We start from the raw sequence: 72089 nt of genomic DNA, 5'->3' as shown, positions 1-72089 counted from the left end.
ACAGACAGAGGAGGAGGTTGCTGACTGTAGCCGCATCACCAGCAGCTGGCTCCTTGGTCAATGGTGGCCTGGCTTCTCACGCGCTCTGTTTACCCTGCAGAGTCCCAGGGATGTGTTGCTGGTTGCTGACCCAAGGGTATACAAGGAGAGCACAGACCTTGCTTTCTCTGTCCCTGGACTGTAGCTATGCTGTGCGCGGCTGTGGCATTTGCATTCCACTAAGCCTGGGGAGAAGCTAGAATAAGCAGATTCAGTGACTGTGATGCACTCCTGGGGGCGGTACAAATTAACCTTCTCGGCTGGTACACCGTCCCTAAACAGTGTAAGTGTTTGAATATTAGCATCATGATTTTAAAGCTTATTCTGGCATTTATAGAAATCCAGTGTTTTGATTTCCGGAGAAATATTAAATGTGATCCAATTTTTTCTGCCAAAAAATCATCCAAATGGAAGCATTTTGAATGGCTGCGGGATGTCCCCTCCCTCAAGCTAGAGCACATGTACCCGTGCAGCGGATTCATTATGGTAAGCTGTAGCTTTTCGACCCCTACTTCAGCAAATGCAATGATCTTCAATAAGGATTGTGACCCATCCTAGGTGTCTGAGGTCAGAGGGGCACACCATGTTCTCTATAAATGCCAGAATAAGCTTTAAAATTCTGATGCTGGTATTCAAACAGCCCTCTGCAAACACCACCAACACCTAAAAGACACAAAAAAAGGTGTCCTGGCAGACCGCATCGAAGCTAGATCCAACTACAGCAAGGAAGGTTTCAGCATTGCCAGAGAGTTCTCCTGCCCGTCAGCCACCAAGAACACGATCCCTCCTTCCCAGGAACTCTGCGACACCCTGGAGGACTCCTTCCACAGCAAGATATCCACCATTGACAGAAACTTCGAACTCCACCTCCTCGTACCAACCAATGCCACCCACAACCACCCGCTCACAGCATGAGAACAGCTCACCACACGGAGCACCACAGCCATCGTGAACTCCATCCACTCTGGAAAAACCAGGGACCCTGCCCCTACCACTTCTTCAACCTCCGAAGCAAGGAAATCAGCAGCAAACTCACCTCCATTCTCAACACGTCCATCACCATGGCCGCTAGGGATATTTATGCTAAAAGGGGGAATGATTTTCAGTGTTATGTTTATCTTTGCAGTTTTGGGGCATTTACAGTGCCTTTTTGATTCATGTGCTGTTCTACATTTGTAGCTGTAAGGCTGTTTGAGGAAGGTTGAAAGTAATCTTCTGTATTTGACTTGGACTTATGTTGTGTGTCGTGAATTAAAAGTGGAGACTGGGTGACAGATTGGGGAGATAGTATTTAGTTCCCATCTGTATGTTGTGAATTCATATACTTAGTGTGTGGATTCTTGTGTGCAAACGCAGGGAGGGGCTACCCTGTCTCAAGTCTGCTGTATGGTGTTACCAGCCTGTGCTTATGGGGCACATGGGGGTTGATGTGTAGTACCCTATTTGCTGGTATTGCAAAATTGGGAGGTGTAGTAACCTGTCGTGTGAGAAAGAATGGAGGAGTGTTGCACCCTGTGGTGTGCAAAACTGGGAAAGCGTAGTACCCTGTCGCGGGAGTAACCATTGGGTGTATTATGTGTGAAAGTCTGCAAGCGTGGGTAAGAGTAGTACCCTGTCTTGAGAGGAAATGCTTGAGTGTGCCCTGGGATCCGCTGTTACTGTGTAATGGGAGGTTTTGGCAAGTATGTGGTACTGGAGGCAGAGTAAAACTGTCGAGCTTTATTGTCTTATCAGAGTATTGTGTTTTACCTATATATGCTCTTGGACCTGTCATCATTTTCGACAAAGGGGAGGATTTGAAAGGTGTGTGAAAATGGAAGCAGAGGTTGGGGGCATTTGACTTGGTTTCAGTGGACATAAGTGTAGGGTCTCCTAGGTGAGTGTATCACAGTCCTGGTACCATAAGGCGTTGGGGAGAGGAGTTGGCGTAACGGCTAGGGCGGTCGACATCGAATCTGGGGAACTGGGTTAGAGTCTCGGCAATGACGCTGAACATCCTGTGATTCTGGGCATATCACTTAATCTCCCCGTGCCTAACAAAAATGCATGTGTCCTCATGTAATGCAACTTGGGCTATGTAAGGCGATCTGATACCCGATACCTTCCGGTCAAGTTCTCGCTATATAAAACGCGGTTAAAAATAAAAATAAGGTGTTGGTAAATGTATTGATGTAGACTGGTGTTGTGGAGTACTAGTGGACTACGCCGGTGTTTGAATGTTGTGTGTGTTTGAATGTTGTGTGTTCAGTTATTTATCTGCATGCACTGGAGGCTGTTATCATTGTGTGCAGGAGGTGTCTGATGTTTGTGGACGCTCCACAGGGCGTGGTGCTAGGTGCAGACTCAGGTGCTTTCTTCCATCCACCACAGTCATATTGGTTTGGCCAGCGAGTGTGACTGAGAGTTGAGTGTGTTATAGTGCTGGGCTGCAATTTTGTGTGAGTGAGAGGTTGGGATGGAGTGGATTCTCCTTGTGGGCATGTGTGTATTGCTTGTGGAAGATGGAGGTGTGTATGTTCGTCTTGTCTCCGTCTCATTCTTGCATTGGTGTGACATTTCTCCTATGTGTGAGGAAATAGGATATTGTAATGACAAGGCACGTCTGGTTTGTTGTGTGTGTGAGGAAAGGGGATGATGTAGTGATGTGGGGCGTCTCTGTATGCACAGGCTGATGGGTCATACTGTGACTGTGCAAGGGATGTTGGTGTCTGTGTGCTAGACGGGCACCTTCCCAGTACCATATTTGCCAACTCACATGGTGCCACCGTGTGTCACATGATTTCGGCTCCCTTCACAAGGTTACCACGTGCGGAGCCGAAATCACACACACATGGCAGAGAAAACGAGCTGAAAATCACTATAAACAGTGGATAGCCAGCGGGTTTTCAGAGGCTGTAACGAGCTGATGTCCATTAAAAGATGTGAAAACACCCCAGGACATCGGCAAAAGCCTCGATGACCCTTTGTTTTATTTTTTTGGGAGGGGGTGGGGTCTTGGTGAGGGTCTGTGAGCCTCTTAGATAGCTCTCGGCACCAGGCCCCGCCCCCTCCTCGGCCCCGCCCCCTCCTCCCACATGCAGTACAGTACAGAACACATCGTCACTGAGCTCAGCCTCGCCATGCTGTGCCCTGGTCAGGCTGGCCACGGTCCCTGTGCAGACCCTTCCTTCCCTGGCCTGCCAGGGAACAGACAGAACTGGTGGGGTATGCACCCAGCCTCTTTCTCTCGCTTTGTCCTTCTCATCCATTTAGTCCATCCTGCCTTTTCCTGTCTCACTGCCTCTCAGATATTCAGATCTTCTTAATGTGGGAATGTCAATATTGAGCCTCCGATAGAGATCACTGGAGGCAGGCACAGGCGCAAACATATATTGACGTAGTACAATACCACGCATACGTCGGTATGTTCAGGGGACAGACATCCTGCAGCATCATGATGTTGTACATGTGTCTGGACATCTTCTGTCAGGTTCCAAGTGACACACTGCAAACGCTCAGGTGGGTCTTTGTGACTTCACTGGCAGCTCCATGACAAGGGCAGGAAAACCGTGATCATAGGGCAGACACAAGATATATAGTGGGTGTGGTTAGGGGCATGGCGATGCATAGGAGGCCTCAGAATGGGACCACCACTACCTTCAGTTGTCAGCCAATCACATTCTGACTCTGTGACCTTCTCATTTGACCCTGGCCTACTGCTTCTAGCCAGGACTAACATTAACATAAGGTGAGGTTAGACAGCATTCTTAGTGGCAATGCCAAATTACTACAAAAGGCCCCAAACTTTGCCTTTTTCCAATTTAGAGGAAATGCTTGTGCTACCAAAAAGCTATTTTGATTAAAGTTCTGAAAATCTCTCCTCTCTATATGCCCTTGGTTGCACTGTTCCAAAAAAACACCAGTGTTCGACTCAGCCCGCCCGGCTGCACCCCACCTGGCCTTTATTTATGCACCAGTACTGGTCCTCTGTGCTCTGAGTCTTTTGGCTACCAAGATGGTACTGTGTGTAATACAGGCAACACAAATGACGACTTAATACATATTTTAGGTTCTTTTGGTTTCCACTTTCCAAAAGAACTCTACCTGCTCCTTGTCACTTTCCCCCAGCTTTGGGAGTTGCAGAGTTAAACTGGTAACATCACATACAACATAACCTATAACTTGCTCTGTATTTTACAGAAATTCGAAAATAATTAGATTTTTTTATTAACTTTTTTTTAATACAATCAATGAGGCACATACAGTTCTGACAATACATAGTATAAGTGCATTCCAGCGATATACATTCCTACAACATTTTGTCTACTGTCAGTATTTAGACTATAACCTTCGACAACATTACACATACGAGTCTTACATTTCCCTACCATTCTCTTCCTCTGAGGCCTCTTCCAACTGCACCCTGGGAGGTTCACAGATGTATCCCTGGAATTTACTCCAAGCCCCCCACACTTTATTCCATTTTCGCGCACAACCTCGGTTAGTGTATACTGCTTTTTCGGTCACCATGGCTGTGTCCATGTCTTTACACCAAGCTTTGAGTGTTGGTATCTCCTCCGAGCCCCACTTTTGTGCGATGTTACGCTTCGCAACCATTATTCCTCATGTAGTCCAGTCCTGTGCCGGATGTGTAAGATCATTTCGAAAATTATTTTTGTGATGAAAGTTGTTTTAGGCTGAGATTTTCTGAAATTTGATTCTGAAATTTTAAATGCAATGGGTTTGCAAAGGTTTATCGCTGCAACGGGTGTCGTTCAATCATCCTTTGGTAACCACGAAAATAGGGAAAAAGGCCCTTTCCTCCTAAACCAAGCTTTGGCTGGAGTTCAGGAAGAGTTTTACTTTCTGAGTCGCTTAGAGTTCAGACCACCAAAAAACGGACACCCACAGATAATAGCGGTGCGCCTGAGCCAAGCCGGCTTCTGGTTTAATGATGCGTTCCTTCGAAAAACATGAAGAAGGCTGCCTCCTCCAAAAGTGGCGTGCGGCCGCCACACAGGCCCATACCTCTAATCTTCTATCGAGCCCTTTGCAGCAATGCCAACCTCAGCAGGCCAGCCAGCACTCCCACTTTTGGAAAAGATTGCAGCTTTTTGAAGACAGACCACTTATTTAGACAAAAAGAGTTATACATTTTCCACTTTGGGACTCCCAAACAAATCCATTGCCTAATTGGCAGTCAATTGTAGGTTGAAAAATCCCTGTGGCTTGAATTTCCGAACTGTATTGTTTTTGCTTGAAAATGTTACAATGGATTAATCAAAGCGTTACTCCTAACATGAAATGCCTCTGTTGCTGATCTAGCCCATAGACCTTGTAGCTATGGGCTAGATCAGCCCATATCCCCCAGGTGCGGGGGCACTGTAGGCTTGGCTCCCCCTTCAGGTGGGCCTTCGTTCACAGCAGCAAAGTCCAGTCCTTCAACTCTGCCCTCAAATCCTGAACTCACCCCCTTGGCTCTTGAATACTATTGGGCATTTAGAGGTGGGTGGTAACAGGACATCTGACGTAAGTTGGCGGAAACTCTGTCTGCCAACAAGTATCATCCCCATCACCATAGTTGCCAACATTTGAAAAATAATTCCAGGGACCCTTTGCAGCACAGCTATCAATGACTTACTTAAAAATGTACCACACCCCCTGCCCCAAAGCTACGCCCACTACACCCAACCCACATAATTAGGATAATTTAACTCCGCCTACTTCGCATAGTGCGGATTATAAGGTCCACTAAATAAAAGAGAGAATTGCACGGAATTGAGATGTGAATTTCAAACTTTAAGTCAAAGTAGCTGAGTTGGAAACATTCTCCCATTTAGCTGCATTGGAGAATTTTTCCAACTCGGCTACCTTGGCCTAAAGTTTGAAATTCCCATTGGAATTCCCTGCAATTCTCCCCGAAGTGCAATTGCCGGGACTGTCCCCGGATAGTGAATTACCTGGGACAGTCTTCAACTTGCCAGGTGTGTCCTGGCAAAATTGGGACAGTTGGCAGCTATGAATCACATAAAGAGTGCAGGGGATTGTGCTATTCCCATAGACTGAGCCACCACTGGCTCTTTGGTCTTGAAAACTATTTTGCAGAGCAACCCATGGCTGCAATGCTGTTGAGGGACTGATTTAAGCCAGACTGTTCCGGTCAGTATTTTTACATACCTGGGACCGCCAGGCACCTCACTGTGATCCCGGGAGTGAAAAATGCTCAAATGTCCCTCACACAGTCAAAGAAAACCCCCAGTGTGTCAGATTCTTTTGTGTTTTACAAAAACAACTCCCATGTCATCAGGAAGACTTTTGGCAAAAACAAACCCAGCTGACAGGAGGGAACTTATCTAGGGCGGCTCGGCTTTTAGCTGGTCTGGTGGTGGTGGTGAACAGGAACGCCCAGCAGTACTAAAGTACTCCTTAGAATATATCCTTCAAGGGGCCAGGAGGCATCATGTTAGACATTGGTATGAGAATAAATCACACATCAAAGCCAGCATCCCATGAAGCCAGATCGGCTATCCCAGGGCCAACACACAAAGGACAGGATCCCATGAAGCCAAGTCAGACTATCCCCGTGAAGACACACCAAGGTAAGCATACCATGACGTCACACTATTCCGCTATTCCTGTACCCACAGAAGCCAGCTGAAGACATGACAGTGCCGAAAAACCCAGGCCTACAATTGAGGACTTGGCAGGGACCCTAAGGAGCTGGGCTGGGGTAAGACCTTCCGGCTGCAGGCACAGAAAAGTCTGACCATATAAGCTGGGATGCAACCACCGCAGGACAGACACACCAAAGCCAGCATTCCTAAAACATGGCGTTAGAACAATCCGCTGCAAACATACCCAACCCAGGAGCAGAAGAACCTGGGGCAAACTCTAGCCCAGGCATCATGCCAACAATAATAGCAGCCACTGGTACACAGTGGCAGTGCCTGTGTGCGCTTCCATTGCACCTGGCCATTACTAGCAGTTATTGCACATGCACAACATCTGAGAAGACAAGTTCAGGACTGGACATGGAGAGCTATAACAGACACTGGGCAGGGATGACCTATGCTATCACTCAGGCTCAGTAAAGTGCCACCTGGTAACTCGGGCCAAGTGAAGTTCTCACCAGCTCAGCTTTTCCACCAATGGTGTATTGTATTGTATTGTATGCACACTTGTAAAGCGCACTTTAATATAAATATATTATATATATATAAATTCTAAGGGGCCAGTTAGACTGGTAACAAAGAGAATACCTCTGATGAGGTGTAATCTTTGATTGCTGAGACCCTCATGCTAGGTGCATGATTCCCTGCATTTGGACCACCCTAGTGACTCTCTATTGATTTCTTAGTTTGCATTAAGTGCCTCCACTTTGCCTAGATTACCTCTAGCAAATGGCAGAGTCAGCCTCTACTTTTGATGTCTGAGCCATACAGTCACCTTAGAGCAAGGTCCACTCTTACATTGGGTGTACAGTATTCAATCATTATATGTAATCAGGAAAGGGGTTCTTATATTTCTTGGAGCGTCCTTCCAAAGGGAATAGTATCCCTCTCTCCTCCAGAGATGGGTTCACATTTAATCATCTCATCCCTTCCCTGGGGCACCAGCAATGCCCATGCAGAGCTCAAGGGATGGGGTTGAATTCACATCCTGGTGATAATTCATAAAGTGCCTTGCAGGGTGCAGTTACGTGCAACACATCTCATGTTACTGGGGTCTAGGATAGAGTAATATACAAAAAACAACTATGAGTCTCATATGATTGGAGACCTTGACACAGGAATAAAGGTAATGCTAGAAACTAGTAAAGCTGTGGATTCAAGTATGCATATGTGTATGTATGCATAGATGTAAAAATCCCATCATCAACCTCGAGAGGTTAGCTTCATCATTTGGGAATGGAGGACTTAAAAGAGTACCATCTTCTACTTGGCAGTTTGTAGATCTTGGTCTCTTATGCGTCCCAAACCAGTAGCTGGTATATTTAGTTGTTGTTGGATGATGGAAAAGTATGATAATTGCAGTGCTCGTGAAATGTGAAAGTGTAAAGGTGCTGGATAAAAATTGTCTAACAAGGCACTAAACACATTTTATTAGATCGCTACCTTGTTGGCAATATATAAAAACAGTGCTATAACAGTTTCAATAATATTTCACGAGCACTGCAATTATCATACTTTTCCATCATCCAACAACAACTAAATATACCAGCTACTGGTTTGGGACGCATAAGAGACCAAGATCTACAAACTGCCAAGTAGAAGATGGTACTCTTTTAAGTCCTCCATTCCCAAATGATGAAGCTAACCTCTCGAGGTTGATGATGGGATTTTTACATCTATGCATACATACACATATGCATACTTGAATCCACAGCTTTACTAGTTTCTAGCATTACCTTTATTCCTGTGTCAAGGTCTCCAATCATATGAGACTCATAGTTGTTTTTTGTATATTATTATGTTGATTTGGGGATGTTACAACTATTAGAGTCTATAAACTTTTTCCCTCTGACCCCCACTCTTTTTCGAGATATTATAAGACAGTCTAGGATAGAGCCCATCATGTATTTCCTAAACAGTTTGTCCGCTAACGGGTTCTCTCCCAGAGATCCCCTGTGAAGTCTGTGGCTTTGAACAATATCGTGGATTTAGATTTTTTTTAAATTCCAAAATCACTGGTTGAAAGCCACCACTTTTGTTATATATATATATATATATATATATATATATATATATATATATATATATACACACACACACACACAAACAGGACCACGGACTTTGTATTTCGCTGATGCCAAATATTAGTGATTTATTTCCAAAGTGAAAGGGTGATGCCTCTGACGCGTTTCGGACACTGGCTGTGTCCTTGGTCACATAACGAACGTATTCAAAAGCGGGATTTTTAAAGATAACATACTACTTCTGGTAACGTGATCGGCATGCATATAGACACAGAAAACATACTATGCATTACTGTGTATCGTTTGGAAAACGTAATACAAACACTTTTTTTAGCCCTGTGATGCATGTCTCTAATATCATAAATATGGATAGATGGAAACAATCTTACAACGAATAAAGTGCACAGTGCTGGTAATGCTACACTCATCACACGCATATTAATAGATATATTATGTACCACGTACTAATACGGATATGATAAATAAACAGGAGAATATCTTAATACTTTGCTAAAATTGCTAAAAATATTAAATACCTGTATTATTAAAAAAACTTTCCATTGGTATATAAATAAATCTTTCGAAAATGATAGAAACAGTGCTTAATATAAAGTGCCAATGCCTAAATAGTACCGGAGCTTTATACACATCTTTTCTTCATTTCATGTCTACCATTCTTATGAGTGCAAATTCGCAAAAAAAGATAGAAACAGTGCTTAATATAAAGTGCCAATGCCTAAATAGTACCGGAGCTTTATACACATCTTTTCTTCATTTCATGTCTACCATTCTTATGAGTGCAAATTCGCAAAAAAAGATAGAAACAGGGCTTAATATAAAGTGCCAATGCCTAAACAGTAACGGTGCATGCAAAAGTGCAACAGTGCAAATTAAGCAAATGATGTGCAAAAGTGCAATAAAAAATCTAAAATCGAAGGGACCATATGGCGGCAGTTATGTCTAAATATACTAAAATACAGGTAATGTAGATATTAATTGTGTACAAATACCATTTGTCAACTTCCTGTACATTCCTGTATCAAAACCTTTATATCGAATTCTTGTCATATCTGTTAGGCCAACAGAATGGAACAATTAGTACCTGATGTTATGCGTTGGAGTGTAACTGAATTATAGGAAGGAGTATCTGGATGTAATTAAGAAACGTGATTTGTTACCACTCGCATAATTCATAATAAAAGCAGCCCCTGCCTTATAAGAAATTGTGCAAATCTTCTCCGATATTCAGCCCAGATGGAGACTTGGTATCCATCTCTACAATATATTTAGACTCTAGCTGGTGCAACCGTTTTTCCCGGTTGCCTCCTCTTTTGATAAGGGATACAGCGTCTATGACAAAATATTGCAAACATTTCAAATTGTTGTCATGTACAGCTTTAAAATGTCTGGCAACTGGGTATGATGGGTCTGAGTTCACGATTGAACGGAGGTGCTGCAGGATGCGTACGTGTGCTTGCAACTTGATGCTTCCCACATAGCACATCCCGCAGCTACACCTGAGCACATACACTGCATGGTCGGTCCTACACGTGTAGTGTTCCCTTATTGTGTAAGGTTTATCAGAGAAAGGTGATTTATATGTGGAGGTATTGATGCCAAATTTGCAGGCTCTGCACGAGCTGCACCTGAAAAACCCTTTTCTAGGTGAAAGCCAATTTTCAGTTTTTATCGTCTCGGGCTGCTCTTGACTAATTCATTCCACATAGAGTAAGCTTTGCGAAATGTAACGGTGGGGCTTTTAGGAACGACCTTTTTTAAAGTTGCATCTGTCAAAACTATCGCCCACTGTTTCTTAATAATGGCCTTTATAGCTTGGGCTTGCTTGCTGTAGGTGGTCACCAACCGTACCCCCATAGCGTCACTGGGTGCTCGGTTATCATTATCTGTGTCTTCAATAGTTTCGTGCTGTCCGCTCTTTGATGTTAGCTTTTCTCCTAACTATGTCCAATTTCTTGGAATTATATCCTCTTTCCTCAAGCCTTTTTTTAGTCTCATTCTGATGATATTCACGGGTTTCCACCGTACTGCATGCCCTGTGAATACGCAAGACTTCCCCATAGGGGATACTGGCAATTGTATGCTGTGGGTGGAAACTCTCAGCATGTAACACTGAATTCCCTGATGTAGGCTTCCTAAATAGGCTTGTTTCCACTTTGCCATATTTTTCTTGAACAGTAATATCCAAATAATTGGTACTGACATCATCTATATGGGCAGTAAAATGAAGATTAAGGTGTTCATGTTGATACCATCAACGAATTTCTGGGTCTGATTTTTGGTCCCCCTCCAAATTACAAAAATATCATCGATGTAACGCCACCATTTTACTATATGCTCACACCATTCCTGGGCGTGCTGTACCCTGAGAACATGATCCTCCCACCAGCCCATATGCAAGCATGCGTAGCTGGGGGAGAAGCATGCCCCCATGGCCATAACCCGTAACTGCTGGAATACTGTAATATCAAACATAAATATGTTATTGTACAAACACCAATGAATCAATTGTATAAGCATTCGGTTATGACAATACATCTCAATAGGTCTTTTGCCCAAAAAATACTCAACTGCCTTAAGCCCATCGTCGTGGGCTATACTAGTGTATAAGGCGGTGATGTCCATAGTAAGGAAAATAAAATCATCTGACCACACTTGTTTGCTCAGTTGAAATAAAAAGTCTGTAGTGTCCTTAATATATGCTGGTAACTGGACCACAAAATCTACATATTTGGATGTATTCTCAAAGCTACTTTTGATGGCTGAAACAATAGGTCTGCCTGGGACAGGTGATTCATTTTTATGTACCCTTGGAATAAAATACATATTAGGCAACACAGGAAATTCATTATTTAAAAAGGAGAATTCATCATTGGAAATTAGGCCCTCTTTTTTCCATTTGCTCAAATCATCTTTGTAGTTTTTCTGTATTTTTTTTTGCCTGTGCCATGTTGATTTTGCAGTAACAGGCAGCATCATCAAGATGTCGATATACTTCTCTGACATATTCATGTCTGTCCCATAAAACAACATTCCCTCCTTTGCCTGATTTATTAATGACTATAGCATTGTTGTTCTTCAATTTATTCATAAGGTAAAAATATCGCTTCACATTGTACTTGGGGTACGCTGTTGTTTTTGCAATTTTCGTTGTAATTTTTTAAGTTCATCAGTTATACGATCATGAAAAATTTCAATTGCATCACGTGGCACATCCCCAATGAATATATATATATATGGAACTGGAGTATATATCAATATTATCTACTGGCGGTCGCCAGTAGATAGTTATAGTTAGGACCGTGTTTCCATAGGAAATCCGCAACATTCTATTTGGAATAACTTTCGTGTCGGTTGACGAATCCTCGCGAATTTTTCAAAACTAATGGGGCGCTACGCTCCGCTCCTACCCTGAAAGTTTCGGGGTGATTCGTCAAGCGGGGGCTGAGAAAAAAGGGGGGTCCCAAAACACGTTTTCCCCATGCATTTTTCCATAGGACCTTTAGTCCGAGCTACAGCCCGAACGGCTGAACAGAATTATGTGAAATTTGGCAGAGAGGTAGCCCTCAGGTCAGGGATGTGCCTTTTGCAGGTCTTGTGTAAATCTGTTCAGTATTTCCTGAGAAAATAGCATTTAAATCAATATATATATCTGTGGGCGCGCTCCGAGCGCTTACCGTGCGCTTACGGTAAGCTTACCGTACGCGCACGGTGCCGTGCGCGAGCGCGATTCTGATTGGTTGTTAGATCAAAGTAAACATTCGAATCGGTCGAAATCAGGAAGTGTCGGCCGCCATTTTGTCTCTCGCAGTCTGAGGGGGTGAAAAACAAAGGTGGATAACGTAAAAAGGGGGCAGGCTGCACAGTTCCTGACCCCCTAGCCTTTGTCAGGGGGTGTCAGAAGGACCCCCAAGGGCAAAAAATTAATTTAATTTTTTTTAAAAAAAATCGCCGAATGCGCGCAGCGTACGCGCACGGCGTAAACGGAGAAATTCCGCGAAATTTCTCGTAATTACGCGTACTGTGCGCGCACGGTAAAAAAAAATTTTCAAAAAGGAAAGCTTAAAAATCAAATAAAAAAATTGTGAGGTAAGGTTGGCTCTTAAAAGAGCCGTTGGGTTCATAGAGGGATGGAGGAAAGAAAGAATGGGAATATTATGAGCGTCTACAAACGTGCTGGTCTATCTTATTGTTAATAAGGGGAACACTGGTCTCCCCAAAAACAATAAGACCAGAACACGTTATACACCTCATTACAACCCTCCCAAATCGAGGGTTAACGTCCAGAGGAGCAGAAGAAGGTGATGCTCCCACCTCAGAGGAAGGGCTCAGCTGAGCTGCCGATGATGTACTCGGCTGAGCTTCTGAGGCTGGGCTCTGGTGACTTACTGAAGAGTTTTCTCCAGTATGTCGGGCAAAGGTCCTGGGATGTCTATCCCTAAGGTGTCTCATCATAGAGTGATTTCCAAAGGAATACTTTTTCGTTGGATTTCCTCTAGATAAAACACGGTCACAAAGTGTGCAAGTGACCAATGGAGCATTGACCTTTTTCTCCCCCTCTGGAAAAGTAAAATACTCCCATACAAAAGAATTCTTCTGTTTCCTCCTTCTCTGGATGATGGTGGTGCTGCTAGCCTCACTCTCAGAAGAGGTCTGCTGTTCTGCCATTGTATCTCAATGTCAATTCAGCTCCTTCTCCTAAGGGATCTCAAGCAGTAATGAGGGGAATGGGTGTGGTGTGGGAAGTTTCTGGAACTGAAAGTAGTTTCAACCAATGAAAAGTGTTGTTTGTGGATCACATGACCTACCGTGCGCGCTCCGTAAGCTTACGGTACGCGCTCGTAAACAAGTACGCATGCGCAAACGTGACGCTTACGGAGCGCTTACGGAGCGCGTACGTAAGATGCACTCGCGCATGCACATTACACGCCCCTGCGTAACCGCGACGTTGCTTCCGCGTGTACGCGTACGTCACGTACGTATCACGTAAGCGCGCTGTACGTATGACGTGCGGAGCGCGTAGCGTCAGCTTACCGTACGCGTATCCTATTACGTACGCGCACCGTACTTATGACGTACGGAGCGCGTAGCGTCAGCTTACCGTACGCTCACGGAAAAAAATGCATAAAAAAAAAAAAAAAACCTTTCCAAAATGCAGGATATAGTACATATATTATTTTATACATAGGTTTACAAAAAATCTCTAAAAAAAATTTGCATTTAAAAAACCGTACAAATTCACTGAAAAAACCATAGGTTTCACACACGTTATAGTTAGGAATTAGCATTTAAAAAACCTTGCAAATTCACTGAAAAAAACATAGGTTTCACACATGTTATAGTTAGCTGTACATTTCACTCGTAAAAAACCAATGAAATTCCACGTTATAGTTAGATCAGGTAACTATAACTTGCGCGACCGCAATCCACAATGTGTCATTTGAGATGTCATCATTGATGTGATGAGTGATGTCACTGACCATGTCATGAGTGATGTAATATGTGACGTCATCAGCAGTGGATTGCGGGTGCGCAAGTTATAGTTACCTGATCTAACTATAACGTGGAATTTCATTGGTTTTTTACGAGTGAAATGTACAGCTAACTATAACATGTGTGAAACCTATGGTTTTTTCAGTGAATATATATATATATATAAAACTTCCTCCCCCCTACCCTAGTGAGTACTGAATCATGGATGCGCCAAAGCCCCAGTGGGGGGTCTCCAAGTTCACCTCATTTGTCAATAAATAGTTCATTCCAAGTGGCTGCGGACCCGGTGTCAGTCTGCCCTCGGTCCTCTCTCCTTGCCTTTCTTGTAGCAACAGTTCTTTCTAGGATAGTAGAAAACCTGATATTCCTTTGAGTTGAGTTTCATCTCAGCTGTGGTGAGAAACCTACCCTCCTAAGGCGGGAATGTGTACTGACTGGACTCTATCCTACTGTATATGGGGTACCCTGGATTACTTCTTTTGGACTCGCTCCTCATTCACCAGTCATTCATCCGTCCTACCTGCCATCAGTCAGCAACAGAGTACCCCCTTCAGATGGTGGCGCTTCGTAGAGCCTTGACCGCCCACAATAAAAGTCAATATTTTTGGGGTCCACTGCTCACCAGAAGAGATGCACCGCCCCAGTGGGAGGCTCAGCTGGGTCAGACATGAACCCTCCTATGACTGTCATGGGCTGGGTCTGGGATAATCCTGTCAGATGAGCACTAGCCCGGACTTGGTCCTGAAGTGAGGTTACTGTGCATCATTTAATCAGACTTGACCAGTGCTCCTGTCATCGTTCTTTCACTCGAAGTCCCTGGATCCACAGTGTGGGAGCCAGTTCCCACAAGCCTGAACATTCTACAGTGAGGCCACAGACACACCAGTCCTCTGCAGCTGAGTCACACGGTCAGCTATCTGAAGTTCTGTCTCCAGCACATCTATTCCATGCACACGTTGCTCAAGTATAATGCAATAAATGAAATGAAAAGATAGAATTCAGTCCAGCTGTAGCCTATGCTAATGGATCCCACACTGTATAGCCATCTGGTTACAGGTGCCTACATGTATTGGGTAGTAATTGTGACCAGTATTATCACCATACATGCCAGGTGAATGGTTATGTCTGTGTCTGTGTGCCCCAGGCTCCTCACTGTCTTTGTGCTTCTCAAACTGTCTACATGGCCCCAAACTCCTCACAATGTCGCCATGGCCCCCAAGCTCCTCTCACTGTCACCATCACCATGGGTCCCAAGCTCCTCACACTGTCACCATGGGCCCCAAGCTCCTCACCCTGTCACCATGGGCCCCAAGCTCCTCACCCTGTCTCCATGGGCACCAAGCTCTTCACACTGTCACCATGGGCCCCAAGCTCTTCACACTGTCACCATGGGCCCCAAGCTCCTCACACTGTCACCATGGGCCCCAGCTCCTCACACTGTCACCATGGGCACCAAGTTTCTCACAGCCTTCCCGTGCTCCGGGCTTCTCATTGTCTTTGTGGAACAAGGTCCTCACACTGTCACCATGGGCCCCAAGCTCCTCACACTGTCACCATGGGCCCCAAGCTCCTCACACTGTCTCCATGGGCACCAAGTTTCTCACAGCCTTCCTGTGCCTCGGGCTTCTCATTGTCTTTGTGGAACAAGCTCCTCACACTGTCTACATGGGCCCCAAACTCCTCACAATGTCGCCATGGCCCCCAAGCTCCTCTCACTGTCACCATGGGTCCGAAGCTCCTCACACTGTCACCATGGGCCCCAAGCTCCTCGCCCTGTCTCCATGGGCACCAAGCTCTTCACACTGTCACCATGGGCCCCAAGCTCCTCACACTGTCACCATGGGCCCCAAGCTCCTCACACTGTCACCATGGGCACCAAGTTTCTCACAGCCTTCCTGTGCTCCGGGCTTCTCATTATCTTTGTGGACCAAGCTCCTCACACGGTCACCATGGGCCCCAAGTTCCTCACACTGTCACCATGGGCCCCAAGCTCCTCACACTGTCTCCATGGGCACCAAGTTTCTCACAGCCTTCCTGTGCCTCGGGCTTCTCACTGTCTTTGTGGAACAAGCTCCTCACACTGTCACCAGAGGCCCCAAGCTCCTCACACTGTCACCATGGGTCCCAAGCTCCTCACACTGTCACCATGGGCCCCAAGCTCCTCACAATGTCACCATGGGCCCCAAGCTCTTCACACTGTCACCATGGGCACCAAGTTTCTCACAGCCTTCCTGTGCCTCGGGCTTCTCACTGTCTTTGTGGAACAAGCTCCTCACACTGTCTCCATGGGCAACAAGCTCCTCACACTGTCTCCATGGCCCCCAAGCTCCTCATACAGTCTCCATTGGCCCCAAGCTCCTCACACTGTCTCTATGGCCCCCAAGCTCCTCACACTGACTGTCACCATGGGCACCAAGTTTCTCACAGCCTCGGACTTCTCACTGTCTTTGTGGAACAAGCTCCTCACACTGTCTCTATGTCCCCCATGCTCCTCACACTGTCTCCATGGCTCCCAAGCTCCTCACATTGTCTCCATGGACCCCAAGGGTCTCATATTTTCTCGAGGTGCCCAAAGCTCCTCACTGTCCTCACTGTTCCAAGCTCCATGTACTGTCTCCGTGTGCCACAGACTCCTCCTCGAGTCTCCTTGTGCCCCAAACAAAACTATGTACTTGGACCCAAACAGAGCAGGCTATCTGTCCACACACTCCAAGCTCCTCACCCAATCTCTGTGTGCCCTCTGCTTCTCTGACTCCAGCTGCCTCAAAATCCTCACACTGCCTGGATGGGCGCTGTTAGACCTGGCACCATTGGCGTGAGTCTCCCTTCCATTTTTTCGCTGTGTCTCCTCTGTTTTTGCTGGTTATAGATGCTCTGGGCGCTGTGCCACTGCCATTCAGTGCCACAGCGCGAATGCTCCCTTTGTAAAGATGACATATGAATTGGTACATCCATGATTGGCTTATTTGGTTTACCTGTTAGTCCCTAGTAGCGTGGCCTGTGTGTGCCCAGGGCTGGTAAACCGAATGCTGCTGGTGGGCCTGCAGCACTGGTTTGTGCCACCCACAGAAGCAGCTTGTAAAGTATGTCTCAGACCTGCCACTGCAGTGTCTGCGTGCAGTCCAGAACTGCCATCTTGGCTGTGAAGTGCACCCACTTCCCAGCCCCTAAACCTTCCCTTGGCATCCTGTAAGTCCCCCTTATGATAGGGCGCATTGTATGTGTAAGGTAGGACATGCCCTGATGTATGTAGCATGTCCTAGTAGTGAATTACACCCCATTTCGTTTTTCACTACTGCAAGGCTACCTGTTCTCCATAGGCCAGAGTGGGAGGTCTGGGCTATTACATTCTATAGTCCTAACTGACCCACAGAACATGGTAGAAAAACAAATCTAGTATGCCTGAGCTCAGAATATTAAAATACGTCTTTTAGTAAAGGTTATTTTTATATCCTGTGTTTTAAACTACCACTTTTAGCGTATAGGTACTTTCTTGCCTAAGCCTTCCAGTTTGCTCTGCTATGATGTGTATTGGCTGTCTGGTTTTGGAGGGACAGGGCAGGCTGAGTCAGACCTGGGTTGAATAGAGCGACCTGCCTTGGTGTGAGGGGAGGGGTAGCTCCTGCACTTGAATAGGACTGTGCCTGGCAAGGTGACTGCTGGCTCCACCTCCCACTGTGCGTCTGAGGCAGACCCCCTCTTTCTGAAAGGAAGGATGCAGCCTGATCAACAAAGTGCTCCAGGGCTGGGCAGAACTGGTTCTGGCTGGGTTCAGAGACTTGGGACCCCTAAGAACAAAGACTTTGGGGGTATAAATATTTGTGCACAAACCCCTACAATTGGTATTCCTCCTGGATAACAAGAAGAACCTCTGTCCGTGGGACTACAAGAATCTGCAGGAGAAGGACGGTCCTTGTGCTTGTGTACTGTTTCTGGGACTGGCCTGCAGCTGTTACTACTGGACTTCAAGAAGAGGAAAAGAACTTTGATTGGACTTTTATTTTTGTGCTACATCAATCACCCAAGGGCTAGGAGAGAGCTAGCCTCCTGCTGGAGTCTCAGGCACATCAGACCCCACCATCAGCCTCCTGTTTCCTCCCAGCGAGGATTACTATCTGCAGGTGAGGCTCCTGTGTGTTCCAGGGCCTCTAGTTCTACTGCTGAGAAGAGAGCGCTGAAAATCGTTGCTAACCTCCGTTAGCGAGCCGCTGCAGCTGGTGAGCGTGAGAAAAATCGTCGCTCCGCTGTCGCCGAGTGCTCGCTAACCCCGAAAGATCGTCGCAGCACCTGTCTGCGGGCCTGAAAACGCCCGCTATCTGAGAATCATCGCAACAGGATCATCGCAGCGCGGACGCCGAGCGTTCGCCATTTCCCTCGCATCGAATCCGGACCGTCGCTCCCTCGCGGAGCGCCATCTTTGTCAACGCAGCAAGATCGCACACGCTACAGGCTCGGTGCATCATCCTCCCTTCGCGGCAAGGATTTCATCGCATCACCGGCTTAGCGTGAGGAAGTTTGTCGCTTTGTCCTGCCCGCAACCCAGCGCATCATCCTCCCTTGCGGTAAGGATTCAACGCATCGCTGGTTAGCGTGAGGAAGTTTAACGCTACAATGCCTTAGCAACATTTTTGTTGCTTTGCTCCAGGAACCAGATACTTTGTGAGTAAAAGGGTCGCAGAGACCCCTGCCTTGAACTAAACATCATTTTGCGCATCCTGAACTATTTTCCCTTGCAGCATTTCTAAAGTAATTATATTTTTATAGTATTGTGGATTTTTACTGTTATTGGTCTTGTGATTAAGTCTATATAAAAATACCTATTTTTCATAACTACTTGAGTGGTGTCCATTTGTAGTGTTCCTCATTATATTACTGTGTATGGTCATAAATGCTTCACACACTGCCTCTGAGATAAGCCTAGCTGCTCGTGCTACGTTACCACAGGGTTGAGCAGGGGTTGTCAAAGGGTGTAGGCTGCTTACTCTGACTTAGGAAGAAGGGTCCCTACTTGGACAGTGGCCAGCCATTGCCAACTAGAGACCCCCATTTCTAACAGGCGCCTTAAACTCCTCACAGATTCTGTAAATGCCAAAACTCGTTCCAATGACTGATCATGTGTTAGTACTCCTCCCTCTGTTGCCATATACAACACACTCCTTGTACTGTTCCTTGTGCCCCAAGCTCCTCATTACTCCGTGTGCTACAAGGTCCTCAGACTGTCTGTCCATGAGCCTCGAGGTCCTCACTACAGCTGGGCGTGCCCAAGTCGCCTCATTGCCACTCGTGTGGCTGAGGATCCTCACAACTACATCATGTACAACAGACATCTTGTACCGACTCCCTGTGCTCACTGCTTATATGTGCCCCATGCTCCTCTGTCTGTCTACCCTTGGGCTCAAGCACAGAACATCGTTTGTTCTCATGCTCAAAGCTCCTCACTCTGTCTCCAAATACCCCAAGCCCGCCACCATTTCTAATTATGCCACTAGCTTTTCTCTGTCTTTAGGTACACCACGATCTTCACATTGTCTATACTGGTGCCTTACATCCCTGAGACTGTCTGCTGTCTGTCTATGGGCCTCAACCTCCTCATGTCTGAATGTAACACAACTTGTCTCAACTCTTGAACATGTCTCAAGCTCCACAGATTATCTCCATGTACCCCAAACTCCTCATGGTGTCTGCCCATTGGCTTTCTCACAATGGGTGGATGTGCCCTAATTTGTCTCAGGGCCAATTGTGTGTTTGAAGCTCCTCACACTGTCTCCAGGTGCCCCATACTCTTCACTGTCTGCAAGTTCCGCAAGCTCCTCACACTTTCTTGATGCGCCCCAATCTCATACTGCTCATCTGGGATCCTGATGCAGCGTGGAATGTCAAATCCTCCCTTCGTCACAGACCAAAATATCGCAATAGCACATTAACTCAATACATTCATTGGTGGGGCCCATAACACCAACACGCACACTTCATTGGTCTGCTCTCACGGGAGGGATATGTTTCCATATGCTGACATGAAAGGAATATCTTTTTATCTAAACTCTAATATACATTGAATACCTTTATTAACTTCAAACCTCGTGATATTCCCCTCATTTGGCGATGAATCAGTTAGTTGGATTTAGGTATTTGGTAATTCAATTCTTTTATTTATACTCTTTTCTTAATCTAATTTCTTCAAAAAAACGACTCAACACATTTGTCTATTAATCAAAACATCGTTTATCCAATTAATTGCAAAATTTAGAAAATCATCGACCAAACCGCAGAACATCATATTTACCTAATCTGGCTATTAGTCGTCCTCTATTCAGTCTGTCAAAGATTCATGGAAACAGCTGTCCGGCAGTGTCGCCGTCCTCTCCGTCAGCATAACGTCAGGAAAATGAAAGTTCGCTCAAAAAGATGGAATTACTCATTTGCTTTGTCTACCCACTTTTATAATGAAACTAACATCAAAATGTAACAAAAATCAGTTTTAGACAGTCCTGATTGGCTGGTTTGGGGTCATTCGGTAAAGTTCTCACATAGTCCGTTAGATTAAGTCATCACACTTGCTGGTTCTGGTTTTAAAGACAGTCCTTTGTTTTGTGGTCCTGGCAACTCTCCCAGTACGACCTTGGTTGGTACATCTTGCCTGGGGTCAGGACGAGGCCACTGTTGTTGGCGGTGGCGCAGGCGCACTTCACCCAAAACCTCGTGAAACGGTAGCAGTCACATCATGTGTCTCAGTCAGCCATCTTTTCTTAGGCCCAAATGGTCAACTTAAGTAAAATAAATACAAAACGTAATTAAAACATTGAAATGGCTAATAAAATGTTAAACCCTCACTAATTCCCCTATGTGTAAGTAATTATCTAGCATAATAGCAACATTCAAAGCGTTTATATTCACCCAGTGATGTCATCTGGTGCAACTTACAATTACGTCACAAAGCAACATATATCATGCAATATTCTAATTTTCTACCATTAGTATGCGTACATATATTAGTATACAATTAGTTTAGCCATGCAAAATGCAATCCCATGTGTAATTCTTTTGTTAATATAATTGGTGAGTTATCACTTCAAACGGATTAATAATATTACAATTAATAGATTATTCGGATTAATATAAACATGCAGAATGGGGGGGTATACAACATTTTGTACTACCCGCTCCAGCAATCCCCAAGTACCTCGCACCATTGCCATGTGTCACACGCTCTTCACGTTGTCATTCATGGGCCCCTAGCACCTCTTCATGGTTCCCCAAGCTTCTCCCACTGCCTACATCTGCCCCAAGCTCTTCAAGATATCTGTCGATAGTTCTGCTTCATTACACCACACAAAGATGCACGTGGTCTATGGGTATGATAACCAATCACCATGGATGGATTGTGGGTAGTTCCGTCTCTGTACCTATCACAGAGTTCCTATGTTCAGGACAAACCTTACGCAACCTTTGGTTGCATACTTCATCATAGGGTTCCTCCTCATACCACTTGCTTGTAAACAGCTTGTGGTGTGGGCTACAGCCGCCCCCTTAGGGGAGGAAGCTCTTTGATAGATGGTCCAGAGGGGCCCCTATGCGTGCTTTGGGTGCGGGTGGGTGGTGCTGAGTGAAATAGTGAAGTAGCTGTAAGCAAAACTATTACTTGTTGGACAAAAGTGCAACTTTTTTCTGTGTTGCCAAGGACAGAGTTACGACTAAGAGGAGGAGTCCAGTTGTTGTTAAGGGGTCAACATGTTTCTGCCTAATTGACATCCTTTTTGGAGGAGGGGGCATTCTTCAGGACCATCTGTAGTAGTAAATCTTCCAGTGATTGAGAAAAGGAATCTAATGTGAGGATACAATCGAAACGATATGAGTACAAACAGTATTCCCTTAACTGGAAGTAGCCACTGTTGTCTCCACCCCCAGTGGTAAGGGGTCTGCCTCAACTCGAGCCACTGCAGGTGCATGCAAGGCAAAGGCTTTACAGTCCGCTGTCAGACAAGTGATCCAGTCCAGTAGAGAATCCTGCTTCGTTATAAACAATTTTAAATCACAACTCAGGACTCCCATCCTTATTCAGTGCTTCACTGCTCTCTAACTAGTTTGCACTCTACAAACATCTATACATACATATAGGAATACATGGAATAGAAAGATGGTGTCCTAATGATATGGACCAAGGCCGTCTCCTCTTGCATTCTTTAAACCCCAGCATCATCTCATGATCAGAAATGTGTATATTGCTTCCCACTCAGGTGCAGGCGCACTATAAGGCAGTCAGTCCAGTCATTGCAAAAGAAGTTAATGATTTTTAAAACTCTTTGGTATTATATCAAATGCAATCTCTTGTTAGTATTCATCCATAGAAAAATCCATATGCATGCCCGTATCTATGCAAAGATGTTTGGCGATAATGAGTTGCGTCATCCGGCCCAGTCATACAGTTTTTGTCCACTTGCAATTGTTTGGCCAAATCCCACTGATTGAATCAACTCACAGTCCATTCCGGTACCAGCACCTTGGTACAGTCTCAATTGTGTGTAAAATTGTTTCAATTAGAACATTTGAAGTAGGACATTTCCGTTTACGATTTGCTAGAAATAATTGTATGTTCCTCTGCAGAGGATAGGTGAAATAGCAGCAACCAGGACCAGTGGCGGCTCCTCCGCTAAGGCAAAGGAGCATGGCCCCACTGCTTTTTAGCAGTGCAAAGAATAAAATGATAATAATGCAATGTTATGAACATTTTATTTTCCCGTAGTGGCTCAGTTGTAGTTGCAGGGCAAGGGGGACTGGGCGGTCAACAGCAGGGGTGGAGAGGTGGGAACTCTCTAAGTGCGTATGACAGTTCGGTCAGACGTCTTGGGCCGGCCAAACAGTCATGCGCACTTAGCATGTTCTTCACTAGGCTGCACTGCACAGCCTGGGTGGGGACCATGCACAGGCTCCCAGTCGATCCATGCCAGCCGCCACTGCCGGAATCTGCCTCCTGAGAGGCAACTGATGGAGCCTTGCCCTATTTTGGGGCTAATTGCAATGTGATGACATACTTGGTGACAATAGCCCTACGTTGCCCTTCAAGGCTATGTCCATAATTCATATTTACTCCAAAAATACATTTTAAAAACTGTCTCTGCTGGGTAAAAATCGGGCACTTCCAATTTACTTTCGCAGATTTACAGTGCACAGGTATTCTGCCACTGGGCTATTTACAGAGCCAAATCAGCGCAGTCTCAGTGGCCCATTCCACCTTGGGGGGTTTTTTACCAGCAGGCCCACTCTCCCGAGTTACAAATATCGCAGCATTGGCTACTCAAAGAGGCGGAAATTCTCCAGATTACGGGATTTTGGGGAATGTCTGCTCGAACCGATGTTTCGGCATCAGTGTCTTAATGCATTTGGCAGCTTTTTTTGCCGAAGTGTCCTGGCACAATGCTCCAGATCTGCAATGTTACTGCAGATTTTGTAGCCCCAGTTTAGCTGGTATCTTCTGCTGGCAGGTGAGTCGGAATAAACGTAAAGAGAAGGGAACTGTGGTCACACCCACTTAAAGTGGGTGGTGGATAAAGTGGAGGGTGCGATACAGACCCCAATGCCAGGGCTGAGCACTGCCCCAGGTCCAAGAACTGACAAGGAACCCACAGCAATTATAACCCAGGGTGAGTAGAAATGGTGTCAGTGTGTTCCTCTACCACGGGATGCTCTTCTGGAAAGAAGGCCTGCCAGGAATACTGGTCATGCAAATTATCTCTGGAAAACTCTTCCTTTTTTGCTTCAATATTTCATGTTGCAGTCTTAAGGCAGCACCGCTTTGAGCGACATTAAGTCAGGCAATGTAGGGTATTAGATGTGATCTTTCATCGCAGTCTCTGCTTCGGCTCGTAGACTTTGGTTTGGACGCTTCTCCTGTCCTGAAGGATGCCTCGTGCGCTGACCCTGTCTCTGTTATTTTTTAACATCCACATGATCCTCATTGAGCAACTGATTGGTGTTCAGGAGATCCTGGTGCCCGCTCTTTGCCCGCAACACCCAGGCTCTAGGATGGACCTCCATAAGGGTGTTGCAGAAGCGGGGAGTTGCCGAGTATCGAGGGCAGTGCTGGACTGGTGGCAACTGACTCTTAAAGAGGAAAACTACCCACATCTGCCTCCCCGCAAGGATGCGGCATCAAGCCCGGGGACCTTTAAGTGGAGGGTGAGTACAGCTCCCACCTGGGCTGCTTCCACCGATGGCGTAGGTGTGATGTTGTTATCGTGTCCTGCCATCCATTTTAATGCTTCTTGTTATAACAACATCTAAATGTTCCAAATTTAGGTTGGACCCAATTTTAAATTCAACGCAACGTTGTATCGTCTTCATTGTGTTCCAAAACCAGTCATTTTTCAGATCCTAATTATTATATGCGAATAAAGTTATGATAAATGGTAATGGTATTACAGCGGGAAAAAAAGGTTAGGTGGTATATGCAGCTGCCCACCCTCCTCCTCGCACAAAGAGACCGAAGTCCTACTGCGGAGCTCGGGCTCTTTTTCTTTCCCCCTGGCCTGCTAAGTTTACAGGAATCTCTACTTCCTTAGAATCTGTCAGAGATCCAGGTAGAGATATCAACAATGGCCTCTCCTGTGAACTTCAATTCAGTGCAGTAACCAAGGTAGCTCTTTACTCTCTAGAACCTTGTTTCTTAACCTGTAGTTCATGGACCCCATGGAATCTGCAAAGCCTACTCAGGGAGTCAGTGACTGCTCAGAAAATACAATTTAATATTGAAAGATTAATAAAGTATATATAAATAAAAAAGCAAAATGTAAAAAAGAAAATTTTAAACGTTCTGTAAAGGTATCGGAATTTGGAGGGTAAAAATTAAGTTCGTATCCTTATACTCATTTGTGTAAGTTCATCAAAGAGATATAAAGTATGGACAATGAGTGGGCTAAAATGAATTTACGAAAGTGCCAACCTTCTGATTAAAATTAAACTTTTGATTTTTTAAAAATATTTGTTCGTAAATTAAATAAAATATTTCATAATTTGTGTATTTGTTCGATGCATGCTTGTTTCTGTATTTTTGTGCATTTTTTGGGGTTCAAATCATCGTACATGCTTAGGCCGAGGTCCCTGACTTTCAGTAATGTTTCAGTAGGCATCCCCGGGTTCCAGTAATGATTAAGTTGGGATCCACCTAAATCAAAAGGATAAGAACCACTCCTCTAGTAGACCATAGATGTTGATTTCAGAAGATCATTCCAGTAGTAAAATGATTTGGGTATCATTAGCATAGTTGTAGCATGAGAGATTGAATGATTTCTGAAGATCAGGAAGAAGGACTAGAAAAACATTGAAGCGGAGTGCAATTATTGATATCTTTGGTACCCATACCTTTATGGTATAGGGTTGGGGCTTGCCCAGCATTAGTAAGACAATTTAGGATCTATCTTAAGTAAGATTTTATCCATTTCAGTACAGTGCCCCGGATACTTTTGTCAAACAGTCTTTGGGCTGTGGTCGACTGTGTGAGATGCTGATGATAGGTTAAGTATGAGTGATGCAGCCACACTGTTAGTGTTGACCGATTTTTTTCCCAGTTGGAAATTAGGGCTGGGAGAAGGCCACCTTTTCGATAAGTTTATCTAAGAATAGTCCACTTGGTATCAATCTGAAGTTTACTGGGTTGGTGTGGTCAAATCCATTACACATTGGTTTATTGTTTAATGAATTATGTTTTCAATTTTCATGGGAATTCACCCATTGCTTCGAGAAATTGATTATCTCTCACTGAAACGACTGCAAGCAGTTCTTGGAGAATGGTTTTGGAGATGTTTGGAGATCATCGATCTTCTGAGGAGCCTGCCAGTTTATGTCATTGATTAGTTCAGTGTATTCATTTCAAGTCACTAGATTAAAGAAGTATAGTTCAAGTTGTCCGTATGTGGGATCTGGTTGTTTGCAAGGTTGCTCCCTGCATTGTGTCACTTGCCCGTTAGTGGAAGTACGATTTAAGGTTGGCTGCTTTTTCAGTAAATGTCTCGCTAATGTATCACAGAGTTCCTTTGAATGTTTTACTCTTGTTTTTGACAAAATTCATTGACTATGTTGAAGAGCTCATGAGCAGGGCATGTAGAATCAGTGATGCAGTGATTAAAGTAGGATATTTTTTATTGTATTTAGAGGAAACATTGGCTATTAAGGCAGATTTAATTGATGATGGTGTGGTCACCCCATATGGTAGAGCTGTTTACTGCAATTGATATCAGAATTCTAAGAACAAGTACAGATTCAAGGGTGAGGCCTGCGGAGTGTGTGGGTCTGGCAAATAGCTGGTGGAAGACAACTGCTTCAATGTTGTTGAGTAGGCCAGATTTCTTGCGTAGTCTAGGCTTATCAAATTAGATGACGAGGTTGTCAAGAATGCAGACGTTTTTGTACTGTATTGATAAGTCAGATATACAGCCCAATATTGCCTCTACCCCTCTGCAATAACAGGATTATGCATAGGGGAAGGTGGATATTATGATGAAGTTGTGGATGAAGGGCAGCGAAAGAGTATTGTTTCAAGTTCTGAGATGACAAAGTCATTAATGAAGAATGCGAGTAGTGCGTTTTTGTAGACCGCAGCCAGTCCTCCCCATCATTCCAATTTGGTTGATTTATGAAGAGGGTTAGATGTCTGTCCTGGAGTACTTTGTGTATGATGGGTGCTGCCTCATCGGCCAGCCAGATTTCTATGACGAAAGGGAGATGTGGTTCAAGGTCTGCTTGTAAGTTGTATATGTGGTTTCTGTTTTTTAATTAGGTATATATAATTGAGTAGCATGCATGTCAGCTGCTTCTAGTTTTGTCCAGAAAGATTTCTGAGCGGTTATGATCAACTAATGATTGGTCTAGCTGCCGCAATTATAGGCAACTCTCAAGATTTATTGGGGTGTGCAATTTCGGTTGAGATTTTGGTTGAGTGTAAGATTTGTCTTTTTGTTGCGCTATGACATGGATAATTTTTACCTGGTTTGGACAGGATGTAAAGATGTGGGTACCGGAAGTGTACTCAGATTAGTTAGGACAGAGATTGAAAGACAATGTAGGGTACATGGTAGGTAGGAGGGTGTTTGGATGGCAAGGAGAGGAAAGGAGGGAATGAAGGTTGGGTTTGGGTATTTGGGGGTTGAAGCGTTAGTTGTGACTGTTAGTAGTCCATGGAGACATCTCATGTGAAATATGTTACAATTAAGGACATGAGTTTGTAGAGGTGTGGGATAATCATCTAATGTGCTTCTAATATTTGTTGAAGGAGACAGAGGATAAGACGGATATTGGTGCTAGTGGGAGGGTTGTGGGCAAAGGGTAACATGTCAGGCAATTGAACGGTGTTTAGTCAAGAACAGGAGCCGGATGTTGTTATGGTTAGTTGCAGAAGTGATGCAAGGGTATGCCTTTAACAGTGAATGGCAGGATAAGATACTGAGGTGTAATGGTTGATGAAAGAGTGTGTAGAGGGAATAAGTGGTTACATTGGGGTGAGATTGCATTGGGGGAGGGAAACACGGAGGGTCACGGGGGTCACAGTTTCTTTCTGACATATGGTGGTGTGGCAAGGACCTTTACATTTTCCATGTTCATATGCTTTTTTATTTTTTTGATAAACAAGCTTTATTGAGTTGTGCACAAAGCATATATCAAGACACACTGGGGCATATTTACAAGGGCTTATCACCACCAGAATATTTCTTTTTATGGCATTCTGGTGGCGAGAAGCCATTCGCCTTATTTACAAGGCGGCGTTAAGCCACTTAATGTGGATTAACGCCGCCTTGTAAATAAGGCCCCTGTTCACCCAGCACTTAGCGTGAAAGGGGAGGGCAATGGGTGTTGCAGTGGCCGTTTCGCCACAACACCCATTCACACAGGTAGCCTAAATATGGGGCAGTGCCAAAGAGAAGAACAGGTAAAACCTGATCTTAACCTGGCGAAACGAGGAGAAATGGTTGATTTCTACTCGTTTTTGCTGTTTCTATGTGTGCTGCATTATGTAGCACACATAGAAACAGCAAAACATCATTAGTGGTTGTTCATTTGCAAGAAGGTTTCCCTTCCTGCACATAAACGATCTTCTAAAATGACAAGTTGAAACTTCTATGTGTGCTGCACAAAGCAGCACACATAGAAGTTGCAAATCGCCATTATGGATTGTTTACGTGCAGGAAGGGACACCATCCTGCACATGAACAATCATTCCCTCTAATGCAGACACCCTTGCACTATGATGCAAGGGTGCCTGCTTTGGCGCTAGGCAACTAGATTTTGTGCCTGTGCTAGGGGAAACGCAGGTGTCTTGTGAATATGGCACATCCCTGCGTTTTTTAACTGGCAGGGCACGGCATTAGCAATTTTGGAGCTACACCGCATTCCACCAGTTTATTGTAAATGTGCCCCACTGTTCGTATAGCAGAAAACGATACTGCCCTTAACCACTGAGCATGATACTTCAGGATACTTCAGGATAGAGCAAAACCAACACACTTATCACAGGGCATAGCCCTACATCAGTAGTCCTAACCATTTCCTCCATACTCAACCATGCTTCAAGGAACAATCCCAGGCTTTGTAGACTTGTCTCCTGCTGTTCACACCAGTCCACCCCAGTGTGTCCACTGCAAGAGTTTAGGGGGGGCAAGGTTTTTTCATCGAGTGGCTATGTCCCATTTGTCGACCCACAAACGCCTGATCTACCCTAGAGCCGCACTCACCTCCTCAGCCGTGAAGGGGGAAAAGGTTTTTTCATTGTGTGGCTATGTCCCATTTGGCGACCCAAATACGCCCGATCCACCCTAGAGCCACACTCACCTTCTCAGCCGTGAAGGGCTCGTCAACATCTGGCCTCTGCCCGGGACAGGCGAGGAAGAGGTATGTTGTTAAGGAACGAGCAACAGAATCAGAATCATCTGGGGGGACACTCTATATAGGCAATATTAGTAGTGGGAAAATGTTTGTGCTATTTCTGGGAGGGTATGATAAATGTTACCATGATCATTAGCGATTTCAGGTATGATTATGTTTGCCTGTGGACAGGAAGCTAACCAATATAAAAGCTTTCCGTTTTTGTTTCTCCACCCATAAACTATTGCCGTCGTGGCATGCTAGAGATGTTTGGCGGCCTCTACAGACTGGAGACTGATTTCCTCGCCCAAGAGGTTTAGCAGCAGGGAGACTTCACCACTGAGGTCCGTCGCAAGGCTTTCCTCCATGAGGAGGGTGCGGGCTTCTAGTGGAGTGATATGGAGGGAGCGAGCGTGCTCTTGTGCGCGAATTTGCCCTTTGGCGCATCACCTCATAGTTGGCTTGCGAGCAGCCCAGAGGGTGCCAACAATGGTGACTGAGCCTTCATTGCTGTGGAAATACACTTGCAGATCGGGACCAAGAGCCTGGACATATGGTTTGTCCTGGAAGTACCATGCATTGAGATGCCAAATGGGGCGTGGTCCACCCCTAGGGGAGTCAAGGTGGAGAAGGAGAGGAGCGCAGTTGGATATACCTCGGGGAGAATCAGACCATGTGAAATGGTGTGACAGTCAAGGGCTAGCATGAAGACATGGTCTATAAGCGAGTGGGTATGATGTACAACAGAAGTATGTTTGAATTGATGGTCCTGTGAGTTTCACTAGTGCCGCACATCACAGAGGCCAAGAGCAGTAGCCCAGTCAGAGAGATGATGAGGCCCGGCACATCTAGGTGCAGGGGGGGGGGGCAGTGGTTTCGACCTCTGGGACTGGTACCGCATTGAAGTCCCTGCCTATCAATGCCAGTCCCTGTGGGAGGTCTATGAGGATCTTGGAAAGACCACAAAGCAGTGCGGCAAGAGCTGCTGGGAGTGCATAGACACTGATCAGATTGGTTGTTTGGCCATCCCAAAGCCCCAGTGACCACGATAAAGAGGCTTTGGGGGTCTGTGATGTTATGGGTAACAGTCAGAGGAAAGGAGCACCGTAATAAGATTGCCGCGCCCTGGGACCCCTGACTAAAACCGGAGTGAAAGGCCCAGTCATATCCTTTGCTTGCTAGAAAAGGGCAGTGATTACCTATGAGGTGGTTCTCCTGAAATAACAGGGCCTTAGGGAGGTGGCGGTGTGCGAAACCCAGGATCGCAATACACTTCACACGGTCCAGAAGCCCGTTCATGTTCCAGGACAGAACTCACAGGGATGTCAGATCGGTGACAGGAGAGTTTGCATGAAGTCGTGACGTGTGAGGGTGAGGCGCTCCACCGCACAAGGCAGCCAGAGTGTGTGTCCGTAGGACGTAACAGGGAGCCATGCTCCCGGGTCGTGCCGCTTAAGATATATTAGTGGTGTGTGTCTGAGTGCAATGAATAGCAAACAAATATACAAACAGAACAAAACTGTCAATGAAAATAACCTCTAACTGAACCCCCCCAACAATCACCCCCACCCCATACTTCTACCCCAGAAGCACCTGTCGCCTTGAAAAAGAATCCTAAAGCACAAGACAGTTTGAGAACGGGAATGGATTGGTGGAGGACAACTGATGGCCATCCGGACATGGGGAATTATTGGTGCCTCTGTGCCCCAAAAACAGACAGTAGTGGGAAAATTCACAGGGCAGGGCTCTGTGAGAGGTCAGTGTCTGTCAAATGGTTTTGTGAGGCACTGAAGTCGTGTCTAGGAAGCCCTCTTGATCCATCAGGTGCTACGCCGCCACAGAGGATTGGAGGAGTGTGTTGGAGATGAATACTGTCCCTATGTTTGGGGAGACAATGAGGGGGAGTTGGACCTTCCAGTGTTCTGCCCCTTTCGTGAACGGGTGCTGTAGCACTGTGGTGTGGATGTTGGTGCTGTCCCAGCTGGTTGTGTGGACCCGGTCCTTCACCAGGCTCATGAAGTGGAAACTCCTCTGTGAGCCACGACCAGGTGGATTCTGGGTATCAAAGAAATAGGACTTGTTGGCGTAGACCACTCAGAGCCTGGCTGGTAATACGAGGCAATATTGGAGGACAAGCTCCTCGAGCTTCTCCTTGACCGCCATGTAAGAAAGGCACTGCTGCTGTACCACCTCGGGTGTTGTCAGGAAATAGGAGAACTTTGTCACCTCCGCAGTAAAATTCGGGGCGGGAGTGGGCCTCATGCAGGATGGTATCTCTATCCCTGAAGTTAAGGATTTGGGTGATCATCGGCCTGGGAGAGGTACCTGGGGGCGGGTTTGGGAGTCAGCATCTTGTGAGTTCTTTCAATTGCAAACCAGGTAGACCGTTGGCCTGTGGGCATCCAGGATTTGATCCAGGTTTCGAAGTATTCAACAAATCTTTGTGGTTCTCAGCCCTCAGGGGTTGCGCACATTATTGCGGCTAGAGCGATTTTCAGCATCTTTGGAGCAGCAATGCAGCTCTGTCCTGTGTTTGAGAAAGCGGACCACCTGCGATTTTAGAGTAGTGACTTCAACTTCCACTGTGGATTTGTGGGATTCAGCCTCTGTGATCCTGGCTGTAGCATTTCCGGAGGTCTTGACGTAACAAGGCGACATCTGCTCGCACCTCTCCAATCTTGGCTTCCACTACGGTCTGGGAGGACAGGCTGGCTTGAAGGATCTTGGCAAGGCCCCCCCGAGAGCGTCTTTTCTGCGCCGGCATCCCCAGTCTGACCGGTCCCAGGGCCGGTAGTGTATTGGTCCATTCAGGTCTAGGAGGTAGCCGAATGGGCAAGCTAATCTTTGCCCATGTTGGTGGGGAGGAACGTGACAAAAACCTGATCTATTCTCAGGCCAGGGCTGCGCAGCACCGCGAGGGGTCGGACAGGCTGCAAGGACGCATCGCGGCGTGGGATTGTCCCGTTTCAGATTAGAGTACGGTGGAAGGCAGGCAGCAGTCCCCTCGGGCTGGCAGCGACCCGGATCCTCCAGGTAGCAGCTCCAGTCTAGCGCAGCAGCCGGAGCACAGCGCACGCAACCTCTCAGGGTCCAGAGGCAGGGCAGCACCGAGTCCAGTCAGGCCGCAATGTTGGTGAATTTGCAGTTTTGCCCCGGAAAGACAGGCTAGTAAATTGCTCCAACCTGTGGGCAGATGGCACAGCGGGCAAAGCTGAGGGCAGTAAGAGGCAGTCTGGAGTATAAGCAAGGGGTCTTGATGGCGTTGGATGGAGCAGATGATGGAGGGTCTGGAACACTCGTAGAGTGCAACCGTCATATTCACGCTGAAAGCCATGCCCCCATGCTTTTTTGAGCGGTTTTACATACATTCCCCACATTTACTATTTGTGAGCTTACACCAATGAGCAGATGAGAGCATCGTCTTAGTTCGTTAGCATTACACCCATATGCGAAAATGGAGGTTTTGTGCAAGTAGTCCAGAAGGTTCCGCCACTTGCGCCAGACTCTGTGGTATTTGGCTGGGCATCCCCAGGCCTCAAATAAAGGTTTCTCCTGCGTCGCACACCAGTCCACCCCTCGGCACCACCTTGCCACGGTTGGGGGTTTTGCTTGCGCCCAGGTAGCTGCAATGTCATGCTTGGCCACCGCGACTGCTGTTCCAAGAAATGCTTTGTCCGCTCGTGACCCGTCTAGGCTGTCCATCCCCCCAAGATGAGATACACAGGATCATGAGGAACCGGCCAACCCAGGACCTGCGTAAGCTCCATCTCTATTCCTGACCAATACGGAGCAAGGCTAGGGCATGACCAAATCATGTGGTAGAAGTCAGCTGGTGCATGGCCGCAGCGCGTGCAGTTGGGGGATGGACGCAGCCCTGGGTAGCCGTGTTGGGGTAATACAGGCCGCATGGAGGTAGTATAATTGAATAAGGCGGAGTCAGGCTGATGTCGTGATGGTCTTAGGGGCCATAAGGGCGTCACGCTAATCTTCTTCCTCCAGGGGACCCTCCCACCCCTCCCAGCGGGTCCGGAGTGGGTCTAGAGTTGCCGGTCTGTTAGTAACAAGAGTACAGTATATACGGGAGACCCCCCCCTTTCCAGGTTCCCCATTATGACCTGGGCTTCTAGCGGGCTGAATTTCGGGAAGAGACATGCCTGTTGGAATGTGTGTGTCGAGGGCATGACGAAGTTGTAGATATTTATAAAACTGCAAAGTGTGGAGAGTATAACCTCCCCGCAGGTCCTGGAATGTCCTAATGTGGTCGCCAACCCATACGCCGCCCAGCAGAGAGATCCCTATGCGAGCCCATAGCTTGAACCCTGAAAGTGCTGCCACGTCCCCAGCCATGTACCGTGCCAGAGAGGTGTGTATTGTGTCAGTCGTTTGTCCCATCGCGTGTGTCTCAGAGCCGTACGCCACACCACCAGGACTGCCTTAGTTATCGGCTGGATCGCTTTGGGTATGGGACACCCACATAGGTATGCTTGTATTTGGGGGAGTTCCATGTTTCTGAGTTCTGTCATGTAGGCCGCGTCAGACCATTCCCCGATGAACCAGTCGTGGATTACAAGGAGCCGGGTGGCCAAGTAGTATAGGTGGAGATCGTCATACCCATACCTCCATCAAAGGGTGGGATTCTGCAACGGGCAAGAGCAATCCAGGGCCTCATCCCTCCCCACAGAAACCTTGTGGTCACCCCATCCAGTTCCTTAAACCAACTGCATGGGAAATTAAAAGTGGTGTTCTGAATAATGTATAAGAAACGTGGGAGGATCATCATTTTGAACAGCGCAATCCTCCCGAGAGGGTTGAGTGGCAGGGTTTGCCAGCGCATGAGGTCTGCTTTGGTTTTACTGATCAGCGGGGCAATGTTCATTGCCCATTCCAGCTCAGGAAGCAGAGCGACCCACACCCCCAGGTACTTGAAGGACGGTCTCCTGATAGGGATGGTGGACTGCCAGTCAAAGCATTCCCGGGAGAGATGAAGGGGTACCAGTGTCGACTTCACCGAATTAAGGCGGAGGCCTGAGATGCTCTCAAAGGCCTGTAGGACCACAAGAGATCTAGGGCCGGAGCTGGCCGGTACCGACAGGTAAAGTAGGACATCGTCCGCGTATAAGGAGATTTTGTCAATGTGGTTGGTTCATCAAGACCAGCCCTGGATCCGGCGATCGGAGCAAATGAGGCATGCCAGGGGCTTCATTGCCAGTGCAAATAGGAGAGGCGAGAGGGGGCGGCCCTGCCTCGTGCCCCTCTGAATTGGAAATGTCTAGGAGAGGGTTCTGTTGGTCAGGACCCTGGCTCTGGGGCTGGAGTAGAGGGTCTGGACTGTTGTCCCAGACCCATCAGCTGCAGGACATCCTCCAGATAGTGCCAGTCCACCGTGTTGAACGCTTTTTCGAAGTGGACAAGGAGGAGTGCAAGATAGGGTGTAAGAACCTGGAGGCTGGCCAGTGCTGAATGGAGATGACGGAGACATTGTCTGGTGCTCCGTGCTGGCATAAAGCCACATTGATCCGCATGGACCATCTTATGGAGAAAGGGAGAAAGTTTCTGGGCTCGGACCGTAGCGTATATTTTTATCTCCGTGTTGATAAGGGATTTAGGGGAGGGTGGTTGGGTCTTGGGGATAACGACAATAGTCGCCACGTCAGTGTCAGAAGGGAAGGAGCTGACCTCAGCCACGTGTTGATAAAGGTGCACAAGATGGGGAACCAACAAGTCCCGGTATGCCGTGTAATATTCTTGGGGGAAACCACCGGGTCCCGGAGTTTTACCGGCCTTGAGCAGTGAGATGGCGCCGTGTATCTCCTCCGGGGTAATGAGGAGGTCCAGGTCAGCCGCCTGATCCCCTGAGAGATGAGGGAGCTGGACCCCCGCTTGGCAGAGCACATCGGAAAGGGCAGACTCCGGTGTGCGGGCGGAGTACATCCGGGCGTAGTAGTCTGCAAATGCATGCGCAATGGCAGGTGAAGAGTGCTGGATTGCACCAGAGGGGTCTTGGACTTCAGGGATTATCCTATTAGCGAGAGGGTAGGAGATCAATCTGTGTCCCCCCAACCGTATATTCGGGCCATGGATGAGCGCCACAGCATCTTGGCCGATTCCAGGGAGATCTGTTGGATTTCTTCTCGAGTGATCGCAAGTTGCCTGTCCTGGTGGGCACCAGGGGTCCCAGTTTGGTTCCCTTCCAAACTTATGGCTTGTGCCTCATGGAGGGTCAGACGGGCGGTTTGTGCCAAGCGTTTCGCGTGTACACGACCACTTGCCACGCCGCGGATAATGGCTTTACTTGCCTCTCAGAGGGTGCCCGGGGAGGAGACCGATCTGTGATTAGTGAGGAAATAGTGACTTAGTTCCACCTCTATAGCCGTCTTAACTTCTTTATATTGCAGGCACCACGGGTTTAGTCTCCACACCACCCGCGTTGTGCCTGAGGTCCCACCCAGGTGTAGGGAGAGGGCTGAGTGATCCGAGATTTCCTTGGGAGGATAGCTATGTTGGACACCCTGTGGCAATCAGAGGTGGGCTTAAGTATCAGGTCAATGCGGGAGTGTGTGTGGTGGGCTGCTGAGGTATGAGTATACTGGGTGCCTCGGGGATTCCACACCCTCCATACATCACACAAGCTGAGAGTGGCCGCTCAATCTGTCAGTTTCCGTGCATGGGTTAGCCTTGTTGGGGAAGGTATACCCGTCGCATCTAGCGCTGGCTGCGTAACGGCATTAAAGTCGCCCCAATCACTGTCTGCCCCAAGGGTAGGGAGGAGAGTGCTTCTGTGTGGTGTGCAACGTGAAGGTAAGCGTGGCAGGTGGGACGTATATGGATGCTAGGTTAAGGATGTTTCCTTCTAACTTCCTTGACACAATCACAAATCTGCCCTGGGGGTCAGTCACGACATGGCCAAGAGTGAAGGGGAGTCCTCGCCGCGTTAGGATTGCAACCCCTCGTGAGCCACGTTCGAAACCAGAGTGCCACACTTTATCGAAACCGTATCTTGTGAGGAAGAGGCATTGGGTCCCGAGGAGGTGTGTCTCCTGAAGTAGGAGTATGTCGGGCACAAGGCACTGGGCGTACCTAAGGACTGCTGTTCTTTTGATATGATCTAGTAGTACGTTCGCATTCCAGGATAAAGCATGAAGGGGTCTACCTGGGGTGGACGACTGCATCAGGACTGGTGCACCCGATGAGTGGACCAAAGTGTAGTGAGCCCAATGGGGTGCGAACGGGGCAGCGCTAATGCATGTGCATGGTGAGTGTTGTGTGCACGTGTTCTTGCGGTGTCAGGCCGGTGAACCAGTGTCGAAGAAGTGCTGTCGGTCGTTAGAAGAGGAGACCAGAACAGATGAAAACTTAAAACAACCCAGAGGACAACGGTCCCCTCCCTCCCTCATCTCCCCCACCCTATACCTCTGGAACTGAGGCATCTGTCGCCCTGAAAAGATAAAGGTTAACAACAACAACAAGCTAAACTGAAATGCTTAGCTGGGGAGTGCGTGATGATAGTGGACCCCTCCACAATATCGGATGTAGCAGTTTTCATGGCATGCCACCGTGGTGTACAGTGTCCATAGGATATATCTTGCCAAACCGCTGTCACTTTGGAGCTTCTGGAACCCTGTTTTCTAACGTCAGGTTAAGTCTTCAGATTGTCGGGCTTTGGCGAGGTCAGTGTCCGAGGCCGCAGGGTCTGGATCCTCGGAGGGTTTAGGATCTCGGTGTGTGCTCTCCACTTGAAGTTGGGGGTTTGCATTGGTCGTGGTACCCAGGGCTCTTGAACCGATTGATGTAGACGACCCCCTACGCGGTCCTTGGGACTGCGTGTGCCTCCTCCACTGCCGAGGGGGAAGTGGGTCGATCCCGGCCAGTCTGGGCGGTCCAGCCGAGGGTGCGGATCGGATTTGGAGCGGCCTTTCTTCGGTCACCCAGGTCCATGCAGACTGTGGGGTCTCAAAGAAGAGCGTCTTGTCCTGGTAGACGACCCGGATGCGGGCCGGATAGAGGAGCCCATATCTCAAGCCTAGGTTACAAAGCTTCTGCTGGACCTCGTTATACGAGCGGCGTTGTTCTTGCACCTCTTTAGTGTAGTCCGGGAAGAGCATCCCTGTGTGATTCTGAAATTTCAGGGCACCTTGGGCCCCAGCCGCAGTCAGGATGGCATATCTGTCTTTAAAGTTCAAGATCCTGGCTATAATTGGCCTGTGCAGAGCACCCGGAGGTGGCCTAGGGGCAAGAGAGCAGTGAGCCCGCTCGATAGCGAACCAGGGTGATAATGTATCCTTGGGCATCCAAGAGGTCAGCCAGGTTTCTTTGAAGGCAGCTGCTCTACCCTGCTCAACCATCTCCGGAAAGCCCACCAGGCAGAGATTATTGCGGCGTGACCGGTTTTCAGCATCTATGGCTCTGCGGTGCAACTCCTTAGTGTGTGCTTGTAGGTGGGTAACTTGACCCTTTAGTTGGTTAAGGTCATCCTCAACTGTAGAAATTCAGGATTCTGTCTCGGAAATACGAGCCATGGCGTTCTGCAAGTCCTGGCGAATGAGGACCATGTCGACCCGAACCTCGCCAATCTTGTTTTCCACCGAGGTCTGAGAGGCGCCGATGGCCTGTAGGATGGTTGATAAATCAAAACCCGGAAGGGGGGAGCGCCTCTTCTGCCACGCCACGGACATTCGTGGTATACTGGGCCATTTTAGTTTGCGTCTGCACCACGGTTGATTTGGGGACATGGTCTCTCCCCATCGTGGACACCGGGGGGGCGGAGGGGGGGGGTCATACTCGCAGGTGATGGTATGCTGACACCCAAGGTCCAGTACAAGGAGGGGGTTCTACATCCCCCCCATGGCCGAAAGCATGCGCGGCACGGCCCGAGAGGGCCCACATCCAGGTCTCAAGTTCTGACTGTTTCTCAAGCGCCGGCCGGGGTACACCAATGTGAGGGTCCGTCCCGTGGGAGTGAACTGCCGCTGTTTTGAGGGTCCTTGGGATCACGATTCCACAGAGTCCTTGTCCAGGCGTGGCAAGGAAACCCACTGAAGATCGCCGCCGCGCGACTCCGCAGCCAAGCCTCCAACTGATGAGTAATTGGGCGGTGCGATACAACCAGGCATGTCACGACCCTCTTCTGGTCCAGCCCCTGGCCGCCACAACACAGGCAGGTTGACCGGGGAGCTCAGTGCCAGAGAGCCATTCAAGGGCAGCGGGAGCTCTCTCTGACCCCCACAAGATCTCCCGGGGGGGGGGCCAGGGGCCATCAGTGGTATTCGCAGAAGCAGCGGCTGTCCAGTTTTCCCAGGGATCAGTTGGGCAGACCCCCCCCCCCCCCAATTTGGAACGGGGCCCTGGCTGCTCAGGTAGGCGGGCGGGGAGACAGCCCTTTGCGTGCAGCCCAGGCCCTTGTGTAATGCCCTGTGGGTCTCGGGCCTCTATGGCAGGTGCCCAGTATGTCCATACAATTGGCGCACTGGAGGAGGGTGGGCGGGGAGCCTCGCTCGAGGCCCCTGCCGCATGACTCCTGCGGCCAAACAGCCCGACCCCTGCCCCCAGAGTCAGCCCGGGGGGGAGACGATCAGAGGGAGAGGATGATAGGTGGGGGTCGTGGAGCCTCTCCCCCCGGCGCCCACCGCATGACCAAGGCAGCCGGCCGGTCCGCACCCAGTCCTCGGTCGCGGACGCGAGGGCAGATGGAATGCGAGAGAAGATCCGGGGGTAGAGGGGGGTGGGGAGACCCTCCCGAGGCTCCCGCTGCGCGATTTCAGCAGCCGATCGTCCCGCCACCGCCTCCCGGCAGAGTGAAGCCGCACCGTCAGGGCCCGCGCTGCACCAGCCTAGCGAAGGCAGGCAGGGGGTCGCGAGGAGCACACCCAGGCTGCAACGCTCAGTTCAGGCCAGCATCTGGGGCAACACCCCTGCGCAGCACATTGCCTAGAGGGGGGTTTAAGGTCCAAGCCACCAGCTTCCCCCTGCTGTCCGAGACGGCAGCCGAGCCTCCAGCCTCCGCTTCACTCACCAGGCGTTGGCGTCCCCACGGCACGGAAGTCCGCCACGGCGCGGAAGTCCGCCACGGCTTCAGGGCACAGTCAGGATGGATTAGGCCTCACTCTCTGTAACTCAGGAGGTCCCCTCGCAGCAGGCCCCCCGGGGCTGCCAGGGATCACATCACTCCTCAGGTCTTCTCCCCAGGCAAATCACACGTCACATGGGGCTCCGATTGCACCAGGGGCTATGCCGCTGGCAGGCACCCAGCAGCAGGACTCGCCGGAGTCACGGGCTCCAGTCAGTGGGAGCCGCCATCTTGCAGCCCAAGGGCCTTGGGGGTTCCGGAGTCAGAGCAGGCTCCAGACTCAGCAGGGCAGCAGTTTGTACCGCCGTTACACCGTACCAGCTGCAGGGAATATTATCATGCAGGATCAAGGGATGGGTGGCAGCCAAAGGCGGTAGGATTCGAACCGGATGACGGAGGGGTCCGGAGCACTCTTAGAGTGCGACGGCCATCTTGACGCTTTAGGCCACGCCCCTCCATGCTTCTTTTTTAGGTCTCACATGACCCAACGCATGCGCTGGTCTGGCGAGACTTTTTGTGAGGGCTCAAAAAATGCTACCATGGCCAGCCTACAGTGCATGTGCGCGGGCCCGCGCTTAGGAATAGAGGCTGGCAAACCTCATCATGCTCATTAAGCGCCTGCGATCACTTTCACTTTCACCTGCGATCACTTTCGCGGCGCCCCTTTGATGTTCTTGTTCAAAGAACATCAAAGAGCATGTTGTTGTGTTAATGCTTTGCTGCGCCCGTTTGACTTACAATGTGCTTTCTCTTTCCACAAACTCGATGTTTGTGTTCCTTTATTTTGAGATGCTTTTAGTATTACTGTTTATGACTTAAAGAACATTAAGGAAATGTTACTGTGAAACTGGACAACGTTCACAGTGTTTATTTCTGATCGCAGCAGCTGCTTCATGTCTGTTGCACCATTCAGGGAGTCCTTTCGTTGGCGCTTTCATGAGGACATGATGAGGAAGCTAGAAACTTTTGGCACATTCTCTTTAAAAGCACAGCATGTTGGCGACTTATAATGGTTAATCAATTAGACATATGTAGCGCTTTAGATCTCAAAGCGCTATGGTGGGTGCAGCAGTTACAACTCATGAAATATGGGGTGCAACTCACAAGAAGGGGCAGGTTTGAGTGCACATTGGCTGCAATCAAACTCTTAAGATGATGGGCTGTGTGTATCCATTATCAGCACTCACTCTTCGCCAATTGATCTTGTTTGTTTTGTTGTTGTGTTAATGCTTTGCTGCGCCAGTTTGACTTACAACGTGCTTTCTCTTTCCACAAACTCGATGTTTGTGTTCCTTTATTTTGAGATGCTTTTAGTATTACTGTCACACACACAACCACACACACAACCATACACACAACCACAACCACACACACCACACACAACCACACATACAACCACACACACACAACCACACACACCACACACAACCACACGCACAACCACACACACAACCACACGCACAACCACGCCACACCCAACCACACACAACCACACTCAAACACACACACACAACCACAACACACACAACCACACCCACACCCAACCACAACCACACACACACACACAACACCCACAACCACACACACACCACACACACAACCACACACACAACCGCACACACAACAGCACACACACAACCACACACACAACCACACCCACAACCACACACAAACACAACCACACCCATCCACACAACCAACCACACACACAACCACACACACAACCACACACACAACCACACACACAACCACACACACACACAACCACACCCACAACCACACACACAACCACACACACACAACCACACACACACAACCACACACACAACCACGCACACAACCACAACCACACACTCAACCACAAACACACACACACAACCACACACACAACCACAACCACACACACAACCACACAGAACCACACATACAACCACACAGAACCACACATACAACCACACACACAACCACACACACAACCACACACACAACCACACACACACATAACCACACAACCACACACACCCACAACCACACCCACAACTGCACCCACACAACCACACACAGCCACAACGATACACACAAACACACACACAACCACACACACACACAACCAAACACCACACACACAACCACACCCACAACCACACACACAACCACACCCAACCACACAGCCACAACCACACCCACACCCACAACCACACCCACACCCACAACCACACACACACACCCACACACACACACAACCACACACACACACAACCACACACACACACACAACCACACCAAGCATTAGCATATCCAATAGGTCTCGCCTTTGGGACCTTATAAGTGTTTAGCCACGCAACAGTTGATGTGGTTGCACCAAGGATATGGTGCTGCATAACTAAATACTTAAAAGGTCCCAAAAGCGAGACCTTTTGGCTCTGCCAATGCTTGTTTAATGTGATTTTTGCCTTTGTATACTATTAATCGAGTGTTCTGTGTTGGCAAGGTGGAGGCGACCTCAATGCTCCACTAGTAGGTTTGTAAATCACCCAAATGTGAAGCTCGGGTAACTCAGTAGACCACAGCACTATGGTCATAGGAACACTTTCCCAGTCATGATGTAATTAGGCAGCATGCAAGGAAGGGACCTGGACAGCTACACACTACAATAGTAGTGAAGTTTACCAGGCAGTGGGGTGTGGACATGCTGCATGCAGGATGTAGAAATAGATTGAGGAGGACTGGAAAGAGACACCTATTTGGAGGGAAGAAAAAAACAACCAGGAAACAAGAGCTGTCACTTACCTGTTTGATGGGTAATTTACAGTGGAAAGGCTATGAGGAAGCTATGATAAAGCTGCCATAAACTGCGACGCCTAAAGTAAAAGTAACGCATGTACCTTAGACTCCCTTCAAGATTTGAGTCACCAGATGTCGAAAGTATTTTAATGTGATGACTTATCGGCGTCTTAAAAAACATGTAAATAAATAAATGCATAGACTAGGATGCAACGGATAGAGTCCTCCTGGTCAGTAGTTAGCCTATCACACTTGAGAACGGCGATATGTATAAGGAAATCCCGGGATGAGAAACGTCGTGACCCGCTTGGCATCTGGTAACCCCGTGCAGCCCCCCATGGCCTCTCTCTATCCTCCGGCTCTTACACGCCTCGTGAGCGTGACATGGCTGCCTTCCGTCATCCGGCTCCACGCGGCCCTGGAGGAGAACACGTTTCCCACCCGCATCGGTGACTGACAATCCATCACCTCTGCGCTCGTGACCTTTCCCCTCTCAGATCTGGACCAATCGGTGTCTCCGAGGGTCACTGCCGCTGAACACTGGCCTTCAGCGCGCGCGGCTCCTTCCCTGCTACTTCCGCTGCCGCGGCCTTGCGCGCGGCCGGGTCTGGCATTGGGATCAGGAGCAGGGCCCTCCTGGGGAGGAGTAAAACCACCCCAGACCCCATTGAAAGAATTGGTGGAAGAAGCGGGAAGAACTGAACCAGCGAGCACTCGTTTACAGCAAGCAGTAGGTTCTTATAAATGCAGTCAAGACGGACCTATAACCATGTACTTAATGTCTGCACTAGTTCTATCTGTGCTACTGCCAGAGAAAAACGCCATACATTATCTAGTTATCTAAGACACTTAAATAGCATTGTAACAGCATGTGTGTGCCCCTGAAAGTTCAAGTTCAAGTAAGTAAACAAAATAATCACAGCTGTGTGGACACACACTTTTTTGTGGAAGCGCACAAAGTTATACCTAATCAAAACATGTACTGCTGACTACCAACATGTGGGTGATGCTAAAGTCTCTCTCCTGGTGATACTCACACGCAGTAACAGGTTCACTGTCAAGCCAGACCATACAAATATTGTTGTGCCTATATAGGTTCCAATTCTAAGGGCTGCCAGGTTAACAAAGGGCACTAGTTTTAGAGTGCTCAAGGTTGCACGGTCCTTACTTTGCATTCTGGAACCTGTAGGTCTGATTTTATAATGTCTTAAACCGGACTACAAGTGTCAGACTATAAAGCATAAACCTGACTTGGATGGGCCATAGGAAACTAGAGAGCTCTGCAAATTCGACAAATAACCTAGGGCCATATCAGCAACGGCCAGCGATAATTATCGCTGGCCGTGCTTAGCGATAATTATCTTATCGCAGGCTATCTCTGCTTTTTATCGCCCTGGTAGCGCGTTATCATCAACGCGCTGCTTCAGGGCGATAAAAATTCCAGAGATTTTGCAGGGAACATCGCTGGTTTTCCAGCGATGTTCCCTGCAAAAGGGCGATAACCTTGCTGATACGACCCTGTGGTCGTATCAGCATAATCCACCCCCAATGTTAAGGGTGGCTTAGTCAGGATTTTAGCAGACGTTAGTTTTTGGAGAAAACAGCAGTTTTCTCCAAAAACTAACGTCTGCTAAAATGCAAGGGCATCCTTGCTGATAGCGCAAAGACACGTTATTGCTCTCCTGACATGTGGTGTATGTCAGGAACGCCCACTTTGCATCTCATTAGAGATACAAAGGTAGGCGTATGTAAAAGGGGGCTAACATGCGATTACGCATGTTAGCACCCTCTTGCTGATACGGTGTTGGTTTTATCTCCGCTTTTCTGGCTTTTAAAGCCAGAAAAGCGGAGCTAAAGCCCTTGTTGATATGCCCACTAATTTCTAAAAAATGTAAATGGAAAATAAATAGCGGGAACGTTGATTACATAATTATCCTAGGGCACCATGTGCTGGCAGCTAGTTTAGGGCCGCCCTAGCACAAGGCATACCGAAATGTGTTTTCACAAATGCCCTTCCATGTTTGTGCTCTCTGCCCTAGAGGAGAAGGGAGTACAGCCCTCAGCCTGGCTATTACAGGTAGCACATCTTAGCCACTATAACAATAGCTGTGGCAGAAATTACCTCGGAGGACAGAAGCCTCGAGTGTGAAGCACACATACACAGAAAGGAAGACTGACCTTTATGGATTTCTTTTTTCTCATTTATGTAGCGCGAACTCGACCCAAAGGTATTGGAGCACTTTACATGAGCACCAGTTAAATTACCCAGGGATACATTCATTTTTTAAAATTCTTTTTGTTGGGTTTGTCATATACAACCCCATTGAAAATAAACTCACCACCGTGTTATATACATTCACATATAATTCACAGGATTACAGAAGTCAACCTCAACAAGGCGCCACCTAACTCCAGGGGGTGGATGCATTCATTCTGGGGGTGTTTTAGACACAGGAGATGAAGTTATTTGCCCAGAATCACAGGATGTTGAGCCGAGGCTCGAACCGGTTGCCCAATTCCACAGTCACCAGCTCTAACCGGTGTGGGATTTTAGATGTTTGATGCCTACGAAAGGCCGGTCAGTCTTGGAAAAAGCCACTCACGTTTACTTTTCCAACAGGCTGCTACGCTCTGTATTGAAAAGGAGCTCAGCGTTTGCAAGTTCTGATTGCTTGTCTCTTGCTGAGGGTGCCAACTGAAAACCCTTTGGGGCATATTAACAAGGCGGCGCTATAAAATTATCGCCGCTTTAGCGGCCGTTTTCAGCCGAAAAGCGGCGATAATTTTATCGCCTTATCAGCAAAGACACACGTGTTTTGCTGACTTAGCGCCCGTCTCCAGCACGCCTAACTTTGCATCGCTAATGAGATGCAAAGAAGGCGTGACTGAGAAACCAACCAGGGAAAATATCGCGAAGGCATCTTTGCGATATTAACAAGGAAGGGTAGCGATTATTTCAATCGCGTTAAGTATGCCTTAACGCAGGAATTTAACGTCTGTTAAATTCCTGATTAAGGCATACTTAACATGGGCGGTGGATAGTGTGGCTAAGACCACAGGCCCTATCATCTAGGATATCACCGTTTTCCACCATGGAAAACTGTGATATCCACACTATCTCTGGAATTTTTATCGCCTCGGCGATGCACGTTGTTGATAACGCGCTAACCAGGCGATAAATTCCAGAGATAGCCGGCGATAAATATGCAAGCGCTAAGCGCCCTTTGCGATATTTATCGTCGGCCCTTCTTAATATGCCCCTTTGTGCGTTCTGATTTAGAAATCATCTGATCTGTGTTAAATGTGCGGTAAAACCACATAACAGCACTGGACATTGTGCCATTGAGCTCCAATAAAAAGCTTTGCACAAATAAAAACAGAAAATTGTGGAAACACCCATTTAAGGGTAGATTTGAAACAGGTGTGTGGCAACTTATCCACTTGGAGTGTTCTCTCCAATTTAGCAAAGATCTCTAAATAAGGGTCTTGACATCCAGTAAGTGGAAGGAGCATCCTGGGCTGTAGCCACCAAGGGGAGGGAGAACAGAGGCACGTGGGGATATGGGGGGAGTGTTAGGACAGTGCCCCCCCATAATAATGCTTGTCCCACAGTGGTGTAGCCAGTGTGTCATGGTCCCTATTGCAAGGAAGTAAATGCCCCCAGATGCTGTTTGGATCATAAAATACAGCACTAATCAGGGTACAATCGGCCCCTTAGGCTTTTGGGCCCTGGTGCCACTACACCTGCTGCACCAATGGAAGCTACGCCCCTGTTGCTCACCGCCCCCTCCCAGATACAACTGGCAGAAGGCCCGAAATTGCTTCCAGAATAAAATCTACACCCATGATAATACTTCCTTCACCTCTGAACGCATTCACCACGTACGCTTCATTGAAAGACCTGGCACTCCATGGTCAAACAATCGTCAACCCATTGCTTCAAATGTCAAATGATCCGTGAAACCCTCCAATGGCACTTACAAGCGTTAGCGTAATGTAGGGGCTGATCCTAATGCTGTATCCGTCTTTGTAATATATGCATCAGTGAAGTGCATGTTGGACTTCTCAACTTTCCACATTTTTAAGTGGATTTCTCTCTTGAACAAACATTTCCATATTAAACACTCATCATCTGTAATCCATATTTAGATCACCGGATCTCTTGTCCATCTCGTTCATCCATATTAGGATCACTAGATCTCTCGTCCACCTGACTTTCATCCTAGGGTTCTTCTATCTATGTATACTTCAAGTGGACTTATGATGGTATAAGTAGTTTATAAGCAAATAATGATATCATGTGGGATACTGAGGCTAGAATATTGATTCAGGGGGCCCACTCTTACACTAAGAAGCTGACACAGGGGCACTCTGCCCCCTATCTCTGGCTTACTGTGAAAGGAGCTCCACAACTGGCACGGGGACAGTGACATGGGTCACAACCAGTGGCACTAGGACACAGTGGCACCATCACTGATATTGGGGAACTTGCATGCTAGCAGCAGCAATCACCCAGCAACATCTGCACAAGGGCGCTGGCGTTGGGACTGCCACAGAGACCCTGAAACAAACACGTGAGCACTGCCATTGGGATGCTGATATTGGCACATGGACCATGACAGAGAAAAACTGACATGGGGACATTGACGCTGGGACTCTGACATGCGGGAACTGACACATGGACAGGGTTAGATGGTCAGGAAATAGGGACACTGACATTGATGCTGGAATACTGACAATGGGAAACAAACAAAGGGACACCGACACATATGGACTAAAACTAGAATGGGGACACTGATCCAGGAACACTGACAAGTCTACAAACAATAATGCTGTGACACTGACACAAGGGCTCCAGCTGTGGGACTCCGTCACAGGGATGGTACAACACACTGAAAGTTACCAGTATGGAGGCACTGGAATTGGGTCACTGGCTCTAGAGCACCAACACTGGCACAGTGAAATAGCCAGGGGGACACAGATACTGGGGCACCAGCACTTGCACATGAGTACTAATGGGGACACAAGGATACTGCCAATAAAACACTTCCCCAGGGACATCAATGCATATACACTGACACAGGAACTTGAAATTATTGCCACTAACATTGGACCACTGGCCCGAACTTTGATACGTCCATCACTGTCACTGGGACACATCGCAGATTCTGTGAGACACTGACAATGGGACAGTCACATTTACATGTGGACAATGGTATTAGGATGCCAACACTGGGACAATGGCACAGGTGCCGCGATGGGGATATTATCACTGGGATACTGACTCAGGACACTGAAACTGGCAAAGGGACACATGGAGACAGGGATATAGATAGATGGTTATTATGACTTACACTGATATTGTGAGTGTGACACTTCAACACTGATACTGGGACATGTAACACACAGGGGCACATGATCACTGACACAGGTACTCAACCCTTTGCAAGGTCACAGTCACTGGGACAAGAGGACATAGTGACACTTAAGCGATGGCGGAAGGACTAGGTCAGGAGACACATCGGGACACCGCGGACTCTTGACCAAGGACATGAGAACAAGCAAGTCTATGGTTCGTACATAACAACAACGCCTTTTTAACAGCCCTCAGAGAGTGCCTAACCATGACAAATGCTGCTCATCATTCTTCTGACATATAAACATGAGGTAAGCAAACCTATCAGCTTCCACACACAATGAACCCCTTAGTCCTGCCCAAAATAACCCACATTCCTGCCTCAACCACACTGTCCCAAGATTCAGTGTTACTGATTTTCAGCACTCTGAAACATGCCTTCTTTTGTTACAGTGTAGAAAAAAGGGGCATCAATCATGTGGAGACTACCAAATACCCAGGCTGCCTAGTCTTGGTTCCACTTCATGCCTCTTGCTTCTACCACTCTACAATTCCTGCCAGTTTGATGAAGAAAAGTAGACCTGTGTATCTAAAATCTAGCGCCCACCACTGAAACCACTGGTACAAATGAAGGACTGAGCCCACGTCCCTGGAAGGGTGGCTGGCAGTTACCTGGCTAGTTCTTACTCCTTTGACTAATGGAAGTTGACTCATCACCGCACTCACCACCTACGCCGTGCCCATGCTCCCACAACACCCTTGGCCTATCTTGTCTACCTGTCTTGCTGACTGTTCCATCGAGGTCTCTCCTGCAGAGGCCAGGCAGAGTCAAGGCAGTGCTGACTTACAGTGATACCATGAATGAATAAATGAATGAATACAGTACTTTTAGAGCGCACAATCACTCAAACAAGAGCTTCTGGCATTAACTCAAAACCGTTCCTCAATAAAAAACAGGAAAGAAACAAGAAAGAAGATGAGGAAATACAGCAGTGGATGAAAGAAAGATAGGCCAATACCCATCCAATTAAATTAACAAGTGGCACAGGGCATCAGGAGGAAGGAACTCTTCAAATTCTCTTTGAAACTGGCTTTGTTCACAATGAACCAAAGCGGTGGTTCCAGGCTTTCGATCCTATGCCTACAGCCATAGATCCTAGGACCATTAATGATTTGCCTCCTAGGAATCTAAGCCTAAAAGAAGGATGTTTTAGCAGATTGGTATCAGAAGATCTGAGAGTGCTCTGAGTCCTATAATGGTAAAACCTGTCAGAAAAATATTTGGGGCCTGTGGTATGAAAAGCTCTAACGACCAGAACAAGAATATTTAATGAGACCCTCTTATGAAAAGATAGCCAATGTAACTCCCTGAGTGCTTTAGATGCAGAACTATATATCTAGGGAGTTTTAGCAGAATTTTGAACCCTCTGGAATCAATTGCTTTGATCTACCTGCATACAAGCTGCTGCAATAACCCAGCCTCGAAGTTATAAGAGCAAAGACTACTGTTTTCCTTGCAGCTAGGGGGAGGAAGTCAAAGAATTTAAAAAAAGATGTAATCCATGAAAAACACATAACGGCTACTCATAGTACTTGTGGCCGCTAAGACAGTGCGTTTGACTCCCAATCTTTTTGCCACTTTTACTGTGGATGGAGGAGGGGCAGAGACTCTGGCAACCACATCACAGATGAGTACAAATTAGACTTCCCGAACAAAAGAAATTGCTTTGTCAGTGTTACTTTTTAGGTGATAATTGTCTATCCTTCTAATAATATTTGTAAAACACTTTTTACAATTATTTATGGACCCAAAGGAAATCCTATCCACATATAGAATCAATTGTGTGGCGTCAGCATCAGAAGTGGTTGAGAATCCATAGGAAATGATCAAAGTGGCCATGTGAATGTTAAATAGAGATGGCCTAAGTGATGAGCCCTGCCATACATTAAAGGCTAATAATCTTTCTTCAGAGGAGTTCTCTCCGATGGACACTAAGGGGCCGATTACGATGTCGGTCAGAAGGCCTCAGACTGCTAGTCAGAAGCTTTCCAACTGATGTTGGAGGCTTTCTGACCGACACGGTCAGTTTGCGGTCCGACAGCCCGATTACAATGTCCGCGGCCTTAAAGTAAACCAGCCAGTCATTCTGACTCGGTTCTGACTGGCTCTCTGAGTCTTCCGTCCAGTCAGAACCACACCATAATCCCCTATGGATGGGGTTACTGCCATCGGGATTACGATGTCGGTTTCCCACAGCCTTTCTGGTCCGGCCTTTCTGACAAGGAAAGGCATTGGAAAGCGACTTTGAGGGGCCCTAGCAGGGACCCTTTGCCTTCGCTGTCTACCGTTGGTTGTTGAGAGGGTACCTAGGGTAACCCTCTTTAAAACCCTGCACTGTGTGACAGGCACCATGGGGTGCCTGCCACAGGGTTTTACACATACCCCCCATTTCTCTATAGGAGCCTGTATTACGGCCGGTTTTTGGGCGTGACACAAGCTCTCATGAATGTAGCACGTAACAACGTGTGCTTTTACCATGCGGTACATAACAACGCGATCATTACAATGACCGTGTTGTTACCACGCGTGCCTTACATTGCAAGACGTTTCAACGACTTGCACTAAGTGCCGCACTGGACTTAAGGAACAATATAAATTACTATTCCTACTCCAATTAGCGCAACAGCAGGGAAGGTGTTGGATTTAAAATCCAACACATTCCCTGGTGTTGCACACCATCTAGCGCAAGTTGTTGAAACGTCTTGCGATGTAAAGGCATGCATGGTAACAACGCGGTCGTTGTAACGACTGCGTTGTTATGTACCTGCGTGGTATTGTCAGCGTTGTAAGCGCTGTTTCCCACTCCATTGCATAAAAGTGAGTATGTGACCGAACAGTGTATGATTACATTGTATTCAGGCAGTCGGAACTGCTGACCTGAGGTCGGTCAGTCCCGAGTCCGAGATGGTGTCGGTCGGAGGCAACTCCAACCGACATCGTAATAAGCCTCTAATTGTTTCCTGTCAGCCAAAAAAGCTTTAAACCAAGCCCAGGCCTTGCCGGTGATACCAATATCCAGAAGACACTGAAGAAGTATAGGTTGAGAAATTGTAACAAACGCTGCCGATAGACCCAATAGGATCAAAATAGCGTTGTTACCACTGTCCAGCATCATCTTGATAGTCTCAGAGACTTCTAGCAAGGCAGACTCTGTAGAGTGCCTAGTTCTAAAGCCAGATTGACAAGATTTTAAGCTTTAGAGTAAGTGGTCAGCTGAACATTTATGATCTTCTCTAAAATCTTAATTTGTACAGGAAGCAGCGAAATAGGCCTAAAAATGGCTTATCCAAGGGGTCCGCCAGAGATTTCCTTTAAGAGTGGTTTGACCTATGCCACTTTCCAAGGCCAAGGCACTTCAGCCAAAGAAAGAGAAGCATTTAGGGGCAGATTTACAAGCCCCTTGCGCCTCTTTTACGCCGCTGTTGCGTCACTTTTGTGAGGCAGCGGCGGCGCAAAACCAGCGCCATGCTGCGGGGTATTTACATCGTGACGCATCTGGGAGATGCGTCACGTTGTAAAGCCCTGCGCCAGAAGCAAAACGTACAAAACAATATTCACAAGGAACTCGCTCATGAATCAATATGTCACGCTGAATTAATCACAACCAAAAATGACTTTTCTTTCATAAAAAACCTATCAAATCAATTATAAATCAACTTTCATAATAAGCCCACATAGAAAGCCTATTTTCTTTTTTGTAAAACCTAACCTCAACCGAGGTAGGTGTTATTTTATTCTAAGGTTCATTAGTTTCATAAAGAGTTCATCAAAAATACATTTATAAAAATTGCAAATATATACAATTCAATATTTACAGTGACATGTGACCCCAAGTGAAAAACCATAACCTATTACAATACATGTGTATGACAAAAAATGAAGGAAAGGAAAAGGTTATTGGAAATTTATATAAGGACAGACTTATTGTAGTTGGAAATGATTTAGCCAAAACTGTCTCTTTTATATGTGTTGTCGACGGCGTTTCGACCCACTCTAGATACAGGGTCTCTTCAGGACTGTAATTCTGGGGACTGAACAAATTAGACTAACGTTAGTGACCTTAGTGATTTAATAATTAATAAAATATGTGGGCTTGGGAGGGCAAGGACGATCGCTTACCAATATTTGCACACTTCTGTCCAATGGATCCAGTATGCAGCAGTAAAGGAAGAACATTTTCAACCTATAATCAAGGATAAACTAATTGAGTGCGCGCGCTACATTAATATGTAACAGTGCTCACCAAAAAGTGATGGAGGGAGTTAAACTTACTTCAGTTCACTGTCTCACTCAGCATTTGCCAAGGATTGGGTCATAATGTTCCAGTCTATTTTCATCAAGACTAATGACTCTCAAACGGTGATTTCTGCAATTATTGCAATGTAAATTAGCACATATCATGCGCGTAAATCAGTGCATTTACATACTTCTACATTAAATGAAACTTACTTAAATTTCCTATCCTCGTATGCAATGAAAGAGGATATCAACGTAATGGTTGAGTACTTCCGTGATGACCGAAGCGTCTCTCACTGAAGGATTAAAATACAAAAAATAAGGGAACATAGTAGCATAGCTCTAATATATTCACGAACTTGTCTAAATAAACGAATAACCTCGTGGGGTGATAACTTACGTTAATGAAAACGCCCATCCAGCAATCAAACAATGGCTGTGTGCGATGCAATCCGTCGGATACCAAACGGTTACCCGGAAGTGATCTGTCCCATTATATTGAGATCACGTAAGGCTACGGAGCTCACGACATAGATGAAGGCTGAATAGCAGCCATCTTAGATTGGGCAGGGGCGCATGATAACCCATGGGAATTGTTTTGCTTTTATACCATCTTTCTTATTGTCAACGAGGAGACGAGCTCAAGACATAAACTTGCTTATCACAGATAATCCCTATAAGGAAGGAAAACGGGTACCATGCCACAATTATTAATAAATTTAACCTAATGATAAACGGTATATTCAGAGTTGCATCCTAAGTCAATTAAAAGTGGATTTTTTTTTTTTATATATTGTATATTAATATATTTAAAGAGGGGAGAAAAGGAAAGAAGGGAAAAAGAAGGGGAAAGAGAGAAGAAAATGATTTGCAATAAATTCAACATTGCCCAATTATGTACATTGCAATTGAAATTCTCTGTATATCTCCCATAATTGCCAATACAATTTTGAACATCTCATCTGATATATATGACAATACAGTTTTGTTAAAACAATTTTTGTACATCGTATTTCATACTTTCTCTGAATGCCATGGCAGAGCCCTGCCAGGTGATAGAGAAATTGGGAAATTGGACTACAGGTACTGATCAGTGTAAACTTATAAACCTGCGCCACTCTTCAAGACTGTTCAGCCCATTGCGCATAGAACCACACTTATCAATCCATTTGCATTCCAATGTTTGAAGAATAAGGGACATGTCACCCCCTCTTGGAGGCATCTTGGCTTTCTCAACCACTTGCCATTGTACATCATCTGCAGAGTGGCCTTTCTCTACATAATGGTCCACTAGAGGAGCATTTGTCACCTGACAGCGGATACGACTTCTATGTTGTCCAATACGTGCCCTCACTGGTTGGGTGGTTTGACCAATATAGATCAATTTACAGGGGCACCAAATGCAATAAATCACATTCATAGTGGCGCAGTTAGTCAGATCCTGCAGTTTAGTATTCACATTCCCATGACTGAAAAATTTGGTTTCTTTAGTGAAATTGCATGCTATGCAGTTTGTGCATTTATAATGGCCTGTGATGGCCGGTAGTGACCATAGATCTTGTATAGTTTTTTTTATTCTGGTGTATACTGGTGTCTGAGTGAACCAGATGATCTCTTATGTTTCTTCCTTTTTTAAAAGAAAACATAGGTGGTTCACGACAACATTCCAGAGTATTAAGAGTGGACCAATGTCGTTTAATGGTCTTCTGTATTTGCGTGCTTAGTGGACAGAAGGTGGTGACACATACACTTCTTTTTACACTTTCTCTCTTAGTTTTTTCAAGTAGCACTTCACGGGGGCTAAACCAGGCTCTCTTCATCGAAGTTTTAACCAATCTCTTGGGATAGCCCCGCTCACGTAACCTGGAACGCAAGATATTAGCTTCCATGAAAAAGTCTGCTTTTTCTGTACAGTTGCGCCTTAGTCTCAAAAATTGTCCGTAAGGAAGGCCATCTTTAAGGGACCTTGGGTGAAAGCTAGAATACTGAAGTAAGGTGTTTCTATCTGTTGGTTTCCGATATAGTGTCACATTCAAATGATTACCACTGCATCTTATTTTCAAATCTAAGAATGGTACCATCTCTTTATCTTTGTGGTATGTGAAGGTTAATGCAGATTGGCATGTGTGTAAATAGGTGATGAATGAATCTAGATCTTCCTCAATACCAACCCATATAAAGAAAATGTCATCGATGTATCGCTTCCAACATCGTGTCGTGAGCTCCGTAGCCTTACGTGATCTCAATATAATGGGACAGATCACTTCCGGGTAACCGTTTGGTATCCGACGGATTGCATCGCACACAGCCATTGTTTGATTGCTGGATGGGCGTTTTCATTAACGTAAGTTATCACTCCACGAGGTTATTCGTTTATTTAGACAAGTTCGTGAATATATTAGAGCTATGCTACTATGTTCCCTTATTTTTTGTATTTTAATCCTTCAGTGAGAGACGCTTCGGTCATCACGGAAGTACTCAACCCTTACGTTGATATCCTCTTTCATTGCATACGAGGATAGGAAATATAAGTAAGTTTCATTTAATGTAGAAGTATGTAAATGCACTGATTTACGCGCATGATATGTGCTAATTTACATCGCAATAATTGCAGAAATCACCGTTTGAGAGTCATTAGTCTTGATGAAAATAGACTGGAACATTATGACCCAATCCTTGGCAAATGCTGAGTGAGACAGTGAACTGAAGTAAGTTTAACTCCCTCCATCACTTTTTGGTGAGCACTGTTACATATTAATGTAGCGCGCGCACTCAATTAGTTTATCCTTGATTATAGGTTGAAAATGTTCTTCCTTTACTGCTGCATACTGGATCCATTGGACAGAAGTGTGCAAATATTGGTAAGCGATCGTCCTTGCCCTCCCAAGCCCACATATTTTATTAATTATTAAATCACTAAGGTCACTAACGTTAGTCTAATTTGTTCAGTCCCCAGAATTACAGTCCTGAAGAGACCCGGTATCTAGAGTGGGTCGAAACGCCGTCGACAACACATATAAAAGAGACAGTTTTGGCTAAATCATTTCCAACTACAATAAGTCTGTTCTTATATAAATTTCCAATAACCTTTTCCTTTCCTTCATTTTTTGTCATACACATGTATTGTAATAGGTTATGGTTTTTCACTTGGGGTCACATGTCACTGTAAATATTGAATTGTATATATTTGCAATTTCTATAAATGTATTTTTGATGAACTCTTTATGATACTAATGAACCTTAGAATAAAATAACACCTACCTCGGTTGAGGTTAGGTTTTATAAAAAAGAAAATAGGCTTTCTATGTGGGCTTATTATGAAAGTTGATTTATAATTGATTTGATAGGTTTTTAATGAAAGAAAAGTCATTTTTGGTTGTGATTAATTCAGCGTGACATATTGAGTCACAGATCGTGTATTATGATTCATGAGTGAGTTCCTTGTGAATATTGTTTTGTACTTAGTACCTATCCGGTTCACAAGGACATAAGGGTTGCTCTTGTCATTTGTGAATACTGCGCCAGAAGCAGGCGTTCCTGTGCAGGGGGGGCGTTCCGTCGCAGGAACACCTCCTAAAAGTGGCTGAGTGAAATCTACAAGATTTCACTCAGTCACTTTTGAGACCATGCTGCGTCAAAACCCTGCGCCTGCTTTAATCAGGCGTAAGGATTGATGCAGCATTGTGCAGATAGGGCACCACAGAGCCTCGCTGGAGCTGCGTCGCGCCTGCGACTTAACTCCAGCAATGCGCTGCATTTACGGCACAGATGCGTCACGCATCTGTCCGTTTTTGCCCATCTATGGTGGCGGAGCCGTGACGTACAATAACTGGCGCATCCCTGCTGATATGCAGGGATGCGCCAGTTATTGTAAATCTGCCCCTTAGAATCTAGTTTATGACTAGATTCACAATATCTATGGCCTGATGCAAAATGGCAGGTGGGCATAGGTCCCGGGAGAGACGGATTTACAAGAGAGGACTGGTTGTCACAAATGCAGCAAGGAAATCGACTGAAAAGTGGATAGGGTTAAGTGGAGTTACGAGGCATTCAGCACTCTACTTCTGACTGACGTGGTTTGGGACGATTGGCATCAAAGTCATGCTGAATTGTTAAAAATGTAAAAAATGTTTCTTTAAAGAAGGTAGACAATCTGTCGCACAGGTCCTGTGAAGGGAGAATATCCCTTGATAGGCATTAGGTTGAAAAAAAGACATTGAGATTACAAAAAACTATTTTGGATCAAAATTTGCTTGTTCTACTTGGGTAGTAAAATAAGACTTTTTGGCTTCCCTGATAAATTTATGGTACAGTTTTCTGGACCTGTTCAAGATTTGTAGGCCAACGCCATTTACGTTCAAGTTGCTTACAACAAAGCGATAGCCAATTGAGTCGTCAGTTTGGGGCTCTAATTTTTCCTTATTTGGGAAAACTGATTGATGGTTGACTGGGGAGCGAAGGTCTGCTGTTAACTTGAAGGGAACCAGCCAGTGATCCGACCACTCCTGGACTTTTGGTTCACCCAGGACAAGTAGGGGGACGTTAGTATAAATCCCATCTAGGTTGTGGCCAGGTCAATGTGCGGGGCCCATTACTAACTGAGAGAAACCCAGTACTGTTAAAGTCTCCCCAAAGCTTTTAGTGTTGGAGTTTCCAGGATCATCAAAATGACAATTAAAATCACATAATAAGGTGAAGTTGGGACACCAAAGTAATAAGGGTGAAAGGGCATCTCCCAAAGAGCCCAGAAAGCTGGAGCGTGGTCCAGGTGGGCGATATATTAAACTACCAACAAAAGAGTTTGAGTGGTTAATTTTAAAACAAAAACCCAATCTTCCAGCCCCTCTTAGACCACCCACTCCAAATAAACCAAACTGAAGGGAGTCTTGGAAGATGATAGCTAGATCTCCACCACAAGCCTCAGACCTTTCACATCTGAGGATAGCCTAGCCTAGCCCGGAGGTAATGCAATGGAGATATCCATGTAGGACCAAGGCTGAAGCCAGGACTCGGTTATGAACTAAAGCTCCAAATGTTGATCATTTACAAGATCGGGCACTTCTTGGGAGTGTTTAGGGAGGGAATGCACATTGATGAGCTCACCAGAACGAGACTTAACCATCGAGGATTGCTCAACGGAACAACTAACTGCAAGCGACTACTTGCAGCATTTACATGGAACGGCGCCTTTCCATGCACCATGTCTGTGCACTCATAACTACCTGTCTGAATTTTGAATTGTAGCATCTGTCACACATTTCCCAAGGGTGTCTTGAAAGAAAAGACACAATGCCTAACATATTTGTATTTATATTCTATTCAGTTTCATTAGTTTTATCCATCCTGAAGTGCTTTCGAACCCCCATTTGACGCATTACCTGAACATTTCCCGATGTTTCTGCCTCACTGTGCTCTAAATGAAAATTGCCTGCTAATTATCATGCATAGATGTAACAACAGAACAGTAGTAACACTTTAAAGAAATACTGCAGTATATGTTGCAGTTTGAAATCTCACCATATTGTGTCATTTATTACAAGGTATTGTTGGGGGTGGGATACCACACGCATGTCCGACACATGCTTTAGTTGTACTTGGGGCTATGTCCCCAAAACATCTGTCCCTGGCTATGGGACTGGGGTCACCAGGGCCAGGGTAGGAAAGTTCCAATTCCTGCAAGAACAGCCTTAGGAGTCTGGGTTGGATGTTGTGGTTCTAGAATGGACAATGACTCTGGTCCATGTCACATGTATCCAGTTCTGAACTTTCCATGTACAAATCACTGTTATCAGGTCTGTTAGTTAATTAGGTGCCATAAGCCAGCAAAGTCCCAGAGACTCTGATTTGTAAAGGGAAAAGCCATGAATGGTTTCAAAGCGTGACCACCTGAAATGACGCAATACGACAATCTTATTCAGGAAGAACAACCTGTCCGCCTTTTGGAGAGTCCCTGTGTAGTACAACAGACCTTTCACATGTCTAGATGGAGCACGTCTCGGGCAGAGTTCACTGCAGTCTCAGCACAGAGAAGAAGGGTTAGACGTTTTACATCATCTAGTGTTCAATGAGGTCCCTGGAAGAAGAGCTGAACCAGCATCTCTCCAAGTGGACTTCTTCAGCAAGAGCCCGGTGAGGCTCCAACAGAGGGACAACATGTGTTGGAAAGGGCCGCCTTTTGACATGGTCACCCCCACTTTTTGCCCTAGTACTGATGCTTTTCGACTGAAAGTGCCCTAGGCCCCGCCTAACGCTGTCCCAGTGCCAGGGCTCTTTCCCTTAAAACAAAATACATGTTCAATTGTAACCCAAATGGCAAGGACTTTAGCACCCTTGTAAGTCCCTCGTAAATGGTACTCCTGGTGCCTAGGGCATGGGTACTAAAGAGGGTCCCTAAGGGCTGCAGCGTGTGTTATGCCACCCTAAGGGACCCACACACAAATTATATGAAGGCTGTCATTGCCGGCTGCGTGAAATGGTGCAAGTCACCATTACAGCAGGCCTTAACCCCTTCGCTGCTAGGCCTTTTCCCCTCCTGTGCTAAGCCTTTTTTGGGCTATTTGGGGTTGTGCGCGCTTAGGCCCCTGTAACTTTTTGACTACATTAGGTATCCACGCCAAATTTGCGTCCTTTTCTTCCAACATCTTGGGGATTCTAAAGGTACCCAGGGTTTGTGGATTCTCCTAGAGGGTTCCCAGAAATTAGTCAAAATACAGCAAAATTTTGTTTTTTTTGTGAAAAATGGGAAAAACGGGCTGCAAATGCAAGCTTCTGGGTTTTTCTCTGCAAATGGTATCAAAAAAGGGTTTGTGGGGCTGAAATCACCATTTCTCCAGCTTTTAGGGTATGGCAGAATTTTGTTAGAAAACCAACATTTTTTACACAGTTTTGGCATTTTTCTGGGACATACTTGCTATTTTTTGTGCTTTCAACCTCCTTCCAGTTAATGGTAGAAATGGGTACAAAAACAATAATGGATCCTGGAAAGCTATACATTTTTGAAAAGTAGACAAAATTCTGAATTGAGGAAGGGGTCATTTGTGTAGATCCATCAAGGTTTCTTTATAGAAACTTACAGGTAAATATAGGAAAAGCCTTTTGAGTCAACGTTTTCACCTGTAACTTCTTCGAATTATGACATCTCTTTGAAAGCAATGTACCGTTACATCCGGTGGACCTTCCTGGTTGTGGGGACATATAGGACTTGTAGGTTCACCAAGAGCCCAACGAACCCAGAGTAGAAAACTGAGCAGCATTTTGTAATGTTTGTTTTTTTTGTTCCGGGTATATAGCAATTATTGTGGGAAAATGTATACATGGAAAAATCTGTATGAAAGACACCTATGTATTTCTGAAATGGGAACAAATTACAGAGTTTAGAAACAGTGCATATTTGCACATTTTCGAAATTGGGAATACTCATATTTGCATGACAATTATTGGTCATTTTTCAAAATGACTTTTTTTTTACACAATGTCTTTCATTTGGAAGGGAGAAATGCATCATAAATCAATAGGTAATAACAGTTACTTTACAAATCTGAACTACCCTAAGTCTCCCGATAAAAATGGTACCTCACTTGTGTGGGTAGGCATAGTGCCCACGACAGGAAGTGGCTCAAAACCTAAGGTGAACGCACCACATTTTCACACTGAAAATTTACACTTTTTTTGCGAAGAGTCTAGCTGTAGTTTTTTAACCCTAGCCCTGCCGGCACCTAGGGAAACCTAGCAAACCTATACATTTTTGAAAACTAGACACCCAGGGGAATCCAGGATGGGGTGACTTGACTGCCTCCCACCATGGTCTGTTACCCAGAATCCCTTGCAAACGTAAAAAATTGACAAAAAAACACATTTTCCCCACATTTCTGTGATGGAAAGTTCTGGAATCTGCGTGGATCCACAAATTTCCACCCACCCCGCGTTCCCCAAAGTCCTACGAGAAAAATGGTACCTCACTTGTGCGGGTCGGCCTAGTGCCCGTGACAGGAAACGGCGCAAAACGCAACGTGGTTTTGCAGTGAAAAATGACCCTTTTTTTGGCAAAGTGACTATCTGTAGATTTTGAACCCTAGCCCTGCCGGCACCTAGGGAAACCTAGCAAACCTATACATTTTTGAAAACTAGACACCCAGGGGAATCCAGGATGGGGTGACTTGACTGCCTCCCACCATGGTCTGTTACCCAGAATCCCTTGCAAGCGTAAAAAATTGACAAAAAAAACACATTTTCCCCACATTTCTGCGATGGAAAGTTCTGGAATCTGCGTGGATCCACAAATTTCCACCCACCCCGCGTTCCCCAAAGTCCTACGAGAAAAATGGTACCTCACTTGTGTGGGTCGGCCTAGTGCCCGCGACAGGAAACGGCGCAAAACGCAACGTGGTTTTGCAGTGAAAAATGACCCTTTTTTTGGCAAAGTGACTAGCTGTAGATTTTGAACCGTAGCCCTGCCGGCACCTAGGGAAACCTAGCAAACCTATACATTTTTGAAAACTAGACACCCAGGGGAATCCAGGATGGGGTGACTTGACTGCCTCCCACCATGGTCTGTTACCCAGAATCCCTTGCAAGCGTAAAAAATTGACAAAAAAAACACATTTTCCCCACATTTCTGTGATGGAAAGTTCTGGAATCTGCGTGGATACACAAATTTCCACACACCCCGCGTTCCCCAAAGTCCTACGAGAAAAATGGTACCTCACTTGTGCGGGTCGGCCTAGTGCCCGCGACAGGAAACGGCGCAAAACACAACGTGGTTTTGCAGTGAAAAATGACCCTTTTTTTGGCAAAGTGACTAGCTGTAGATTTTGAACCCTAGCCCTGCCGGCACCTAGGGAAAGCTAGCAAACCTATACATTTTTGAAAACTAGACACCCAGGGGAATCCAGGATGGGGTGACTTGACTGCCTCCCACCATGGTCTGTTACCCAGAATCCCTTGCAAGCGTAAAAAATTGACAAAAAAAACACATTTTCCCCATATTTCTGCGATGGAAAGTTCTGGAATCTGCGTGGATCCACAAATTTCCACCCACCCCGCGTTCCCCAAAGTCCTACGAGAAAAATGGTACCTCACTTGTGTGGGTCGGCCTAGTTCCCGCGACAGGAAACGGCGCAAAACGCAACGTGGTTTTGCAGTGAAAAATGACCCTTTTTTTGGCAAAGTGACTAGCTGTAGATTTTGAACCGTAGCCCTGCCGGCACCTAGGGAAACCTAGCAAACCTATACATTTTTTAAAACTAGACACCCAGGGGAATCCAGGATGGGGTGACTTGACTGCCTCCCACCATGGTCTGTTACCCAGAATCCCTTGCAAGCGTAAAAAATTGACAAAAAAAACACATTTTCCCCACATTTCTGTGATGGAAAGTTCTGGAATCTGCGTGGATACACAAATTTCCACACACCCCGCGTTCCCCAAAGTCCTACGAGAAAAATGGTACCTCACTTGTGCGGGTCGGCCTAGTGCCCGCGACAGGAAACGGCGCAAAACACAACGTGGTTTTGCAGTGAAAAATGACCCTTTTTTTGGCAAAGTGACTAGCTGTAGATTTTGAACCCTAGCCCTGCCGGCACCTAGGGAAACCTAGCAAACCTATACATTTTTGAAAACTAGACACCCAGGGGAATCCAGGATGGGGTGACTTGACTGCCTCCCACCATGGTCTGTTACCCAGAATCCCTTGCAAGCGTAAAAAATTGACAAAAAAACACATTTTCCCCACATTTCTGCGATGGAAAGTTCTGGAATCTGCGTGGATCCACAAATTTCCACCCACCCCGCGTTCCCCAAAGTCCTACGAGAAAAATGGTACCTCACTTGTGTGGGTCGGCCTAGTTCCCGCGACAGGAAACGGCGCAAAACGCAACGTGGTTTTGCAGTGAAAAATGACACTTTTTTTGGCAAAGTGACTAGCTGTAGATTTTGAACCGTAGCCCTGCCGGCACCTAGGGAAACCTAGCAAACCTATACATTTTTGAAAACTAGACACCCAGGGGAATCCAGGATGGGGTGACTTGACTGCCTCCCACCATGGTCTGTTACCCAGAATCCCTTGCAAACGTAAAAAATTGACAAAAAAAACACATTTTCCCCACATTTCTGTGATGGAAAGTTCTGGAATCTGCGTGGATCCACAAATTTCCACCCACCCCGCGTTCCCCAAAGTCCTACGAGAAAAATGGTACCTCACTTGTGTGGGTCAGCCTAGTGCCCGCGACAGGAAACGGCGCAAAACGCAACGTGGTTTTGCAGTGAAAAATGACCCTTTTTTTGGCAAAGTGACTAGCTGTAGATTTTGAACCCTAGCCCTGCCGGCACCTAGGGAAACCTAGTAAACCTATACATTTTTGAAAACTAGACACCCAGGGGAATCCAGGATGGGGTGACTTGACTGCCTCCCACCATGGTCTGTTACCCAGAATCCCTTGCAAGCGTAAAAAATTGACAAAAAAAACACATTTTCCCCACATTTCTGTGATGGAAAGTTCTGGAATCTGCGTGGATCCACAAATTTCCACACACCCCGCGTTCCCCAAAGTCCTACGAGAAAAATGGTACCTCACTTGTGCGGGTCGGCCTAGTGCCCGCGACAGGAAACGGCGCAAAACGCAACGTGGTTTTGCAGTGAAAAATGACCCTTTTTTTGGCAAAGTGACTAGCTGTAGATTTTGAACCCTAGCCCTGCCGGCACCTAGGGAAACCCAGCAAACCTATACATTTTTGAAACCTAGACACCCAGGGGAATCCAGGATGGGGTGACTTGACTGCCTCCCACCATGGTCTGTTACCCAGAATCCCTTGCAAGCATAAAAAATTGACAAAAAAAACACATTTTCCCCACATTTCTGCGATGGAAAGTTCTGGAATCTGCATGGATCCACAAATTTCCACCCACCCCGCGTTCCCCAAAGTCCTACGAGAAAAATGGTACCTCACTTGTGTGGGTCGGCCTAGTGCCCGCGACAGGAAACGGCGCAAAACGCAACGTGGTTTTGCAGTGAAAAATGACCCTTTTTTTGGCAAAGTGACTAGCTGTAGATTTTGAACCGTAGCCCTGCCGGCACCTAGGGAAACCTAGCAAACCTATACATTTTTGAAAACTAGACACCCAGGGGAATCCAGGATGGGGTGACTTGACTGCCTCCCACCATGGTCTGTTACCCAGAATCCCTTGCAAACGTAAAAAATTGACAAAAAAAACACATTTTCCCCACATTTCTGTGATGGAAAGTTCTGGAATCTGCATGGATCCACAAATTTCCACCCACCCCGCGTTCCCCAAAGTCCTACGAGAAAAATGGTACCTCACTTGTGCGGGTCGGCCTAGTGCCCGCGACAGGAAACGGCGCAAAACGCAACGTGGTCACACCTCAATTTTGCAGTGAAAAATGACCCTTTTTTTGGCAAAGTGACTAGCTGTAGATTTTGAACCCTAGCCCTGCCGGCACCTAGGGAAACCTAGCAAACCTATACATTTTTGAAAACTAGACACCCAGGGGAATCCAGGATGGGGTGACTTGACTGCCTCCCACCATGGTCTGTTACCCAGAATCCCTTGCAAACGTAAAAAATTGACAAAAAAAACACATTTTCCCCACATTTCTGTGATGGAAAGTTCTGGAATCTGCGTGGATCCACAAATTTCCACCCACCCCGCGTTCCCCAAAGTCCTACGAGAAAAATGGTACCTCACTTGTGCGGGTCGGCCTAGTGCCCGTGACAGGAAACGGCGCAAAACGCAACGTGGTTTTGCAGTGAAAAATGACCCTTTTTTTGGCAAAGTGACTAGCTGTAGATTTTGAACCCTAGCCCTGCCGGCACCTAGGGAAAGCTAGCAAACCTATACATTTTTGAAAACTAGACACCCAGGGGAATCCAGGATGGGGTGACTTGACTGCCTCCCACCATGTTCTGTTACCCAGAATCCCTTGCAAGCGTAAAAAATTGACAAAAAAAACACATTTTCCCCACATTTCTGCGATGGAAAGTTCTGGAATCTGCGTGGATCCACAAATTTCCACCCACCCCGCGTTCCCCAAAGTCCTACGAGAAAAATGGTACCTCACTTGTGTGGGTCGGCCTAGTTCCCGCGACAGGAAACGGCGCAAAACGCAACGTGGTTTTGCAGTGAAAAATGACCCTTTTTTTGGCAAAGTGACTAGCTGTAGATTTTGAACCGTAGCCCTGCCGGCACCTAGGGAAACCTAGCAAACCTATACATTTTTTAAAACTAGACACCCAGGGGAATCCAGGATGGGGTGACTTGACTGCCTCCCACCATGGTCTGTTACCCAGAATCCCTTGCAAGCGTAAAAAATTGACAAAAAAAACACATTTTCCCCACATTTCTGTGATGGAAAGTTCTGGAATCTGCGTGGATCCACAAATTTCCACCCACCCCGCGTTCCCCAAAGTCCTACGAGAAAAATGGTACCTCACTTGTGTGGGTCGGCCTAGTTCCCGCGACAGGAAACGGCGCAAAACGCAACGTGGTTTTGCAGTGAAAAATGACCCTTTTTTTGGCAAAGTGACTAGCTGTAGATTTTGAACCGTAGCCCTGCCGGCACCTAGGGAAACCTAGCAAACCTATACATTTTTGAAAACTAGACACCCAGGGGAATCCAGGATGGGGTGACTTGACTGCCTCCCACCATGGTCTGTTACCCAGAATCCCTTGCAAACGTAAAAAATTGACAAAAAAAACACATTTTCCCCACATTTCTGTGATGGAAAGTTCTGGAATCTGCGTGGATCCACAAATTTCCACCCACCCCGCGTTCCCCAAAGTCCTACGAGAAAAATGGTACCTCACTTGTGTGGGTCAGCCTAGTGCCCGCGACAGGAAACGGCGCAAAACGCAACGTGGTTTTGCAGTGAAAAATGACCCTTTTTTTGGCAAAGTGACTAGCTGTAGATTTTGAACCCTAGCCCTGCCGGCACCTAGGGAAACCTAGTAAACCTATACATTTTTGAAAACTAGACACCCAGGGGAATCCAGGATGGGGTGACTTGACTGCCTCCCACCATGGTCTGTTACCCAGAATCCCTTGCAAGCGTAAAAAATTGACAAAAAAAACACATTTTCCCCACATTTCTGTGATGGAAAGTTCTGGAATCTGCGTGGATCCACAAATTTCCACCCACCCCGCGTTCCCCAAAGTCCTACGAGAAAAATGGTACCTCACTAGTGCGGGTCGGCCTAGTGCCCGCGACAGGAAACGGCGCAAAACGCAACGTGGTTTTTCAGTGAAAAATGACCCTTTTTTTGGCAAAGTGACTAGCTGTAGATTTTGAACCCTAGCCCTGCCGGCACCTAGGGAAACCTAGCAAACCTATACATTTTTGAAACCTAGACACCCAGGGGAATCCAGGATGGGGTGACTTGACTGCCTCCCACCATGGTCTGTTACCCAGAATCCCTTGCAAGCGTAAAAAATTGACAAAAAAAACACATTTTCCCCACATTTCTGCGATGGAAAGTTCTGGAATCTGCGTGGATCCACAAATTTCCACCCACCCCGCGTTCCCCAAAGTCCTACGAGAAAAATGGTACCTCACTTGTGTGGGTCGGCCTAGTGCCCGCGACAGGAAACGGCGCAAAACGCAACGTGGTTTTGCAGTGAAAAATGACCCTTTTTTTGGCAAAGTGACTAGCTGTAGATTTTGAACCGTAGCCCTGCCGGCACCTAGGGAAACCTAGCAAACCTATACATTTTTGAAAACTAGACACCCAGGGGAATCCAGGATGGGGTGACTTGACTGCCTCCCACCATGGTCTGTTACCCAGAATCCCTTGCAAACGTAAAAAATTGACAAAAAAAACACATTTTCCCCACATTTCTGTGATGGAAAGTTCTGGAATCTGCGTGGATCCACAAATTTCCACCCACCCCGCGTTCCCCAAAGTCCTACGAGAAAAATGGTACCTCACTTGTGCGGGTCGGCCTAGTGCCCGCGACAGGAAACGGCGCAAAACGCAACGTGGTCACACCTCAATTTTGCAGTGAAAAATGACCCTTTTTTTGGCAAAGTGACTAGCTGTAGATTTTGAACCCTAGCCCTGCCGGCACCTAGGGAAACCTAGCAAACCTATACATTTTTGAAAACTAGACACCCAGGGGAATCCAGGATGGGGTGACTTGACTGCCTCCCACCATGGTCTGTTACCCAGAATCCCTTGCAAACGTAAAAAATTGACAAAAAAAACACATTTTCCCCACATTTCTGCGATGGAAAGTTCTGGAATCTGCGTGGATCCACAAATTTCCACCCACCCCGCGTTCCCCAAAGTCCTACGAGAAAAATGGTACCTCACTTGTGCGGGTCGGCCTAGTGCCCGCGACAGGAAACGGCGCAAAACGCAACGTGGTTGTGCAGTGAAAAATGACACTTTTTTTGGCAAAGTGACGAGCTGTAGATTGTGAACCCTAGCCCTGCCGGCACCTAGGGAAACCTAGCAAACCTATACAGTTTTGAAAACTAGACACCCAGGGGAATCCAGGATGGGGTGACTTGACTGCCTCCCACCATGGTCTGTTACCCAGAATCCCTTGCAAGCGTAAAAAATTGACAAAAAAAACACATTTTCCCCACATTTCTGTGATGGAAAGTTCTGGAATCTGCGTGGATCCACAAATTTCCACCCACCCCGCGTTCCCCAAAGTCCTACGAGAAAAATGGTACCTCACTTGTGCGGGTCGGCCTAGTGCCCGCGACAGGAAACGGCGCAAAACGCAACGTGGTTTTGCAGTGAAAAATGACCCTTTTTTTGGCAAAGTGACTAGCTGTCGATTTTGAACCCTAGCCCTGCCGGCACCTAGGGAAACCTAGCAAAACTATACATTTTTGAAAACTAGACACCCAGGGGAATCCAGGATGGGGTGACTTGACTGCCTCCCACCATGGTCTGTTACCCAGAATCCCTTGCAAACGTAAAAAATTGACAAAAAAAACACATTTTCCCCACATTTCTGCGATGGAAAGTTCTGGAATCTGCGTGGATCCACAAATTTCCACCCACCCCGCGTTCCCCAAAGTCCTACGAGAAAAATGGTACCTCACTTGTGCGGGTCGGCCTAGTGCCCGTGACAGGAAACGGCGCAAAACGCAACGTGGTTTTGCAGTGAAAAATGACCCTTTTTTTGGCAAAGTGACTAGCTGTAGATTTTGAACCGTAGCCCTGCCGGCACCTAGGGAAACCTAGCAAACCTATACATTTTTGAAAACTAGACACCCAGGGGAATCCAGGATGGGGTGACTTGACTGCCTCCCACCATGGTCTGTTACCCAGAATCCCTTGCAAACGTAAAAAATTGACAAAAAAAACACATTTTCCCCACATTTCTGTGATGGAAAGTTCTGGAATCTGCGTGGATCCACAAATTTCCACACACCCCGCGTTCCCCAAAGTCCTACGAGAAAAATGGTACCTCACTTGTGCGGGTCGGCCTAGTGCCCGCGACAGGAAACGGCGCAAAACGCAACGTGGTCACACCTCAATTTTGCAGTGAAAAATGACCCTTTTTTGGCAAAGTGATTAGCTGTAGTTTTTGAACCCTAGCCCTGCCGGCACCTAGGGAAACCTAGCAAACCTATACATTTTTGAAAACTAGACACCCAGGGGAATCCAGGATGGGGTGACTTGACTGCCTCCCACCATGGTCTGTTACCCAGAATCCCTTGCAAACATAAACAATTGACAAAAAAAACACATTTTCCCCACATTTCTGTGATGGAAAGTTCTGGAATCTGCGTGGATCCACAAATTTCCACCCACCCCGCGTTCCCCAAAGTCCTACGAGAAAAATGGTACCTCACTTGTGCGGGTCGGCCTAGTGCCCGCGACAGGAAACGGCGCAAAATGCAACGTGGTTTTGCAGTGAAAAATGACCCTTTTTTTGGCAAAGTGACTAGCTGTAGATTTTGAACCCTAGCCCTGCCGGCACCTAGGGAAACCTAGCAAACCTATACATTTTTGAAAACTAGACACTCAGGGGAATCCAGGATGGGGTGACTTGACTGCCTCCCACCATGGTCTGTTACCCAGAATCCCTTGCAAGCGTAAAAAATTGACAAAAAAAACACATTTTCCCCACATTTCTGTGATGGAAAGTTCTGGAATCTGCGTGGATCCACAAATTTCCACACACCCCGCGTTCCCCAAAGTCCTACGAGAAAAATGGTACCTCACTTGTGCGGGTCAGCCTAGTGCCCGCGACAGGAAACGGCGCAAAACGCAACGTGGTCACACCTCAATTTTGCAGTGAAAAATGACCCTTTTTTGGCAAAGTGACTAGCTGTAGATTTTGAACCCTAGCCCTGCCGGCACCTAGGGAAACCTAGAAAACCTATACATTTTTGAAAACTAGACACCCAGGGGAATCCAGGATGGGGTGACTTGACTGCCTCCCACCATGGTCTGTTACCCAGAATCCCTTGCAAACGTAAAACATTGACAAAAAAACACATTTTCCCCACATTTCTGTGATGGAAAGTTCTGGAATCTGCGTGGATCCACAAATTTCCACACACCCCGCGTTCCCCAAAGTCCTACGAGAAAAATGGTACCTCACTTGTGCGGGTCGGCCTAGTGCCCGCGACAGGAAACGGCGCAAAACGCAACGTGGTTTTGCAGTGAAAAATGACCCTTTTTTTGGCAAAGTGACTAGCTGTAGATTTTGAACCCTAGCCCTGCCGGCACCTAGGGAAACCTAGCAAACCTATACATTTTTGAAAACTAGACACCCAGGGGAATCCAGGATGGGGTGACTTGACTGCCTCCCACCATGGTCTGTTACCCAGAATCCCTTGCAAACGTAAAAAATTGACAAAAAAAACACATTTTCCCCACATTTCTGCGATGGAAAGTTCTGGAATCTGCGTGGATCCACAAATTTCCACACACCCCGCGTACCCCAAAGTCCTACGAGAAAAATGGTACCTCACTTGTGCGGGTCGGCCTAGTGCCCGCGACAGGAAACGGCGCAAAACACAACGTGGTTTTGCAGTGAAAAATGACCCTTTTTTTGGCAAAGTGACTAGCTGTAGATTTTGAACCGTAGCCCTGCCGGCACCTAGGGAAACCTAGCAAACCTATACATTTTTGAAAACTAGACACCCAGGGGAATCCAGGATGGGGTGACTTGACTGCCTCCCACCATGGTCTGTTACCCAGAATCCCTTGCAAGCGTAAAAAATTGACAAAAAAAACACATTTTCCCCACATTTCTGTGATGGAAAGTTCTGGAATCTGCGTGGATCCACGAATTTCCACACACCCCGCGTTCCCCAAAGTCCTACGAGAAAAATGGTACCTCACTTGTGCGGGTCGGCCTAGTGCCCGCGACAGGAAACGACGCAAAACGCAACGTGGTCACACCTCAATTTTGCAGTGAAAAATGACCCTTTATTGGCAAAGTGACTAGCTGTAGTTTTTGAACCCTAGCCCTGCCGGCACTTAGGGAAACCTAGCAAACCTATACATTTTTGAAAACTAGACACCCAGGGGAATCCAGGATGGGGTGACTTGACTGCCTCCCACCATGGTCTGTTACCCAGAATCCCTTGCAAACGTAAAAAATTGACAAACAAAACACATTTTCCCCACATTTCTGAGATGGAAAGTTCTGGAATCTGCGTGGATCCACAAATTTCCACCCACCCCGCGTTCCCCAAAGTCCTACGAGAAAAATGGTACCTCACTTGTGCGGGTCGGCCTAGTGCCCGCGACAGGAAACGGCGCAAAATGCAACGTGGTTTTGCAGTGAAAAATGACCCTTTTTTTGGCAAAGTGACTAGCTGTAGATTTTGAACCCTAGCCCTGCCGGCACCTAGGGAAACCTAGCAAACCTATACATTTTTTAAAACTAGACACGCAGGGGAATCCAGGATGGGGTGACTTGACTGCCTCCCACCATGGTCTGTTACCCAGAATCCCTTGCAAACGTAAAAAATTGACAAAAAAAACACATTTTCCCCACATTTCTGTGATGGAAAGTTCTGGAATCTGCGTGGATCCACAAATTTCCACACACCCCGCGTTCCCCAAAGTCGTACGAGAAAAATGGTACCTCACTTGTGCGGGTCGGCCTAGTGCCCGCGACAGGAAACGGTGCAAAACGCAACGTGGTCACACCTCAATTTTGCAGAGAAAAATGACCCTTTTTTGGCAAAGTGACTAGCTGTAGTTTTTGAACCCTAGCCCTGCCGGCACCTAGGGAAACCTACCAAACCCACACATTTATGAAAGTAGAAACCCGGCCGCTTCCAGGGAGGTATGGCTTGCATGGATCCCCCAACGTTTTCTTACCCAGAATCCCCTGCAAACCTCATTTTTTGCTCAAAAAATCACATTTTTCACACATTTTGGGGTGGGAAAGTTGTGGCATCACCGGGCTCACACAAATTTACCACCACCCAGCGTTCCCCCAGGTCTCCCGGTAAAAATGGTGCCTCACTTGTGTGGGAGGCCCAATTACCCGCGGAAGGCAAGGGCCCAAAACGTAGTGAGGCGACATCAAAATGGCCTATCGCAAAACCACCTGGTTTTGCAAGGGGGTCACTTTGGTTTTTGACCCGGTGCTCGGCGGCCATCTAGGGAAACCTACCAAACCCACGCATTTCTGAAAACTAGACACCCGGCCGCTTCCAGGGAGGTATGGCTTGCGTGGATCCCCCAACGTTTCCTTACCCAGAATCCCCTGCAAACCTCATTTTTTGCTCAAAAAATCACATTTTTCACACATTTTGGGGTGGGAAAGTTGTGGCATCACCGGGCTCACCCAAATTTACCACCACCCAGCGTTCCCCCAGGTCTCCCGGTAAAAATGGTGCCTCACTTGTGTGGGAGGCCCAAGTACCCGTGGCAGGCAAGGGCCCAAAACGTAGTGAGGCGACATCAAAATGGCCTATCGCAAAACCACCTGGTTTTGCAAGGGGTGTCACTTTGGTTTTTGACCCGGTGCTCGGCGGCCATCTAGGGAAACCTACCAAACCCATGCATTTCTGAAAACTAGACACCCGGCCGCTTCTAGGGAGGTATGGCTTGCGTGGATCCCCCAACGTTTCCTTACCCAGAATCCCCTGCAAACCTCATTTTTTGCTCTATAAATGACATTTTTCACACATTTTGGGGTGGGAAAGTTGTGGCATCACCGGGCTCACACAAATTTACCACCACCCAGCGTTCCCCCAGGTCTCCCGGTAAAAATGGTGCCTCACTTGTGTGGGAGGCCCAAGTACCCGCGGCAGGCAAGGGCCCACAACGTAGTGAGGCGACATCAAAATGGCCTATTGCAAAACCACCTGGTTTTGCAAGGGGGATCACTTTGGTTTTTGACCCGGTGCTAGGCGGCCATCTAGGGAAACCTACCAAACCCACACATTTATGAAACTAGAAACCCGGCGGCTTCCAGGGAGGTATGGCTTGCGTGGATCCCCCAACGTTTTCTTACCCAGAATCCCCTGCAAACCTCATTTTTTTGCTGAAAAAATCACTTTTTTCACACATTTTGGGGTGGGAAAGTTGTGGCATCACCGGGCTCACACAAATTTACCACCACCCAGCGTTCCCCCAGGTCTCCCGGTAAAAATGGTGCCTCACTTGTGTGGGAGGCCCAAGTACCCGCGGAAGGCAAGGGCCCAAAACGTAGTGAGGCGACATCAAAATGGCCTATCACAAAACCACCTGGTTTTGCAAGGGGGGTCACTTTGGTTTTTGACCCGGTGCTCGGCGGCCATCTAGGGAAACCTACCAAACGCACGCATTTCTGAAAACTAGACCCCCGGCCGCTTCCAGGGAGGTATGGCTTGCGTGGATCCCCCAACGTTTCCTTACCCAGAATCCCCTGCAAACCTCATTTTTTGCTCAAAAAATCACATTTTTCACACATTTTGGGGTGGGAAAGTTGTGGCATCACCGGGCTCACACAAATTTACCACCACCCAGCGTTCCCCCAGGTCTCCCGGTAAAAATGGTGCCTCACTTGTGTGGGAGGCCCAAGTACCCGTGGCAGGCAAGGGCCCAAAACGTAGTGAGGCGACATCAAAATGGCCTATCGCAAAACCACCTGATTTTGCAAGGGGTGTCACTTTGGTTTTTGACCCGGTGCTCGGCGGCCATCTAGGGAAACCTACCAAACCCATGCATTTCTGAAAACTAGACACCCGGCCGCTTCCAGGGAGGTATGGCTTGCGTGGATCCCCCAACGTTTCCTTACCCAGAATCCCCTGCAAACCTCATTTTTTGCTCTATAAATCACATTTTTCACACATTTTGGGGTGGGAAAGTTGTGGCATCACCGGGCTCACACAAATTTACCACCACCCAGCGTTCCCCCAGGTCTCCCGGTAAAAATGGTGCCTCACTTGTGTGGGAGGCCCAAGTACCCGCGGCAGGCAAGGGCCCACAACGTAGTGAGGCGACATCAAAATGGCCTATTGCAAAACCACCTGGTTTTGCAAGGGGGATCACTTTGGTTTTTGACCCGGTGCTCGGCGGCCATCTAGGGAAAC

The sequence above is a fragment of the Triturus cristatus genome, chromosome 4_2 (genome assembly GCF_964204655.1).
Source record: "Triturus cristatus chromosome 4_2, aTriCri1.1, whole genome shotgun sequence".
Classification (NCBI taxonomy): domain Eukaryota; kingdom Metazoa; phylum Chordata; class Amphibia; order Caudata; family Salamandridae; genus Triturus; species Triturus cristatus.
This window is presented reverse-complemented; position numbering follows the sequence as displayed.